Source organism: Amphiura filiformis, chromosome 14 (assembly GCF_039555335.1).
Source record: "Amphiura filiformis chromosome 14, Afil_fr2py, whole genome shotgun sequence".
In the NCBI taxonomy this organism is placed as follows: Eukaryota; Metazoa; Echinodermata; class Ophiuroidea; order Amphilepidida; family Amphiuridae; genus Amphiura; species Amphiura filiformis.
The window spans coordinates 7,048,469-7,120,557 of NC_092641.1; the positions used below are offsets into that span (position 1 = coordinate 7,048,469).

The 72,089-nt window shown below is 35.7% G+C and overlaps 4 protein-coding genes across 4 annotated transcripts; 2 read left to right on the forward strand and 2 right to left on the reverse strand.

The window, feature by feature from the left end:
- The first annotated feature begins 5,421 nt into the window (after positions 1–5,421).
- LOC140169151 (uncharacterized) lies at positions 5,422–6,987 on the forward strand. The gene has a single exon (XM_072192409.1). It carries the CDS (start codon positions 5,422–5,424, stop codon positions 6,985–6,987), a length of 1,566 nt encoding a protein of 521 aa, XP_072048510.1.
- A 5,280-nt stretch (positions 6,988–12,267) lies between these two features.
- On the reverse strand, positions 12,268–22,031 carry LOC140169638 (flavin reductase (NADPH)-like). The gene is made up of 5 exons (XM_072192917.1): positions 21,709–22,031; positions 18,734–18,887; positions 15,335–15,533; positions 14,459–14,617; positions 12,268–14,029 (listed from the first exon to the last, which is right to left on the reverse strand). Exons 2-5 carry the CDS (start codon positions 18,866–18,868, stop codon positions 13,881–13,883), a joined length of 642 nt encoding a protein of 213 aa, XP_072049018.1. The 5' UTR covers positions 18,869–18,887; positions 21,709–22,031; the 3' UTR covers positions 12,268–13,880.
- Positions 22,032–28,662: 6,631 nt separating this feature from the next.
- On the forward strand, positions 28,663–43,163 carry LOC140169639 (radial spoke head 1 homolog). The gene is made up of 7 exons (XM_072192918.1): positions 28,663–28,822; positions 30,658–30,771; positions 35,519–35,624; positions 37,492–37,718; positions 39,190–39,261; positions 40,195–40,423; positions 41,512–43,163. Exons 1-7 carry the CDS (start codon positions 28,769–28,771, stop codon positions 41,670–41,672), a joined length of 963 nt encoding a protein of 320 aa, XP_072049019.1. The 5' UTR covers positions 28,663–28,768; the 3' UTR covers positions 41,673–43,163.
- A 21,919-nt stretch (positions 43,164–65,082) lies between these two features.
- Positions 65,083–66,144, reverse strand: LOC140169153 (adenosine receptor A1-like). The gene has a single exon (XM_072192410.1). The coding sequence runs from the start codon at positions 66,142–66,144 to the stop codon at positions 65,083–65,085; it is 1,062 nt and encodes a 353-aa protein (XP_072048511.1).
- Between the last annotated feature and the right edge of the window lie 5,945 nt (positions 66,145–72,089).

Below are 72,089 nucleotides of genomic sequence, written 5' to 3' on the forward strand. Positions count from 1 at the left end.
ACCCCACCCGCTTCCCTACACACCCCACCCCACACACATCGTCACCTCAACACACATCGTCGTCATCATTCCGCAAATTTCAATGTGTATTATAAGCTTTTTATTCCTAATACCATGAATACTATATATTTAAACTAAAATCTGCAAAAAAAGATAGGTCTTGGGTTACATTACCTAAGCTGCATCTCGATATCGTCTACCAAACTAATGACTATACTTCAATAAAAAACGATTGAGTTTAAAAATTCAATGACCTTTATTTCTCAAAGTGATGTCCTCATTGTCAGAGCAAGCCGGGGCAAGACACCGTCTTGTCTTGCAGGCATATCATACATAAGACCCATCGCCTTGTGCGTTATTTACGGGTAAGAGGTACTTTTACTGTCTGGGAAGAAACCATTATAAAGTTAACCGACAAATCTGATCGAGTTCCATGCCAATTATCATGTCTCTTCGACAAAAGCTGAACGTTTTGTAACCTTTTGTACGCCGTTGTTAGTTGCACTAATGTCTGCTTCAAATGGTAATCTCAAAAATTTGCATTAAATGTAAAAAAGTCGGAACATATTGCAGTTTTGTATATAAAAAACGCATATTGACCTTTTGAAGACATTTTAAGGTAACAATGTGCGTATTTTATACACAAATGTATACCGATGAAGAAATGTTATTCAAATTAATACAGCTTATAAACATATCAATGTTCTACTTTTAGCGTGGTTACTTGGAGTCGCCAAGAAAAAATATCATTTTCAGAATGTCATCATTTCATGACTGTGCTAGGACCCACCCCACCAGCTTTCCTACATCTCCCACCCCACACACATAGACAAACCTTCACCTAAACACACATCGTCGTCATCATCCCGACATATTTTAATGTGTATAAACTTTTTATTCCTGCCATGAATACTATATAACATATAAACTAAAATCTGCAAAAAAAAGATAGGTCTTGGGTTACATTACCTAAGCTGCATCTCGATATCGTCTACCAAACTAATGATTACACTTCAATAAAAACGATCGAGTTTCAAAATGCAATGACCTCTATTTCTCAAAGTGATGTCCTCATTGTCAGAGCAAGCCGGGGCAAGACACCGTCTTGTCTTGCAGGCATATCATACATAAGACCCATCGCCTTGTGCGTTATTTACGGGTAAGAGGTACTTTTACTGTCTGGGAAGAAACCATTATAAAGTTAACCGACAAATCTGATCGAGTTCCATGCCAATTATCATGTCTCTTCGACAAAAGCTGAACGTTTTGTAACCTTTTGTACGCCGTTGTTAGTTGCAAATGTCAGCTTCAAATGGTAATGTAAAAAATGTGCATTAAATGTAAAACAGTCAGAACATATTGCAGTTTTGTATATAAAAAAAAAACCCGCATATTGACCTTGTGGAGACATTTTAAGGTAACAATATGCGTATTTTATACAAAAATGTATACCGATTTTATTCAAATTAGTACAGCTTATAAACATCTCAATGTTCTACTTTTATAGCGTGGTTACTTGGAGTCGCCAAGAAAAAATATCATTTTCAGAATGTCATCATTTCATGACTGTATATACAATTATACATGTACAATTAGTCAAGGGGGGGGGGGGCAAAAATGCAAAACGTAAATTACAACGTTTCAAGCATTTTATATTTTGAGTAAAAAAACGTTTTAATAACTTTAAATGTCGGGTTTTTGAAGCAAACATTTACAAGGTGTTATAAAATAATGTTGGGTACGTTGAGACATTATGCCCCTTTAACTTACATGAAATTGAATGCAAAGCCGACTTCTACGTTGCGACTCATCAATAGCATCATACGATATATTTTAATTTAATCACACAAAGCACAAGACATAAACAAAGGATGAATTTCACCTTGTTATTCTCTCTGTCTGTTCACCTTCATATTACCAGACAAGATGTTCACGAGGGTTGTGTTCATACGATAGAGAAAATCTTAAGGTAACGTGTTGATAAAGATACACTCGGAATTTTGAGACACTGACATGACAGCTCCTCACAAAGTTTCTTACAGGTTGTTGCTGGCGAACAGGGTGGCGTTACTAGAGGGCATAAAAAGTGAGAAAGTGGGAGAAAGGGAGAGAAGAGAGCAAGGGGAGGGAGAGAGATTCCTGCTTCACCCACACCCAAGCGCAACTTGGTTGGCGGTGAGCTTTCAACCTCATCCAATATTAACAAAAATACAATTGTATCGTCGTCTGCATCGAAACTCACCAGTCGTTGTGTCGACTGTAGGCAAAGGATATAATAAAAAAAAAAAGCTTGTTCAAATGGCCTAGAATAATTATAATGAGCGGCCGACTTTTGCCAGGTAGAGACAATTTCAGGGCTCAGAGAAATGAAAACATGCGCTGATGTCTGAGATGTTACTTAAACCGTGTCTGTCTCGTCAGAAGGTGCTCATGTTGAACGTAAATGGTCAGATCACCGTCTGAGAGGCACTAAAATGTTACTATTATCATGACTCTATATAGATTTAGCCACTTGAGGCTATAGCTTCCGAGTTTAAGGAGCATACGGAAAAACAAATTATATAAAATACGATATAGAGGTTCATTCTACGACCTCGCGCCACAAAATAGAAAATCTGGTCAGGCGCTGTCTGAGAGTTATGTTTCATTTGTAAGATAAAAATGCCAAGGCGTACACACTTAGAAGTGTCCGTTATCATGATAATATTATTCACTAAGGCTGCCTTTAAGTATCTTTCCAAGAACTTATTGACAATAGATGTATTTCACAATAATCACATAAAACAAACATCTAACTGAATTTCTCTTGACAATAAACTAAGTTTGCTTAATTTATGCTATCTTCAGTAGATAGCAGATATTTACACTATAGCCATTCTGATTCAGAGCATAGTTCAATAAGTTATTTGTTGTTCTCAGTGTGTGCTCAAAATTAAGTTATTTAGATATGCAAAGCATCTGAAATAACAGACTAGACAAGAAAGTTATCTTAAGACTAGGATTGGTAGGATACCAGCAAACACACAACGTTTTGCAGAAAAGAAGTAAATGTCAGGTTGTATAAAGGGTATAAAAACGTTGTAATAACATTCATAAAACATGTTTGAAAATGTGATGCCAAACATCACAATAACATAATATTATTTAACTGCTGACAAAATAATTTACAAAAAGTTTGCCAACAATATTTTACAAGCCCAAAATATATATTTTATAATAACGTTTTAATGATCTTTATACGACCCGACATTTAAGTATTACTACTTAAGGTACTTTTTGAAAGATGTAATAGAATTAAAATTTTGTTTCGCTGACCATTATAGCTTATTTGGGTCAAAACACTTCACTTGTCTCGTCTGATGAGCGAGCCAGACGGTAACGATATTTAAGATTCGCTTTTAATTTTGGATGATCCTGTCACACACCGTGCGTGAACATGGTGTTTAGTGATATCGCTTCCCTAGAGTATTGTGTCTTCAATCATGTCAATCCAGCATTGAAGTAGTCAGGTAGGATCCACCCCATATCAAAACCTTCACCAACTTTAACAAAAACAGCGGTGAGTGACCCTGGTCTCAGTCAGGGGTACACTCAGTTCATAAGGGAACTCTTTTACCAACCGAGGCGGAATTTGATAAGTACCCGCGGCTTTGAACGACTTCAGTTTGCAAAGCTCAGCAAAAAACTTCCACAGATTTAACTGAGGATGTTTTTCAGCAGGGAACAGGCAGATGACTAAAATTTAAAGGGTCAAGACACTCGACTCAGAGACCCGAGCAAACGTGGTATTGATGGCATTAGCTTTACCTTTTAAGTCAGAATCCTCAATACCCGGGATGTCCATGCTGAGCTTAGTTTTACTGGAGTTAGTAACAATATTAGTTTAGCATATTAAAATTTGACGGAAATCGTACCTTATGGCTTTAACAAATCGGATAGCAATGTTTGCACATTTTTTTTGCGGGACCTGAGAGCACATCAGACACACCAAATTGCAATCAGAATACAATACACACGTATACACGTCGGCATCAGCATCCCGCCAATTTTAATGTGTATTATAAGCTTTTTATTCCTAATACCATGAATACTATACATTTAAACTAAAATCTGCAAAACAGGATAGGTCTTTGGTTACATAAGCTGTATCTCGATATCGTCTAACAAACTAATGACTACACTTCAATAAAAACGATTGAGTTTCAAAATTCAATGACCTTTATTTCTCAAAGTGATGTCCTCGTTGTCAGTGCAAGCCGGGCAAGACACCGTCTTGTCTTGCAGGCATATCATACATAAGACCCATCGCCTTGTGCGTTATTTACGGGTAAGAGGTACTTTTACTGTCTGGGAAGAAACCATTATAAAGTTAACCGACAAATCTGATCGAGTTCCATGCCAATTATCATGTCTCTTCGACAAAAGCTGAACGTTTTGTAACCTTTTGTACGCCGTTGTCAGTCGCAAATGTCTGCTTCAAATGGTAATGTCAAAAATGTGCATTAAATGTAAAAAAGTCAGTGCATATTGCAGTTTTGTATATAAAAAAATACGCATATTGAGCATGTGGAGACATTTCAAGGTAACAATATGCGTATTTTATACAAAAATGTAATAACTATACCGATGACGAAATTTTATTCAATTAGTACAGCTTATAAACATCTCAATGTTCTACTTTTAGGGTGGTTACTTGGAGTTGCCAAGAAAAAAATATCATTTTCAGAATGTCATCATGTCATGACTGTATATATTATGTACAATTAGTCAAGTGGCGGGGCAAAAATGCAAAACGTTTTTATAACGTTTCAAGCATTTTATGTTTTGGTTTTGGTAAAAAACGAATAACTTTAAATGTCGGGTTTAAGGTCGTACATTGTAAAACGTTTTGTTTGAAAACACATTTTTAAAATTTTGTCAAAATGTTAGGTGGGCTAGTGGCTTGTGACCCCAATTGCATTTTATTATCATATTCATTCATTACCCAGCAAATACAAAACATTAAATAAATGAGTTCTGGTACAGATCCAATAAAAATGAAAGTACTCACTAGATATATTTCAGTTCCTATCAGGAACCTTGTTCACTCTGCAATGACTGTAGTGTTTCTAGATGTCGGCAGTACTTGGTGGCTGTGATGGTGTTGCCACACTTGTAGGTTGCCGTTTTGAGATGATCTGGTCATAGATTCTGTCCAATTTGTATGCCCCCTCGTCCTTGTTCATAGTGTTTTTGCCCCTGCTCCTGATCCATATGGCTTCGTTTAGCCAACGCGTGGTTTTGTCTGCCTCTTGATCTATGATTGCTGCCTCGTCCCAGTTGATAACATGGTTGCTGGCTGCGACGTGCACAGTTATTGCCGATTTATGAATTTGGGATGTGGATGACTTTCTTTGTGACCCAAATCTAATGTTGATAAGGATGAAAGTACGCCATAAAACAGCTCAAAAAGAAACGTCAATTAAAATATTGGGAGCTGACAAAGGTAGAGCAACAGTTCTCATGGACACCACAGAATACGAGGAGAAGTTGGCCAACATGTTAAACGACACCAACACGTACATGAAGTTGGACAAGGATCCTACGCCGCGGTACAAGAAACAACTTGTCGGAATCCTAAGCCGTTTGGAAAAAGAAGGAAAGATTAGACCAGAGGACAAGAAATTTTTGTACCCAACGGCAGAGATCATCCCCCGCATCTATGGCAGCCCAAAAATACACAAGAAGGAGAATCCGTTGCGCCCTATTATAGACTATACAGGCTCCATCGGCTATAATGTGTCCCGTTCTCTCGCTGACATTATCAGTCCATTAGTTGGAACCACAAGCCATCACGTGTTGAATTCCAAACAGTTAGCCGAGGATTTACAAGACATAACAATAGAGGATGACGAGTGCCTGATTTCTCACGATGTTGTCTCCCTTTTCACTAATACACCCATAGAGTTGACCCTGGACATAATCCGGAAGAAATTGGAACAAGATCGCAATCTTCATCAAAGAACAAAACTGACAGTTGACGACATCATGGAATTGGTAAAGTTCATCCTAACCACCACTTATTTCACTTCCAAAGGTATCATCTATCAACAAAAGAAAGGCGCAGCCATGGGCAGCCCCCTGAGTCCAATCGCTGTCGACTTGTTTATGGAATGGTTGGAAGTTCAAGCCATAGCCACTGCACCAGCTGGTTGTAAGCCAAAGCTTTGGAAGCGCTACGTGGATGATGTTCTTGAAATTATCAAACGGGGTGAAACAAAGAACTTGACAGATCACCTCAACCAAATAGACCCCACTGGCAGCATTAAGTTCACGTATGAAGAGGAGATTGATGGCAGCATCCCTTTCTTAGACACCCAAATCACCAGGAAACCAGACGGCACTACCAAATTATCTATCTACAGAAAACCCACTCACACCAATCAATATTTGCAATTCCAGTCCCACCACCCCTTATACCAGAAGTTGGGAGTTGTAAGAACCCTTTTAGACAGAAAAGATGCTATTGTCACTGAGGAGGCAGATAAAGAAGAGGAGGAAAAGAAGATCAACGAAGCGCTGACGCAATGTGGTTACCAGAGTTGGGCCATCGACAAGGTAAAGGAGCAAAAACAACAACCAAAAACCAGCAAAAATAGGGAGACAAAAGACACCAAAGACAAAACAAAGGGCTCTGTCGTCGTTCCCTATGTCGAGGGTCTCTCTGAGAGGATGTCGAGAGTCTTCAAAAAACATGGTTTCTCGACAGCCATGAAGCCCCACAGCACCCTGCGCAATATGCTCGTGCACCCCAAAGACAAACGGGACCCCCTCCAAACAGCTGAATCAATTTATGAAATTCCTTGCAAGAGCTGTCCTAAGACCTACATTGAGAGACAGGCCGTCTATTCAAAACTAGACTATCTGAACACAAAACTGAAGCCGAAAAATAAGTTCCAAAAATTTCACCAGGTCACAAAGAAAGTCATCCACATCCCAAATTCATAAATCGGCAATAACTGAGCACGTCGCAGCCAGCAACCATGTTATCAACTGGGACGAGGCAGCAATCATAGATCAAGAGGCAGACAAAACCACGCGTTGGCTAAAAGAAGCCATATGGATCAGGAGCAGGAGCAAAAACACTATGAACAAGGACGAGGGGGCATACAAATTGGACAGAATCTATGACCAGATCATCTCAAAACGGCAACCTACAAGTGTGGCAACACCATCACAGCCACCAAGTACTGCCGACATCTAGAAACACTACAGTCATTGCAGAGTGAACAAGGTTCCTGATAGGAACTGAAATATATCTAGTGAGTACTTTCATTTTTATTGGATCTGTACCAGAACTCATTTATTTAATTTGACTTTGAACGATCCTGATGAATCTCATCAATAAAATACAAAACATGTTTACAACGTTTCAAGCATTTCATATTTTTGGTTTTGGTTTTGGTACATGTTAATAACTTTAAATGTCGGGTTTTATAAAAGTCATAACAAGTTAAAAAAAGTTTTGTATGAAAACGCACTGCAACAACATTTTTAAAATGTTGTCACAATGTTATTGTAAAATAAATTTTGCAAACATTTTTTTCCAAATATTTTGTCAATACTAAAACCATGTAGGTATGTTAGAATAGTTTGTAGTAATATTTCAAAAAGTGTTTTTGAATGTTATGAAAAGTTCTATACCTTTATAATCCGAACTTTTTCGTTTTTAAACGTTTTCTGGCAACCTTTTCTAACCTTTTGCGAATAATGTCGAAAACGATTTGTGTTTTCTGGGTATGTTGTTATTTGGAACATTGTGAAAGGTGACATAAAAGTCTCATTTATATCTACTTCGTAGAACAAGTTTTAGTGTATTTTAAGCAAATTTTATAAGATGTTGTAAAAGTAGTGTTGGGTACGTTGAGACATTATGCCCCTTTAATTTAAATGAAATTGAATGCAAAGCCGACGTCTACGTTGCGACTCATCAATAGCATCACACGATATATTTTAATCGCACCTAATCACACAAAGCACAAGACATAAACAAGGATGAATTTCATCTTGTTATTCTCTCTGTCTGTTCACCTTCATATTACCAAACAAGATGTGCATGAGGGTTGTGTTCACACGATGGAGAAAATCTTAAGAGTAACTTGATGAAGATGCATTCAGAATTTTGAAGTCTCTCGAAATGATTTGCCCCAAAGTGTTTGCGGCAACACTGACGGATTTCCAAGGAAGGATCGCCATTGAAGATAATCACCAGAGGCCGATTTTCGAAAGATTACATATACGTTCACGATGGCGGTGACGGCATTTTTTAACTATAAAAGGTTTGACTTTGACAAAATGTTCCAGGCTCTGACAATTCAGCAAGATAGAGAAGCAAAACGAGGTGGTTCCGACTAGAGAAGATGAGAAGCCACTATAGGTTGGAGCAGAGAAGATCTGGTTGGATGGAGGTACGCTTTCAATATGTTCAACTGCATCCTATCATAACAAAAATCAAAACGAATCATCGTCCGAAAACTCCCCAGTCGTTGTGTTGACTGTTGATCTGGCTACGCTATAATAAACATGATAAAGAAAAGGTTGTCCAAATAGCCTAGAATATAATTGAGCGACCGACTTTTGCAAGATAGAGACAATTTAAGTGCTCAGAGAAATGAAAACATTCAATGTTTCGTTGATGTCTGAGAGGTTATTTGAACCCTGACTGTCTCGGCCAAAGGTGCTCATGTTGAACGTAAATGGTCAGATCACCGTCTGAGAGGCACTCCAATGTTATCAAGACTTTATAGATGTAGCCACTTATGGCTATCATTTCTGAGTTAAGGAAAAACAAATTATATATATAGAATACGATGTAGAGGTTAATTTTACGACCTCACATGCACCACGAAAATAGACAATCTTGTCAGGTAGGCCTATTGTCTTAGAGTTATGTTTCATTTGTAAGACAACACTGCTATAGGCGTACACACTTAGAAGTGACCATAATACGATTCACTAAACCTGCCTTAAAGTATATATCTTTCCAATAACTTATTGACAATTGAATTGTAGTTGACAGTAAAGTATTTTTGCTTAATTTATGCTATCTTCAGTAGATAGCAGATATTTCACTCTAGCAATTCTGATTCAGAGTATAGTTCAAGAAGTTATTTGCTGTTCCCAATTAAGTTATTTAGATACAAACCATCTTAAAAAATAGACTAGACAAGAAAGTTATTATTTTAAGACATGATTTAGGATGATAGGATAGGTCAGCATTACTGCTGTTCAAGTAGTTTTGTTTGAGTTTTTAACTTATATAAAAAGTTCTGGCCTGTATAGGGTATCGGGTAACACCGCAAATACCAATCAGAATCAAATACCAATCACCAATCAGAATGGAGCTTTAATTGCAAATAATTCACCCCAACATTTTGTGTGGTGAAATCATTCTTACAATGTTGCTGATTGGTCCAATTGATAATGAAAACTTCTTTTTGGCCAATCGGCAGGTAGTTCACAGTGTTTGAGAGACAGACACAAAATGTTTGAAAGACAAACCCTTTTTTTAGCCTAACCCCTCAAAATATACCCCAAAATTAGGTTAAGCAAATGAATGAATCATCACATTTGTCACTATCAGAAACCAATTTATATTTTGTTATAGAATAATAAACACGATTTGATGGGTATTGATGTTGTGCAAGTGGTCTGGGTTTTAAGCAGCATGAGCAAATTATGGGAAGCAAGACGGTAAACTGCGTGCGGTTTTGTCAGCCTGAAGGGATAGTCGAAAGAGCTGGAACTGAAAGAGAATTAAAGGTGGGTGTCCCGATTGACAGCCTCATCCCCCACTTTATCCCCATCAAAATGCAGATTTTGGTATCAGTTGAAAGCTCATATTTTTCTCAGTTTGCATATTGAAATTAGACGTTCCAAAATAGTATATTTCCGAAGAAATCATCAAAAAAAAAAACTGACAAGTTAGTCTTGAATCTATGTAGTATACACACTGGTGCATAATTGACAGTCGCTTGCAGGGTCAAAAATTACCCTTTGGGGTTCTTTTTGGGCCTGCAGGGGCAGTGGCGTACCCAAGAAGGGGGGGGCAAATGGCGCAGCTAGCTGCTTCCCTGTGAAAAGTCTTGCCCCCTCTCGCCCCCAGGATGGTGGCCGCTCCGATATTTAAGATTTTTAGGGCTTTTTTGTAATTTTTTTTGCCCATTTTTGACCATTTTCGTCAAAGTTTGCCAGACTTAAAATTTGTCTTTAACCCCTTTGCTCATCCTCTGAAAAAGTGCTGGCCATGCCACTGGTGTGGGGTCAAATTTGACAAACACAAAATGTCTGTGACACAAACCAAACTAATCAAATAAAACAAACAGCTGTTTAATTTCAGTTGTCAGTGAACTAAGTTTGCTTGCTATCTTCAGTAGATAGCATTTATTTCACTATTATAGCTATTCTACATTTTATGGGGGTGTGCACTTATCTGGAATAGCCATTCATTTGTCACGATTTAACGTGTTTTTCCGAGAGGGCAGTATACCATCTGGAGGCTTGGGTGTATTTTTCTCAATACTCTCTATAGGCCTAATAAGAGAACCCCTTGATGAGAATATAAAAGCCAATAACCTCAATTGGTCATCAGATGACGTCATTGTCTAGACAAGATGATCAATGATACTGGGCCATTCCATCTAAGATCCACACTCCCCCTGTGGAAGATTTAGCCAAAGTATTCCACAGAGGGAGTATAAGTTTCAAACAGAATAGACAATTGGGTAACTTCCATGAAATACTCCCCGGGAAATACTCCCTCCAGTTGTAGAAGATATAGCTAAAGCCATAATATAATATATAATAATGATTAACCCCAACCAATTACTTTTGAAAAACATACTCCCCCTGTGGAAGATATTTCCAAAATCTTCCACAGGGGTAGTGTGGATCTCAACTGGAATAGCCCATTATGACCAAACAAAATGAACTGACCGTTTACCATATTATTGTTCTTATTATATAGGGTGTAACAAAAGTAAGAAAGAGGGGAAATTAAATTATTAAAAGAACGAAACTACACGACTGTTACATCTTATTTAGCATTAAAATGACAGATTGATGGTCCCAATTCTGATATAAACTCCTCAACGAAAGTTTTGGATAGTTTTTCAATAATCACACCCATTTGAAACAACAACATTTTTCACGGCTGAGTACACGCCTTGTGAATGTAGTGGGGTCTCAAAATGAATTTGCCATATTGTTTCAAATGGGGTGTCATTGTAAAGGAGAGTATTGTAGCTATCCAGTGATATGCAACACGATATGAATATGTCTCAAATAATTGGAGATACAGATGCTTGAAAAAACTTTCCAAACTTTTGTTGAGGAGTTTATTATAGATGTAGGGCCTACTACAAAATGACTATACCGTGTAAGGTTAAGGCCCATTTTTGGTCATCCGGAAGATCGTAAAAATCATCAAAATTCAGATTTTAGCACTTTTTTGTTAGTGTCATAGATGTGCTAACAACACCTGGTGGTTAAGACATATTTTACATGAATCTGTAATTTCTATACTTAATTACTTATACTCGATTTCCATTATCCAAATCAATATATTATTGAAAAGTAAAAAAAGTTCATTCTATAAATCATATACCGGTACTTTGAAAAGTTGCTTGATTTATTGTTGTAAATGAATTATGTAGGCTATACGTTTTACAAAAGTGCTGTTGTTTCAGTCCTCTTTACAACATAAGAACCAGAGGACCTACAAAAAATGTATGTGATATTTAAATTCTTCTACATATTCGGTAAAAAATGATCAATGCAATTTTTGCCAAAGCTCACTACCATTCGCAAGATGACTACCAAATCGCAACAGTTTACTACATGTATTTGAATGGGGTTCAACTTTGTCAATACTGCTGTTTTCATCCTTTGTTTGTTTATTTGTTTGTTTTTTACCATATTTTTCATATCAAAAATACCCGACCATGAAAAAATGACAATTTTAATGACTTACGCTCTTAGGCAATTTCTAAACAATTATATCTTCACACCCTCGCTGGGATCACTGAATGGGCCTAGCACTTGTTCAGTGCATGATAGGCCCTCCAGTGACATTACAAAATCCACCAGTCCTCTCGGCGCGGCGCTGTAGCAGCCATGTGCGCTTCTCGCGCACCCCGGCCCCCTCCTCGTGGAACTAGAATTAGTTCTAAATGGGCCTTTAAAAGGAACTTCTTTTTTGTATAAAAATAGCTATAGTATAAGGACAACTTTTTAACAGTGTAGTATAACATCCCTTTATTTCACCATCAAACAACTTCTACATAATAAAATGCATAATGTAAAGCAAAATCATTTCGTGGAGGCCAAACAGAGCAGAGCTCTGACATTTTTGACCATGCCCTGTACAATTATAAGGCATGACGGATATTCAGTACTATAAAAATTGCAGCCTCCATTAGTAGCCTGGTTCCATGCCTATTAATAATTGGTACCTTATTAGACAATTAAGATAATCCTAGAATCGTGAGGTAAAAATTAATAGCGTTAAAATTCAAAATTACTACACCTATGGTAAAATCTGCTAAAATCTCATCATTCAAAACGTACGCTCGCTGTCCGGCTCGCTGTTGACGTTTCATCAACCATCGGTTGATTTCGTATAATCAGTGCTGCCGTTTTGAAGTGCTGTGTGATCTATCCGGCAACACTCAGATCACTTGAGCAGTATCATTCCTGGTGTTAAAGTTCTTGTGCAACACGTCCTTGTATAGAAGTGAAAGTTGGTAGGCCCATTCATCTCTGTTTAGGAGTCATAGTACGGAAACAAACTGTAAAACATGATAAATCAAAGAGGCAATCTGGATCTTGAGGAACAGCGACAATCTCCTATACAGAGATGAGGGGCATATCAACTTTCATACCTACTCCTACGACCCTGTGTTGCATACGAACTTTCTAACAGGGGATGCTGCGGCTGAAACTCAGAGTGTTGTCAAGATCACACAGTAATTCAAAACAGCAACAATGTTGATGAAATCAACCGATGGTTGATGAAACGTCCAGAAACGTTAAGTTTTGACTGGTATCGATTTGATTAAATTTCTTGATGTTATGGATAAACTACAGACCTGATGAATTAATTTAATGACTATGTTAAAATCTATACAAACATATTCCTCTTGTCACGACTGAGGATTCAATAAATACGGTATACAATTTAATAAACTATCTATAACATAATATATAGATTTACAACTATCTAAATGTCAACATTTGGGCTCCCACAACTGGTCAAAACAGACAATTTGGCTGATTTTGTTACAAGGTATCATTTTGTCTTGTAATAGGCCTACATTGTAACAAACATGATAAAACAGAAGACACTAGTGTTTATTTACTCTAAGAAAAAAAGCTCTAAGGTCCTATTTCTCGAAGCTTGGCTAGTGGTCAGGCTTCCTGAGAAAACAGCCTATATAGCCCTGCTAATGTGAATCCATTTCTTTGATTTATCTTTCTAAGTGATGTACAATGTGAAATTGTAAGCAATGGTATACAGGGCTACTTGGGCTTAAGCCTGATGGCTTATGAAGCCTGACCACTAGCCAAGCTTTAAGTAAACGGCCCGTAGTGTCTTCTAGGGAGAACCCACTTGAAACTTCAAAGAGCTGAACATTCAAGAACCATTTGAAGAACCATTATAGGAGCTTGGCGAGCCACAAAAGATTCCTCAGAGTGTCCATTAAGATCATATTTATGGTTCCGTTTAAGAACTATCGAGGGAATCGGCATAAAAAATGCACCAAAATGAATACAAACAAGCCTAGTATTGGTTCAGTGGTTCTTGAGGTAGCTCTTGATATTTTAAGACGAAGTCTATAGGACTATGCTATGGAGACTAGCTTTCGATTCCAGGTATCGTTATCAAGACATGACAGCATAAATCTGGCCACGTCTGCTCTGGGAATCTTACTGTAACCCATGAAATTCACACCTTTTATATACTGCCCCTCCACGGTTTTGATCTCCTTTGCTGTACGGAAAAACACAGAAATGAAATCATAATCAAGAAAGGTGATAGAATAAAGCTTGTTTATTGGAATTTTACCAACCTATTAATCAATCATATTTGCAATCAATCAGAAAATATGTCCCGCGATAAATCGATCAATCAATCATTCAACATGTCAATCAATTAATATATAATTCAATCAATCAGTCAAATAATTGACCGATTCATCAATCCATCTATCAACCATTCATAATCAATCAGGAAATCAATCAATCAATCTAATAAGCAATTGATCGATTAATCAACCAACCATTCAATCCATCAATCAGCCATTCATATTAATCAATAAATCAACCAATCAACCAACCAGCAAATCAATCAATCAATCAATCATTCATATCAATCAATCAATCAACCATTCATATCAATCAATCAATCAATCAATCTTACCTGTGATATTTCCATCTCCTAACATAGGTGGTTTAACGACAGTGTAGTTGATATCTTCACATTCGTTCAAGTAAGCCTCCATTACAGCCATATTCTCAATAACTTTCTTCAGGAACATAGGCTTCAATAGCCAGTCGACCACAAATGGCCCTTTTGCGTCTGTAACAGGTATATAGAAATAATTGTTTGAAAAACTCAAATTAAATTTATAAAGCAACTATAGATTTAAATTGAAAGGGGATGGGATAACTTCTAGGACCCATCTCTGGGTAAATAGGCTTACTCAGAGCCAAAACAAACTCCCTCTTCATCACTCCACAAATAATACCCACACACCACTGCATTGTACCAAGCAAAATTAAGCGTAACCCTAGACTGTCTTACAGACTGGGAAACTGATTACTACGCAAGCTACCACCATGTGTAGGACACTAGGAGTAGAGTCTACTTTTGGCTCTCTAACCTACCAGCAACAAAGTTATATATACTCCTGATAAAGCATTTGATAATTATTATGATGGCGCTTGTAACGCAAGCTCTAAGTCAGCTCTAAATCACGAAGTTAGGATCTTGAGATCACGAGTTCCCCCAAATCACGAGGTCACGAGTTCCTGACATAAAGTCAGGATCTCGTGATCACGAATTCACGATCCCGTCTTTTAAGATCATGATTTCCTGACTTCAAGTCAAGAAGTCAAGAACTCGCGCGCGAGATCCTGAGTTCTCGAGGTTCTGACTTAAAGTCACGAAAATAGGATCTCGAGATAGAAAAACGTGGATGGGTTCAAAATTAAAATACATCACTGTCTAAAAACTGGTTTCCCAGGATGTTTGGTAACCATGCCAGAAGGAAGATACCTTACCCCGGGACCTTACCTGTACAACACCACGTAGACATGCATATTACTCTTGTTACATTGGCTGCCCGCATACCGCCTACGATACACTTCATACTGTCAGAATAGAGACTCTTTGCCGCCTTCTTTGTAGTAGCTCCGAGACATGAAAGTACTGCATCATGTCCTGTGAAGTGTTCTTGTAATGAGCTCTCGGAGAAGATGTCACCTACCACTACCTTTAGAATTGGGGAACAATAAGAAATTGTGGTACACTGTTAAAATGGTGTCTTGGTAAGAGAAAGATTTGAGCCAGGTATACCAATTTGAATACCTGGGTTCAATAGGACAACAACTCAGAGTATGTCAAAGATCTGGAAGAGTCGTGGTTTATCAATCAACCTCAAGGTACGGTTACTCCGTGCAACAGTCTTCTCAATTGTTACATACGGGTGCGAATCCTGGGCAATGACAAAGAATGACAGGAAGAAGATAGATGCATTTGAGATGTGGTGCTATAGGAGGCTGTTGGGAGTATCTTGGAAAGACAAGAAGACAAATATCTGGGTCCTGAATAAGATTGGCACAGACTTAAACATCAGAAAGTCCATCATTGAGAGGAAATTGCGCTACTTTGGCCACATTGTAAGAAAGGATGGTGGAGTTGAGAAGCAGATTCTTCAGGGAGCTGTGGAAGGCCATCGTGGAAGGGGACGTCCATCAACATCTTGGACAAATGATGTGAAGAACGTTTCATCACACGGAATGTATGGTGCAACACGTTTAGCTTTTGATAGAAGTAGATGGCGTACTCTTGTGAAGACCACAGCAGCGCAATCCTGCGCCATCTGACCCAGAGAGAGAGAGAGATACCAGTGGCGTAACTAGGGGTTGTGGCGCCCAGTGCTAAGGATGCATAATGGCGCCCCTCCCCAATTCTTGAAACAAGTGCGTGCGGAGTGCGTAAAAATGTGCACAATTAGGGTCTATCACTCATTACTTTTGGTTATAATGAAGTTGTATCCGTCTTAAATTAATCTTTCAAATGATTTTGTGCTGAAATGCGCTAGGAGGAGGCACAGAATCGATGCTGAATTGGACAATTCGGTGGCACCAAGGGCACGTGCCCCCCTCTGCCCCCATCCCCCACCCCCGTCGCTACGCCACTTGTATACCACCTTGATGTGGGGAACAAATACATAGGCGTAGATCCCGGGGTGGGGAATTAATCCGCCCAATATTTTTTCAGGGGGATAGTCCATGGCAACCCATGTTGACGCCTGTACCAAATTAAAATGTACCATAAATCTGTCTGTTTTTATAGGTGTCATTTTGTATCATCTATGTCCGGAACAGAACTACTGAAGATGTCATGAAAACTACTGACTAATCAAATAGTTACCAAGTTTAACTTCCTTCAGTCACTACATCTTACCCTCATCCTCACGTGAATGAGTAGGAGGACTGAATCAGGAATCCATGTTTTACTTTTGTCTTCATTGATTTAGGACAATGATGTCTTTTGAATATAAAGTGCATCTGTAACAAAAATAACATGTATATCGTCCGGACTTTTTCAAAAATCGGTGAGGGAGGTCCTTATTATTTGTTATTGTGTTATTTTTTTGACCATTCATTTCTGTGTAAAATTGCAATTGCCAAAGTCAACTGTCAACACATCATAAAATCGGGGAGCCCCCCTGATATTTTTGTTATTTCCCCAAACCCCTACCCCTGGCTTGAAAAAAATGTGTTTATAAATGATAACCAAGAACTTCTAAACATGTCTTTTCATCAATACAATTTTAGAAATAAAGTAAGGAAACAAATAGGAAAAATAACAATTTTTTTTGAAAATCTCCAAAAATCGGTGAGGACATATTTTTTTATTTTACTTGGCCTAAATTGTATATTAATTTATATACACCGATCTAACCATAGTGGGACGTCTTGAATAATGAATTAATTCAAATGAAAATTATGATTATTGCTTCACTTGAGCCCAGGAATGTAGTATTACAATGGGAATCCTGCTTGGTATCATAATCTCTTTCCAAGGAGAAATTATACAAGAAACAATCATCACTAATATTTTGGCAGTTCACTATCCTAATTAAAACGTAGAGTAAGTTATGCTTAATTAGCTTAGTAATGATTAGGATCTAAAGTCATAAGTTTTCCGCGATGCCAAAAACGGACCAATTTTAACGGAAAACAGGATTTCATAAATAAAATTGAAATAATTGAAAAAAAGTGAATAAAATACAAAGAAATTTTTTTATAATATATCTTTTTCTATAAAAACGGACAGAACATGGTAAAAATGGACAAAACACGGAAAGCCACAAGAAAACGGACAAACACATTTAGGTCATTAAAGGAGTATTTCGTGATCCTAGCATCCTCTTTTTATGACATTTTTCAGTAGATATCCACGAAAAAAGCTTATTCCCAAAATTTCAGTTGTTTCCGATTTTGCGTTTGCGACTTATGAATGATTATGTGTATTACACTGCTCCATAGACAATGTGTTGTAATTTCGTTCTGGTGCACCAGAACGAAATTCAAATTTCACGATATCTTTGCTAAACGAAATAATCTGCAAGAAATTTTTTGTATATAAACATTATGTAGCCATAGGTTTCCAGTGATATAAAAATCTCAACTTTTTTTGAGAAAAGTGGGGGGATGAGGCTGTGGATCACGAAATGCCCCTTTAAATGAGAAAAAATAATTTTCACCTAATTTGCATATTTAATTGGCGGCCATCTTGGATTTGAAGGTGTCAAATTTCAAAATACTCTATGGACCCAGGGAAGGCTAGGAACTTGGTTTTTATTTTAAATGAAAGAGAAAAGACCTATTAAGAAAATGTTGGAGTCAGGTTGTTTTTAAAAACCTTTATTTTGGTCAAAAACAGCAAAAAGCCCCAAAACACAAAAAAAGCACTTTTTTGGACAAAAAAGGCCTACGAGAAAAAAATGGGGTCCACTATTGGTTAAAAATCATCATTTTTGAAAAAATGCGTTTATATCTAGAAACCCCTTTTTTTGAAAAAATTTTTATGCAAATTTAATGAAAAATGTATTACATGTAACATGTGAAAAAGCAGGCACATGATTTATTACAATTTGTTGTGAAAATAACATATGATAAAAACTTATTTGCTTTTTGAAATAGGCCTATAGATGTTTTACTGTAAAAATATTATTTATCGCCACTTGAAAAACAGTAAAATACATAATAAATATCACTGCTTAGAAAACAATAAAATACATAAATAACACATTTGATCGCTCAAGAAGTGTCACTTCAAGTTGCAATTTCTTGCGAACCGCTTGTGCGATTTTTGTGGAATAAAAAGTATGTGAAAGAAAAAAGAGTCTGCTTTTTTACATCAGAATGACAATGAAATATGACTATAAATGTGTTTTTTTACCTTCAACTTGTCATGAGTGATCGTCATCCTGTCGGGGTTCCTCACAACAGCAGTGACATCATGGCCAGCATCTAATGCCTGATTTACCACGCACTGTCCACTAGGTCCAGTGGCTCCCAAAACAACTAGCTTCATTTTATTCTTTTATGTAATGCTGAAATACGAAATCGGAAACCGGAAATTATTTCATTAAACATGGGTATTTACGGGTATTTACGCGTATTATTTAATTAAACATACGGGTATTTACGCGTATGTTTAATACATAAAAGTACTAGTATATTTATTTTGCGCCATTATTTTCAGTACAAAGATGGACAAACTAAAGAAGATGAACAAAACGACAACTGAAAAATAAAAGCAAACGAAAGATGGAAGGTTTTCTTGAAAATGGGAAGCAGAGCACCTGGGAACTGTTCTCTTATCGATGGATGATCTCTGTCTATTGGTGATAAATTTAGGTTCAAAATGTGTATAATACTAGTGTCCAAAAATGAGCGTAAGCTGGAGCGAATCAGATCATCATAGAAAAACTGACATGATATAAACATGATAAATATAATTATAGTTTTGGTCTGCGTAGTTTAGTACTTGAAAATGAAACTTAAGAATTAATTAATTAATATTGAATAATTAATATAATTGATCCCCTCCTACATATATCTGCTTAAATGTGGAGCAAGTCATTTGATAATTAAGTACAAAATGAAAGACAGTTGTGGAACGTATAAACACTACATTAAGTTTATAAAATGCAAATCTAGCTTTTCAAAACATAACAATGTAAAAAATTTCGACTATCCACTTTAGATATCCTCTTCAAACAAACTACGTCATGGCCACCTGGGCTACTGTATTTGCATTTAGTGCCTCACTAAGGCATCAATGGGGATTCAATAAAAAGTGACACTTTCATCAAATAGGCATTTATTGCTTCAATAGAGCACAAAGGGTGATTTTCCATAATCCATACATGTGTCATAAAATAATGTAACTTTTTCCTACAGGACTTTTTACAACAATGTAAACATGGTAAAGTAGGCGTGGTATAGGCCTACGTAAAATTCTTTAAATATTACTACTGGTATTCATCATGTAAAAATCAGGAAAAATCAGAATTTTCCTACATGTGGCAATGGTGTAGATTTCTTTTTTTTGGCGAGGGGGGGTGTAAAAATCTTGAAGTAATGTGAAGATGTGAAGGTTATGGTACCAAATTTGCCATATAAATGGCTAAAATGGTGAAATATGGTGCAAAAGTGGAATAAATGTTTTGGGGGCTAATCCCCCCTCACCGGAGTTTGTATACTGACTGAAAACTTACATTCATTTTCACATCCGTTCCTTAACTACTTGTAAATTGGTCAGTTTAAAATCTAATGCTCTCATCTGATTTTGCCTAGATATTTTGGTGCAAATGTTTGATTACAAGGCCTAAATGTTATTGAATTTTTTTTTCTCATACCTTGTTCCATGTAGTTTATATGTAAAAGGAACCTTACAGGAAAGCAGTGTCTTGCACTGATCATTGGTACTGATGGGGCTACCCTAAAAGGAAGCTCAGATAACTAACTAACTAACTAACTAACTAACTAACTAACTAACTAACTAACTAACTAACTAACTAACTAACTAACTAACTAACTAACTAACTAACTAACTAACTAAATAAATAAATAAATAAATAATCAACCAATAAATTAATCAATCAGTTAATAAATAAATAAATAAATAAATAAATAAATAAATAAATAAATAAATAAATGAGTAGAGATGTCTAATTACAACTCATAAGAGTTCCACAAGTTGTACTCGTAATCGTATTATTAGCTCTGATTTAATGCATCGTGCACTCTGCACGAAGATAGGCCTAGTCATCTTTGTCCAAGTAAATGAATAAATGAATAATTAAATTAATAATTGAAAATAAATAAATAAATAAATAAATAAATAAATAAATAAATAAATAAATAAATAAATAAATAAATAAATAAACAATGTGTTCTTCTTTGCTCGCTGTCTTAATTTTTCAGCATGTTTATTTGAAGCTTTAAGAAACGACTTGTGAATGTCAATCTAATAAAGATGGGAATTGCCCATTAATTTCGTTGCATAGATAATGTACAATATATTGAACCGGCATGCACACATCGATAAAGCAAAACATTGACATTTGCATATATAGCAATTAGTGTTGCCGTTAATTGCTATTCATACATAAGGGCTCACATATATAATGGCATGATTTATGTAAAAAAATCTTAAAATAATACTGTAGATGCATGTATCCATCATCATTATAAATAATATAATTCATTCATTCACATTTTATTTGTCAATTATCAATCTTCATACAGAATAGAATAGATGTAATACAATAATAATATTAATAATAATAGTAGTAGTATAATAGTGATGATAATAATAATAATAATAATAATAATAATAATAATAATAATAATAATAATAATAATAATAATAATAATAAAAAGAATTCATGCTAATAAATAACAAATGAAATAATAATTAATAGTAACAATCCTGACAACAGAAATAACATAGATGATAATAATAAATATGTACATAATATGGTGGGAGCTGCTCATTGATACAATGAGAACCAGGTTAAGAATATAATGAATGATTGCAGTATTAATGTAGAAAAAAGAAATGCAATAACAAAGATTTTGTACTACATCGCGCTAACCCAGATTGAATAGACTGGGAATGATGATAATCAATCAACAGACAAAACTGATTGATACTATAGGCCTATTATGATATCTTCTGCACAGTAATACCGTTTACATGCTTCTTATTTGAGTGCAATTATACGCCCTATAATTTTTTGTAAAGATATTAAAATTCCTTTAAATATACATGCAATTATACCAAAGAACAATTTTATAACAACATTGTAACAATGATAAACGTGATCTATGGGACAATTTACAAGTTAAAAAAAATAAACATACCTTTGATGTTGATCAAGGAGAAAGCGACAGGGAAAGCTCCCGTGAAAGCTATATAGTGAAGTGTGCTCTTTGGTTACAGTGAAACAAACGCAGGGTCAACATCTACACCAAGCGTTATGACTGCATGTAATGTATGTGCATTACGCATGCATGTAATGGCCTATATAAACCTGATAACAGGCTTCAGAAGCAGGCTAGTATTTAATCAATGGTGATTGTTTACCAAGTGACTGTGACTATTGAGGTAGAAAACAACAAATGAATGACAGATCGCTTGTGTAGTCGAGGTCAGTAGATGAATCAGTTGGTGAAGGTCATGAGTCCTTCCACCTATGACAACGGCTCAGTTGTTTGCTGTACATGTAGAACATTGTAATTGCTATCTACGGAAGATAGCTATTTGATTATCTGCTGAAGTTTTTATTTGGCAACTGGTATTTTTTTGCTATCTTATGAAGATAGCGTTGGTCATATTGAAAATAGATTTGGCTCATAGCTGTGAAAGCTTTAATCGATATCTCAAGACATTTTAGTATATATTTTTGCTTACCTTTGGCTAGCTGCAATAGGAGTTTTTACCATCTCATGAAGATAGATTTTGTTGGCTATACTAAACAGGGCAATCTGCTGACGATAATTTGTGCTATCTACTACATGTAAAATTATTATTTATATGTTATCTAGGCCTACAGTCATAATTTTAACTATCTTGCCTTTTTAAGTGAATTTTGTTTTGTTTTGGCTTTTGAAAATTGTCAGTATTTAAAAAAAACACACCATTATTTGCCTTTTATTACCTTTGTTTATTTAGCCCACACATCTTCAAACTTATTTTGTTATTTCATTTCGTTTCGTTCGGGTTTTTTTTCATTATGAATCATTTCATTTCATTTCATTTCATTTTATTTCATTTCATTTCATTTCATTTCATTTCATTTTCATTTCATTTCATTTCATTTCATTTCATTTCATTTCATTTCATTTCATTTCATTTCATTTCATTTCATTTCATTTCATTTCATTTCATTTCATTTCATTTCATTTCATTTCGGTTTTTGAAGTTTCATTTTATTCGCTTCTAAAACGTTGTCGCGGTATACGGCATCTTATAATAAATGTTGCAATTTCAACCCATTTCGCTATCCACAAAACACCGTTATTCATTATTCAGATATTACATAATCTGTGTTTGATAATCACTCAGCTAATCAATTACAAGGGTGTCTGCCGTCCCAAGTATAAACAGCAGTATAAGCAGTATCTTTAGATAAATAATAAATCGGATACTTCCTTTTTATCTAGGAAGCACAGATGTTCCAACATGGAGTATCTGCTAGAGGTAATTATCGTGTAGACCAAGCTGAATACAGCACTGATTCTCCCCCCCCCCCCCGGGAGGGGGGAGGGGGGTACTCAGTACAATTGACCATATTCGGACGGTGCCGCAAAAAAAATGGGCAGCATTTTCGGACTTTTGGTATATCAATGAAAGCTTTTCCTTATAGGCAAATTTTGATATGTTAATGGTCCTTTTTGCAAAAGTTTCTCATTTTTTCCGGAAAATATCCCAATTTTACCTCAATCTAGCCAAAAGTTTTGAAATTTCGCCAAAATTTTGGGGAAATTTTGTAAAAACTAACACAATTGGATAAAATTTGGCCGAAAATTTTGACTTATAGTTTATCGATGGGTCCAATTTTCTGGAAAAATTGGTAGGCCTATATTGATGGGTATATTGATGGGTCCACTTTCAAATTCTCTGCGGCACATCCCTACCAACCCCAAACTTGAGTACCCCAGGCCCCTGGTATTTTTTTGGGATGAAAAAAAAATATCCTTGTTAAAAAAAATCATAGCTAAATCCTAATCGTTTAGTTAGTTCTAACTGGCAATCAAGTCAGATTCTAATATTTGGCAAATGTTTTAAATAAGGGCCAAAACATGCGTTTTAGGGTATTTTTCGTATGCTGTGAAAATTAAGCCTGAAGAAATGTACCCAGCAAACGCAAAAATGTTATTAAAATGTTTATTCGAAACGTTTTACTAACATTTAAATATCGTTATATCGGGTTATATTAAGATAATGAATACGTTTTGAAAACGTTATTGTAAAATATCTTGGGCAAACATTTTTGCAAAATATTTTGCCAACAGTTAAATAACTGTTCTATAATTATGTTAGAACATGTAGAATGATTGGCATCACGTTTTCAAAAATGGATGATGAATGTTATAAAAAACCTTTGTATACCTGTACCTTTATAAAACCCGACATTTAAACCTTTTCTGTATAAAACGTGTGTTTGCTGGGTAGACTATAATTTCAGGTTATGCATTCTAATTTTGGGAAAAGTCATTTTCTAATATATTTTATAACCAATTATCGTAATTAACATAAAAATTATTAATAGGAACAAACTCATATATAGCCTATAATAATACTCTAAATTTTGAATGCTTAGATTTGTGCCAAGTCCTTGAAGTTGATGGTACTACAGATGGGGGGGGGGGGGCCCCCAGATATGGTGGTTTTTTTTTTTGGGGGGATTGTCTCCCCATGCATGCAAATTTGTAAAACGTTGTTTTCTTTCTAAAATCAAATTAAAATGGTAAAATATGATTCTTTTTTTCTGGAACGTTCTCCCTCTCGCCTCTCGACAGCCACATGCCTCGGCTCTCTACTAGCCCTCCGTCAGACATTTGTCAGACCTAAATAAAAATCAAGACATAAATTATTATTCAAGTAACAAAGTGCATTTTGACACCCTGTATATAGCATAGTTATTAGTTAAACATTTCAAGAAATTCGTTCTACATCTGGTTCTTCTTTCTCATACAAATTGCACTAACAAGTCTGGCAAGGCGCAATTGGTGTCCTAATAAAACACTGGCACGGAGCAAGCAAAGCAGATCTGACGGAACATAACGGGTAGATGTAGGGCGGGTTCAGCCGCCAGACAAGCTCAGACAGACAAACCCAGACGAACCCCTAGACGATTATTAATTGAAAGAATAGCGCGTAATTTACACCCATAAGGTATCCGCTTCATCATTCATGACAAAAGAGCGATTTTTTTCTTCAATTTTAGAAAAAAAGTGACGAAAATGATGATGGAAATCTTAGACCAACACGAATGAGTCACAGAATGTCCTCAACAAATATATTCTTGAAAATGAGCGCATGAATGTGAGTGACTATGTTGCATTATAGTCATTAAAGTAGAGGTTCATTTGGGATTTAAGCTACGGATCACAGTTAAACTGAAATTCTTGCCCAATATAGATTTTCTGCACTGTTTCCGTTGCCATGTTTTTGTAAACGTTCACCCTCCGGGCATTTCGTCTACTTTTTGAACTTTGTTAATGGTTTAAAGTCAGGCGAACATCTCAAGTCTGTGCCCAGAGTCCTACATACGGTAGCAGACCGCGAGCCAAAAATAACCAGGACAAATTATGAACTTTTTTTCTTACCTACCAACCGTTAACCGGATGAAGGAAAGAAGAGGAGTGTCTGATGTTCGTAACCCAAGCTTTAACATGTCTAAGGAGATGTCTTAGATTGTGTCTACCAATGAGTGATCGATATCATCTTTGTATAAATTATAATGGATTATGTGCTATTATCAATTCCTCCTCCTCCTCCTCCTATTCCTCATCCTCCCTCCTTCTCCTCCTCCTCTCCTCTTCTTCCTCCTCCTCCTCCTCCTCCTCCTCTTCCTCCTTCTCCTCCTCTTCTTCTTCCTCCTCCTCCTTCTCCTCTTCCTCCTCCTCCTCCATATCATCGTCAACATCATTATCATAATCATCATTATCACCATCACAATTAAAATGGTAGAAGCATGAGAACATTGTGAATAATACAAGTTATTTGTGTGAGGATATCCAGGGACAGGAAAATCTACCTTTAAAAAAAGTAGAATTTACCTTTTAAAGGGCTCGGATAGCAACGTTTGCACGGTGTTTTTTGTGGGACCTGAGAACACACCAGGCACACCAAATTACATTCTGAATACGAGGAATGTCCTTCTGATATCAAATAATTTTGATTTTTCGAAATTCGCGATATAATACAAATTTTATGGCAAATTAAAAATTGATATTTATGATATTTTAACGGTCCTCGAAGTAAAATTTATAAATCGTACTGATATGTAGGCCTACTTAAAGTGTATGTATCTGGGAGGAAAAGTGGTCCATCATTTGAAAATGTTGACCTTTCGTTTTGAAGATAATACCTTTCCCCAAAGAGACCTAAACTTTTTAGGTCGTTCCTTAAATAAGGAAGATCTTCCTGTCCCTGGATATCCTCACAAAAACAATTTGTCGAGGATGCCATAATGCATATCAATCAGAATTGTCATAATCATGATTGCAAGTATATATTATCGATATCCTGCTCTTCCTCTTACTTAAAATTATATCATTATCATCATCCTCGTCGTTTAATCATCGACATCGACATCATCATCATCATCATTGTGATGCACGAAATCTGGGTGTCATCTTTGACTCTGACATAAACTGCAAGTTGCGTCCACTCTCAAAGCCGCCTATCATCAAATTCGTAACATCGGCAAGATACGCAAATATCTCACAACAGAAGCAACTCACCTCATTGTTCATTCTCTTGTAATATCTCGCTTGGACACATGTAGGCCTAATTCTCTTTTGTACGGTCTTCCACAATCACAACTTCGTCGTCTGCAATTGGTTCAAAATACTGCCGCTCGCCTCATCACTCTCACAAAGAAACGTTCGCACATCACTCCAATTCTAATTGACTTGCACTGGCTGCCTGTTGAACAACGCATTGAATTTAAAATCCTCACTTTTGTTTTCAAATCACAAAACGGACTTGCACCGTCATATATCGCCGATCTTCTGCACATTTATATACCTGGGCGCACTGGACTTCGTTCAGCCAATCTTCATCTTCTTCAGGAACCACGATCTAGCAACTCTTTTGGCGACCGTTATTTTGTCATTTGTGCTCCTACACTTTGGAACAATCTACCAACTCACATTAAAAACTGTAATACTTTGGACTCTTTAAAATGTTTGTTAAAAACACATCTGTTTAATATCGCTTTTGCTTTTGCTTGTAGTTACTACAATGTAGTGTAGAATGTTTTTGTGGCGCCCTCTACTTGTGGCGCCCTCTACGGAGGCGCCACAATATAGGCATTACTTTGTGAAACGCTTCTAATTTCACTCTTGCTAGATTGACTTCGCAATTGTTTTGCTAAAATTATGCCCAGCAGCCAGCTCATAAATAAAACCACAATTTGCTTGGATTTTATTTTATTATTGTTTTCTGATATGCACGGGATAAAATGGTGAGCGTATATTCTTTGTTTAAAATACAAAATTAGGATTTATAAAAACACCTAATAAATCCTGACCTTTGTATGCGTTCAACCAGTTTACCGTGTGCCTTAGAACCCGATAGACGATGACATTTGACCATACACTAGGATCCACAACATGCTCATCTATCATGGGAACAGTCCTTGAAAATTTGGGTACACAAACTCATACTCTGCAACTTGAGGTCAAATTTTGCACTATAATTATGTAATTGAGGTTATTGGACTATGCCATTGGGATGAGACTCTTGTGGTCCATAGTGATAAGACCAATTAACGAGGCCTCAATAAACTGATGGCTTTTGTTTGCTAATTACCATAGAATCTATAGCGGTTATTGCCAAGGAGGTAGTACTAGCTACTACCTCCATGATTGGGTTAAGTAAATAACTAAATCCTGTTATCTACCCAGCAATGTTTGCGCATCTATTGTAACAAACTGTAGTGTACAGACAGAAATTTAGAGTTTTAAATTAGAGAGTTGACAGGAAGTTGTAAGAGTTAAATTGTTATGGATATGATTGGTGTAAGCGCGAAAATGTTGAATTTCAGATCAAAGTCATCCGAGGTGAATTAAGTAATGTCAATCACAAATTGTTACAGGTCATTTGAGGTGGACTAAGTTTATATTTGGATTGTCAGAACACCTTCCCCAATCAAACACATTTCTCTTGCATTTGATCATCTTCTACTCTTCCCTAGAAAAATCATTATAATACCAAATCTACACACCATGGAATTCACCATATCACGTCCAAGTTCACATTGGGCGCCACATTCCTTTTTAAAGGAATTTTTATTCTTATTATGGTATGTTGTATATTATCTGTATTTGCTCTGTTCATCATGTTCCCTTTGTGGTCATATTCCAGTTGCGCAGTGAGCGGCTCTGACGGATACTTGCGCATTATAAATTTCCATATTATTATTATTATCATCATCATCATCATATCATCATCATCATCATCATCATCATCATTCATCATCATCATCATCATCATCATCAAAAATCATCATCATCATCATCATCATCATCATCTTTCATCATCATCATCATCATCATCATCATCATCATCATCATCGTCATCATTATCATCACCATCATCGTTTCGTCATCATCATCACCATCATCATCACTTTTAGCATCATCATCATCCGTTACTCCTCCTTTACAACACCAATAGCAGAGAATCATTCATTCATTCATTCATTCATTCATTCATTCATTCATTCATTCATTCTTTCAAGATAATAAAATAATGTGAATCATGTCAGCTACCAGTTGATTAAAAAATCCAATCAATTTGCTGCCCTCATGATGAATATTGGATTATTCCAAAATATTGTACAATAGGGGTGCTTTTGCAATACCAACAACAACAACATGTTTTATTGTTAACAAGAAAGAGTTGCACCATTGACTTGCATCCTCGTAAATGGCTATTTTAAAATTCTAAGCCTCAATAAGTATTTGAAAAATATCTTACGGATACACTGTCATACAAAACAAATTGAATATTGCCATATCAGACTTGGTCAACGAGCTTTCTCCCTATTTATCAACATAAATTCGCCCTAGTAACAGTTACTACCCAGCCGCACTGTTTTCATCGTGTTGTCGTTGTTGTTTACGTGAAGATTTTTTCACGAATTTCTGTGTTTTTATACCAATTCTTAAGTAAAACAAAGGCGAAATGTCAGATCTAGGATCAGATTACGATGAAGAAGAGCAAGGACCTTACTTAGGGGTACGTATACGGTCTGAAATCAATATATCACAACCTTCTCAACTCTGTGCAACAAGATAATGTATGCCAGTGCGCGTGGTTGCAGAATTTTGCACCATTACTAATGATTAGTAAGCTTATATCTACATCTACGCCAGACAGGGTCTAATTCTGCATAAAACCGGGCAACGTTATTTCTATAGATCTGCTGCGCATTCAAATTGCATTGTATTGCATCGTAATTTCATTTGTGTCTATGCTAATTATGTTTACACAACATGAACTCGCGTGTTTTCAAGCAAATTCGCAGATAATAGGTGACATGGTGATCAAAAGCGATCGGAATGTTACAAAAGTACAGATCGCATTCAGCTTACTTCGTATGAGATGATCTTTGGGAAAATACGGCATAATTTGTCTTGGTGTTTGCGAAATGCCATGCAGTAAAATATTAATACGTTTCGGCAATTCATGATTGACAACTAACAATCGGCGTGTCCTTCGTATCCTCCACTGTCAATTTCTTATCCACTCACTAATCCTCACAAAAGCTTTGTGTTGATTACGTAATGTGTGGAGGCAAATTGCAATAAGTACAATGAAATAATGAGTATCGCGGGCTCCGGGCGGGTTTCTTCTTCATCTTATGTAACAGTATTGTTCTCCAAAAAACCCGGAAGCTTGTCGTTTGGAGCTCTAGCTGAAATACAGCAAGATAATGTAAGATAGTAAATGTAAACCTGTATTTTAGCTAGAGTATGTCGAGCTAATCTACGCTAATACTCAGCAAAGTCCACTTCTGGATGTGAAGTTTAGGTGAACACTTAGGACATGCATGTGAATCTGGTGTATGGTTGTGCGCTATTTTATATATTAATTATGATATTGATAATAATAATACAGATGAGAATGTGAGATGGCACCTTGTGGCTTGTACGGACCGTCCATGCGAGTAAGGTCTAGGGCTAGGCAAAATATCTCATTTTCGCTCATGACATGAGAGTCAACTTCAAACTTGGATACACACAGATAATGATATTTGCATTGAGCGTACTCTACGCAAACATGCAAAGATACACGCTTACCTTAGCATGTTAGGGAACAAACCAGAAGATCGATGACGTCCTTTAAACATAATTTTGTTTCTCAGCCGACCCCCTCCCTCCCTGCCAGAAACGTAATAATAAAATGTTGAAAATTTTGACATAATAATAAAAAAATAATGACACATTTTTTCAGACCGATGTTGTTGTACAAACGTAATCAAGTATTTTTACCCCCTCCCCCCTAAACGAAACCAGTTACGCTTATAGGACGTCGTCGATCTTTTGGTTTGTTCCCTTACGGCGCAAGCACATATTTTTAGAATTGACCAATCACAGTCTTTTGGTGTTGGTAGGCATGTCCACATTTCGATAAATTAATATAAAGGGGCTGTTCCTCTATTTTCCCTATAGATATTTTGAAAAGGCTAATATTGATCATTTTATGGTAAAAAATTGTGCATTTTGGACTGAATACATTTAATAAATAAAATAGGTGACTGAAAAATATATAAAATGTCCTTGATACTGTCCAAATTTATGGTTTCAAAAAAAAAAACGACTCAATTTTTCCAATTTTTTGGGTCGGTCTCTGAGGGCAACCAAACATCTTTTTTTGGCCTTAGGGAGTCAATGGAATGGATAGAGATAAAGTACAATGTACCTTTTTTTTTTTTTTTTCTGTATTGTACTCATCTGTGATTCATAAAATTCATTTTATTTAATTGAATAAAATCAATCAATCAATCATTCATCTCAGTCAAAATCATTAATTACCATAGTCTTATTTTGTTTTGGTTCTTTACTTTATAGGAATATGAAGGAGAGAGGAATGAGAAGGAGGAGAGACATGGCAAAGGCAAAGCTACTTTACCCAATGGTGACATGTATGATGGCATCTATGAACATGGCAAAAGACATGGACAGGTAAGACTAACATCCAGGGTCGGGTGGGGGAGGGGACTGGGGGAATTTGTATCAAAATGACATAACATTAAAAGCAGAAATCCCGGACAGAAATGCCTCAAGCAATTTTGAACTGTACGTAGGTTTGCTTTCTGTGCTTACCGTACATAAAAGCAATTTGGTCTTTCAGAGACAGACTCTTGAAAAGTAGGATCTTTCAGTGACAGATGCTAAAAAATGGTATCACATCTTAAAATGGAGCCATTTTCAGTGATATTCTTACAAAAGTAATATACCGTACCTGCCTTATTTGGAGCACATGAGAACCAAAACCCTGGGACCAAAAGTTTTTGGTCCAAAACATTCAAAAAGCAACTTAAATTTGAGAATGAAAGTCATACTCACTGATCATACCTTTTATTTTCATGCCTAAATAAGTAAAAACCATCAGATCTGCGCCAGGGTTCACAGTTTATCGCGTTTTCGCGTCCAGGACGCTTTTTGAACTCACTGGACCCGGAAAAAGTAAGATTATGTAACCTGAATGGGTCCAGCAGGCTGTGCTTGGACCCGGAAAAAATCCCATCCAAGAAATAGAAAATGTCATCATAGATCGTCATTGTGCGATAACTCTGCTCTCAATCGGCTCACAGCACATTTTTAAACAACTTTTCATTCATAAATTACATACATGTACAATTACAAATATCGCTGCAACATGATACACACCTCATCGCTATTTCATGCACAGATATTTGATCAGTGATACGAGGGGAACTGTGGAAGAGGTTGACTTGCGATATTTTTTTCGGATCGTGCAAATATTATGTTACAATAATACTGTCAAGGGTGCATGCCACTAAATCCGCGTGTGAAGCGGTTTCCGGTAAAAGTTTATCACGACTATAGTCCCAACTTTGCATAAAAAATGTGCAAAATCGGTACAATATTAACAATTTTAGTGTTGCAAATCGTGTTTTGCTAGAACTTGTGAATGTGATCTCTACTAATTTGAACAGAAAACGCGAAAATTTGAGTGATGTTTACGATGATGAGCGCATGAACACACAAGGTCAAAACGCGGTTAGCAGTCGGACGTAAACACGGGAAAATCGGGTCTTTTTATATAGCGCTATTTTTCTCAAAAAGTAGACCTAAAATATGGTGTCATTTTCAGATATGTTATGCAGAATTTTGTTCTGATTAAGATGATATCATATGTATATTTCAAAGTAAGACGTAACTCTACTTATAGCCTAAAACGTGACCCCTATTTTGCACTTAAAGTCTATGGAAAGCTATTTTGTGGCATGTACCCTTTAAGGAGCAATTCCATGCGCTTTTCCGCGTCTTTATCTATTTAAAATGCACGCGAAGAAAAGAGGAGGGACATCAACAAGCGCGCTCATGGACGCCGCCAGGTTTTTCGCTGTATGTGCGTTTGCCGGGAATAGGCCTGCTTTTATTTCCAATTTAATAAAAGTTCCGATTTTGGTAGAAGTTTGAAACCTTTTGATATGAATAAAGAAGAGTTTCAAAATATTGAAAACATTTTTTATTGGTGTTTAAATTACAAAGAAGTTTTTCAATTTCATTTTTATTTTAACCAATTTTTTTGTCATTTAAACTCAAGTTTTGGCCTTCAATTTTAATAAAATTACATAAAATATTAGATTTAAGATATTTAAGTTTCTAGTTTGCTTTATTTATACCACTGTCCAGTATTTTAAATTGTTATAACATTCAAAGTTTAATTTATATTAATATTTAATTTCAAATAGCCATTCATTACATTTGCTTTTTGCACAAACCGGGTTAAAAGTGACGCTGAAGGGGGGGGGGGGTAGGCCTACTTGATTGACATTTCTTGTCTTTTTAAATATTCTGCAGGTACTGAGAATGTTTTAATGTTGAAGTTATGCACTTGTAAAAGATGTTCAAAGAACGTTTACTCTTAACATCAATTAATATCTTCATGAAAATAGCAAATCAGCAACCATTGTGCATTCATGTGCATCAAAATGCCGAAAATTGGCAATTGTCGGCTATCATGCTTGTGCTTGAAATCGACATCCTGTCTAAAGTATGAAAGAAAATAACCCAAAATTTCTTACAATTAATTCAAAATGTAGTGAAAAGATAACAAAATCATTTTCAAGGCCTAAAAACGATGTTTTAGCCTCTTCAAGGGTGCATGCCACTAAATCCGCGTGTGAAGCGGTTTCCGGTAAAAGTTTATCACGACTATAGTCCCAACTTTGCATAAAAAATGTGCAAAATCGGTACAATATTAACAATTTTAGTGTTGCAAATCGTGTTTTGCTAGAACTTGTGAATGTGATCTCTACTAATTTGAACAGAAAACGCGAAAATTTGAGTGATGTTTACGATGATGAGCGCATGAACACACAAGGTCAAAACGCGGTTAGCAGTCGGACGTAAACACGGGAAAATCGGGTCTTTTTATATAGCGCTATTTTTCTCAAAAAGTAGACCTAAAATATGGTGTCATTTTCAGATATGTTATGCAGAATTTTGTTCTGATTAAGATGATATCATATGTATATTTCAAAGTAAGACGTAACTCGACTTATAGCCTAAAACGTGACCCCTATTTTGCACGTAAAGTCTATGGAAAGCTATTTTGTGGCATGTACCCTCAACAAAACAGGGTCAATTCCTGGTGACATCGCGAAAACACGTTTTTGCGGTAGTTGTATATTTCAACCGAGCAAATATAACAAAATAACCAAATAATTAGATGATTAAAGTAGTGCATGTTATTAGGTAGTAATTGTAGTTCTTTATGAGAAAGTCGGCCGATCGCGGAAAGTCTCTTTTTACCCAGTAGTTTGACTCGACTTTGGTAAGTTTTGGGTGCCGAATTCTGCATACTTTCATATTTATCGTTTGCGCCAGTACTGAAAATACATTTCCGGGTGTTTATGAAGTTTCGTACATAAGTACAATTTGGACCCACAAAAATCAATTTGGGACCCGCAAATTTCAACTAAATGGGAACTGAATGGGTCCAGCATAAAAAAGTGGACCCGCTAATTTGAGAGCAAACTGTGAACCCTGATCTGCGCACACGATTCCCCTTTTCCTTTCCTCGCAGTACAAGCTTTCACGGATGTGTTTCGAACATCCTTTTAGCATATGTTTACTGAATTAATTCGGTAATTATATCTGCTTCAACAGCAAAGCACTTTCCCCCGGTGTTGTCACTTCCAATTAACTGGGCCATATGGAAGAACAGGGGAATACTTAAATTTCCCCCTGAATATGGACCCAGTATAAAGAAGAAATAAACAAACAAATAAACCAATTCAAAGGCTAACGCACACGATCGTTCCCATAGTCAAAAATACCGCCCTATTTTGCACGGTTTCAAGAACATTTTCAGCATTTGTTACCCCTATTTTTGGCATTTCAAGTACAATCCGGCTACGGAGTTTACACCTATCCCAACGGCGACACATATGAAGGAGAATGGCAGAGTCACTTAGGCATGGCCAAGGTGTCTACACATACAAATTAAGGCTGGCGTTTTCGGGCGGGTAAACGGGTACCCGCCCGAGATTACATTACCCGGGCAGGAAATACCCTGCCCAGGTACCCGAAAAAAAAAAAATTGAATTTGAATGCATTTTGAAATCATTAATACACTATGACATGAATACAAATTATCAATTTTCATAAAATAACAAAACATCTTGAAATTTATTTTTTAATTTTATTTTTTAGGTCAACCATGAATGATCCTAGCATTTAGGTCTAGGTTTTTAGGTCCAGGAACACTAAAAAACCGAAAAAATAAAAAACTTTTTTATTTTTTTTTTTTTTATTTTTTTTAGGTCAACCATGAATGATCCTAGCATTTAGGTCTAGGTCCAGGGACACTACAAAACCGAAAAAATAAAAACTTTTTTTTTTTTTTTTTTTGCAATTTCGGTACCCGTTACCCGCCCAAAAATGCGCCGGTACCTGGGTACGAAATTACCCGAAAATGCCAGGCCTAGTACAAAGACACGGCCACTAAGTATGTAGTAAGAAAACCCCTTCCGATTAATTTTCGTTCTCAAGGCGACCTCTTTTGTCCTTTAAAAGTTTAAGGAAAACAAATAGTAGAAAGGTAGATACAAATACACCCAATTGGATGCATCATGTGGTTGATATGATACAGTTAAATCTACAATGTATACTACAAGCAACAAGCCATGCATCATTCATGAGTATGCCCTATGCATGGTGAGTATTTTAACATACCCTATTTTTAATTTCGAGTACATCGTCATTAAAAACAACCCTATTTTTTAAACATCGCGAACAAACGTATTTAAAAATAACCCTTTTTTTCCCCCGAAGTTGGGAACGATCATGTGTACACATAGTCAATGTTAAGTGACAACACCGGGCACTTTCCGTTTCGTGGATGCTGCCATTTTAGCTGTTGCTATAAACAAATTTTTAATTCCTGTTTTATCGTACGGAGGACGACAATACAATATAAAATGCTAAGTCCCACCTTCGCGGATTGAAAAACACAATTGCGAAAGGGAGTACGAACTTTTGTCTCTGAGGATGATGATATCGTGAATAGGGGAAAAACTATCGTTCAGTAAGATAGATCATACTGGGGATAGGTCAATCTACTTGGGTTGTGTCAAGTTGCGATTGACCAATGAATTGGTGTCATTCTCTCATGAATATGTATGAGGTGTAATAATATCACATATGAACACAGTATACTTGTTCTCATTCACAGGGTCTATACAAATTCAAGAATGGTGCTAGATATATAGGGGAATACAAGTACAACAAGAAGCATGGTCAAGGCACATTCATTTATCCAGATGGTTCTAAATATGAAGGTGAGTGTATGGCATTGACATCAAATCCTCATTTTTTTAAACTCCCTAATTGCGAAGCAAGTGGTCAAATTCTCATAACAATCGGGATAACAATATATCCTAAGTGTATCAACCTCCCTTGTACTGTGTGGCTGCTTTTCCATCATGCGAGGCTTATGATGACCACGACCACATACAAACAATCATGCATGATGCTCTTTTAAATCCATGTAAATCTATGACAATTTGGGAGCAGTTTTAAATTTTTCTAGGTATTTATATCTGTTGACTGGCCCTTGGTCAGGGATATACAGTATGATTCCACTCAGCCACACAGTACATAGAGGGTGATACCGCCGCTATACACATCTATATAACTTTATAGCCCTAATTCAATGATTTGAGAAGCTGTTGGAAAACTCATGTGTCGTTACGGAGATACTTGGTTTTGCCACTTCAAAAAACAACATTCCTCGCATTGAATCTTCATTGAATCAAAAAACCTGATTTTTCAATCAAGAAAGCAGGTTTCTCTGTGAAAACTAGGGAACCAGGCTAGGGAACAAGGCTTTATCATTGTTTGCATGAATGTTCCCTCATGGCTAATAGTATAGCCAACAGCATTGCTCTGCCATTGAGGGGGCTGTTTAAAGCAGAATAGTTGAGTCCATGGGTGGGTGGGTGTGATTTTATGCATTGGAATGAAATTGATTGTGTATTTCCATCAAGGCTTATATTATTAATGTGAAGAAAAACAAAAGTTTTACCAAATAAAAAATTCAGAAGGTTGATCTTGACTCCCTGTATTTAGGTTTATATCTTTAGCAGTCAAGTTAGCTCACATGGAAAATTGAGGAACTTACTGCTAATTGTCTTGTTGTAACCCGTACGAAACTCAGGGAGCTGATCCTGGTTGCAAAGGTCATTTGTGGAAAGTCTAGGGTGTGCACTTTTGAAGCTACAAAGTCCCTGTGGTTTAGTGGTCAGCGACAACCTGTAAAGTATGCTGAGGCTTGTGGGTCAACGTCTAGGTGTTGTGCCTGTGCGTAGTGCACTATGAATCACTGCCCTTTTTTATGCCTCCACCGGAGGTATTATGTTTCCTGGTTGTCCGTCCGTCCATCTGTCCGTCCGTCCGTCCGTCCGAGCTTGCGAGTGCAATTTCTCGGAACTGGTAATGCGTATTGTGATGCAATTTGGTGGAGGGGTGGCAATTGGTGGTCTCCAAATCTTAGCAGGTTTTTGTCGCAAAATATGGTAATTAAGTACCTAATTTGCATAATTTATGCATATCAAGCAATATAACCTTGTGCATAGATTATCTGGAGATCTGTACGAGTTACAGTGATGAAACTTGGCGGACAGTAGCACAGCCAGAGGTTCTTGACCTGATTTGCTTTTCAGCGAAAAATTTATTAATCGCAAAGGTCATTGTGAGGTCATTTGAGGTCATCCGGGGTCAAATCGCCATATATTGTTGCACATTCATGAAATTTGGTGGGAACGACTACTGTAAGAAGGAAAAAAATGTCAAGGTCATTTTGGGGTCATCCAAGGTCATACGAGGTCAAATCGCCATAGATTGTCGCAGGTTCATGAAATTCTGTGGGGACGACCACTGAAACAAGGCAAAAATGTCAGGGTCATTCGAGGTCATCTGGGGTCAAATCGCCATAGACTGCTGTAGGTTCATGAAATTAGGTGGTAACGGCCACCTTAGTGAGGCAAATAATGTTAAGGTCATTGCACTGGTTAAAATGAAGGGGCGTCAAGGTGGAGGCATTGCGGCCGACGCTTTGCGTCGAGAACCGCGCAGGTCGAGAACCGCGAAATTCTAGTTTTCATCTAAATCCCTTTGAATCAAATTTCATTCTAATATTCAATACAGGTAACTGGGTTGATGATCAGAGACATGGCTACGGAGTTTACACCTATCCCAACAGCGACACATATGAAGGCGAATGGCAGAGTCACTTAAGGCATGGCCAAGGTGTCTACACGTACAAAGACACAGGCACTAAGTATGTAGGTACGTGGGTGAGCGGTAAACGTGATGGTGCTGGAGAGCTGATTCATGCCAACCATAGGTATCAAGGCGGATGGATTGCAGACCAAGTGAGTGTAGTACTCTTTATTTTTTCTAGTGCAGTCAAAGATATGTCACTACAGATTCCATTGGGCACAGCTTCAAATTGTGAGCATTCATTCAACGTGCTAATAATTATATACTTGCACACATTTAAAGACCACACAAAGATGTGTGCGAGAAACAGTTGCCTTAACTCGTTGAAATCACCGATTTGTATAGTATTCTTCATCGATGTCAGGTTTCCGGCGGTCTCATCATTGATACTATTTATTTATATTGCCTTAAAAGCCCAGGAATGCCACATCATTCTAAATACAAATGCCATGCATTATTTTGTGTTGCTTACCAGTAGGTTTGTTCATATACTAAAACCCATTTATAATAAACCTGGTGCTTCACCATGTGATCTCAATCAAGGAGGCTGTGTGACCTGGATCCCACTCCTAACAATAGATATTAATAACATCCTTTGGCAGGAAAAACCTCCTTTGTACTTGTGGTCCTTGAACATGTTTAAAACAAAACTGCCAAGAGGTTTTGCTTGAAACATGTTCAGGGGCCATTGACACATAGGAGGTTTTCCTGCCCAACAAGGTTATGGCTTGTTCCTTAGGCCCTATTCTCTAACTAAAAAGAAGAACCTTTCGTGATTTTGCACAGTTTCATGAATTTTACATTTGTGACACGATCTGGTCCAAGGGGGCCAAAGGCGGCAAATTTGAAACTGAGATAAAGGTAAAAATATGCAGTAAAAAAAACACTAATATACATAAGAAAATAGACACCAAAAAACATCATAACTTTAGAATCAAGTATGCTAGACCTTTGGTGTTTTCAATAAATGATAGCCTATTGTATGTATATATCATAATACTAATCATGGCGTGTCCGTCTGTCCCTCTGTCCGGCTGCTTATCAAGGCGCGTGGCTCACTAACGCGTGCTTCATGGTGCGTGTCAGCGTCGCTGGCGTGGCTCACTAACGCGTGCTTTCAAAGTGCGTATCGCGTGTGCGCTTATCGTGTAAAGTCGCGGAGTATACCGACGGGCGAAAAGTAGCAACGGAAAGCATTACAGTGTGGTTAATCGTGCAGGTGCATCTCATCGGATTCCAAAACTTGCAGAGGCCTATTAGTAGTTTAAAAGGGCAGGGCAAGTAGGCCTATATGGGTAACGGGTGTTGGGTAATTAGAGATAGTCACAAGAACCACCCAACCCGAAAACCGCGAAATCTAGTAATGTAATAATTACAGTAACTCAAACTGCCTCCTTTGGCCCCCATGGACCAGATCGTGTCACATTTGTGAAAAAATGGGTTTTTTTGGTAAGGATGCCACATTTCTTGGAAGATGCAGGTTTGTATTTGGAATTTGCACTTCTACAAGTGATAAAGTTAATCTGACATAAAACATTTATGACTACAGTCTACATTTGGTAAAGACATTTTGTGTGGTTATATTTTGTTTGTAATCTAATTTTGATTTGCTTATTTTTGCAGCCACAAGGGAAGGGTAAATATGTATTTGATATTGGCTGTGAGCAGCATGGGCAATACATTCCAGTAGAAATGGTAAGAATATTTTTCTTGTTTTTCCAAGGAAATTATTTAATTTGTTTTCAACCAAGAATATTCACCTATGCTTGTTACTCCGCGACTATTCACAAGTGTGCAATGCTACGCTATGCGCCCATCTTGGTTTTCTATTTATAAATAGTTGGTATACATGACCTGATGTCGTTTTAGCCTATCACATTGTGACATGGTGATTTGTCAACTGATGATGTTGATATGGAGATCTCTATGCTCAGTCATGCAAAGTGTGCATTCTTGGTTGGAGACAAATTAAATAATTTTCCTATAGTAAATAATTTTTGCTTGACATTCAAGGGTATAGGATGATAAACATTCAACACATGCATACTGTCCCAAAAAATTCAGAAACATTTTGTGTCATTCATTGCCTGGGCTCATTCAAATTGATTAAGAATCCTAGTTTAGAAAAGGCTAAGAATACGAAAGCCAGGTTGCCAAACCCGCAATTTGGTAGCCCAGTTGGGCAAATTTTGAAGATTTCCCCCACAACTTTTGACAATTTCCTATCCTGTAGAAAAAAAATTGGGTGACTTTTCAAGAATGACTCCTGCGAATTCTGGTTGCTTCCTGCTCATACATGTAGAAACCAGTGGTTAAGAGAAACATTGGGTAACTTTTCAATTATTTGACCCGTGATTCAGGCTGAAATCCCTGGATAAAGCTTCTAATTTTAATTATTTGTCAATTATGTAATTCTGCGAAGAAATGTATATTTTGAATTTATTTTCCCACAATCAAAATCAACAAGCCAAGGCAATACCTTGGTATGTCGTTTCACACGTCTTCATATTGATAGCAATACCCATGGTCTGTGATTACCTGCGCAGATGAGTAGGGGTTGTGTGTGTGAGTTTGGACAATCATATCATTGTATTAAATTTGTTTGTACCATGTTTTAATTTGCACCAGCCACAAGGTGGTGAAGATGATGCAGAAGAAGCCCAGACCATCGTAGTACCAAAATGGCGCGCAGGAGAGATCAGCGCCATCAGTCAGTACAACCCAGCAGAAGATGGTAATGTGGGACAAGATGTGGACATAGAACTGGAGTCTGGGGATACCGCTGAGGGTTTGGGGGAAGATGAGGAGATGCAACAAGAAGGATCAGGAGATGCGGCCCCTGGTGAAGGTGGCGCAGGTGAGTGGGGGAAACTTGGGAATAACGCTCTGCGGGGTAACCAGAAAATTCAAAATAACCCGGACCGACACAGTCTAAAAGCAGATCGGATTAAAAACTTTTTAAAATTTACGGATCAGGGATATATTGGGTTCATTCTTTCGGCTGAGTCCGGATATATCAATCAAATCATCAAAAAATAAACAGCTTTAGATTTATGATGGGTTGCATAAGTGAGGGCTTTCTTTTTGTGTTGTGTTTATACGCCAACATGGAGGACTAACTCACATATTTTCTTCAGTTGACAAAGCCAGTTCTGGCTCAGAGCCCTTCCTTTTGATTTCAAAAACTAGGGGTGTGATTCTTCAGGATTTCAGTCCGTTTGAGGGTATTCTAGCCCAATTTCATGCTGCTTTTCTGGATTTTTTACTACTTCCTGGATATTTCACAAGCTTTGAATCACATCCCTGAAAAACATCTGACCATGTTGTCCAATATAAGTAGTAAGAGTAGTGGGGCAGCGTCTTTGCCTTTGGTGTGAAAGGTCCCGGGTTCAAATCTCCGCAGGTTCAAAAAAATCTGCTCTCCCCGTAGGTCATCTGGAAAAGGCAGAGCAGTTGACCCATGATAAAAGGTATTGTTACAGTCAGGTCTGATCAGATTAATAAGCCCAATTGTTGGCTACACTTGCCTGTCCTGTAAAAATGCCAGCGTTATCTCCTAGATTTCAGTTGTTAATGCTTAGATATGCTTGACATAAATTTAAAGGAAAAAAAGAGGCTCCATCTGTGCCCACACACCCCCAAATAAGTTCAAATCAATGTGCCCTAATCAAGTCTAGCTAGATGTAGTCATCCATGATTGTTTTGCTATTGATGTTCATGCAAATGGTAGACAAAGTCTTATTCAGATTTCATTTGACAGCTCAACCATCGCGTATACGCGCGCGACGTCAAGCATGTGCATTGGACCAAATAATACGCGCTGTACGGCTAGCAGTACGCTTAATTTGTAAAAGGGAATCTGAATAAGACTTTATCAGACATTATTTTATTCAGTTATTATTCTGTTACCAACCATTCCTGTTTCCATTTTTCATTCCATCACAGAGGGTCAAGATGGTGAAGCAGTCCCAGCAGCAGAAGGGGAGACAGAAGCAACAGCAGGGGAAGGGGAGGAGAACCAGGAAGGGGGTGAGGATGGAGGTGATGGGGGCGAGGAACAAACCGCAGCTTCACCGACAGCAGAAGATGCGGAGGAGGCTGACTAAATAACTCGCTATCATTTTAGGGAGGGGTAACAGGAATGGGGGTGCCACTCAAGTAATACACTTGCGTGACCAAAAAGCGAGTGAGAAGTGAGTTTTTTTTTGCGACTTAGCAAAAAAAAAAACTTTTTAACTACCCAAAAATAAGTTAATCAATCTCGCATAAAAACTCAGAAAACTAGCCTTTATCTTGAAAATTGGTGTCCAAAAATGAGTTCCATTTTTGACCAAAATGTGTAAGAGAGATAATTCTGTTTATAATCTTCTTGTTTAGAGGGTATTTGTCTTAGAAATTTACAGGGTGTTTTAGAAAATAAATTGGTCATACACATGCATGACCAATTATACTTGAGTGGCCCCCCTGGGAACACAAGGGAGATATGTACTAAGCTGGCTTGGTTCATGTTGTATACACTATAAGCCTTATTTTGTTTCACAAAGTGCTACACATTGTTTTTATGGAGGAGTTTATTATTTCATATTTTTCTTCAGTGTTAAGCAAGACAATGTCTATGATGTGATATTGAATTTGTTTCAAACAGGCTAAAGGTTGCATTTGTGAAATTTGAATACAGGCAAAAATAGAGACCAAAAAACAATAAAATCAACATTATTATAGAAGCTCACAAGTTCTATAATTCTGTCTCATCTGAAGTTGGAATTAATGCTCCAAGTAATTGTATTTAAAGCCTCAAATAACGATCCTGGTTTGGAGATTTTAATGAATAACTATATGCCAATTGAATAAATGGAGAACAATCCATCACCTGACGAATGTTTTCGATGGGATAATCTTACCCCTCCTGCTTACCCATCCGCACATGTAGTGTACAAGTACACGTGCCCAAAAGGAAGTATTATTACGAAGCAATTTTCAGAAATCAGTCGGCAGAATGTACTTGGTGCAAGTCTGAGGCAAGCACAGATTGTATGGTTTTTGTAATTGATTGGCACTAAAGAATGGTAATTTCTTCACAGCAGTCCACAATAATACACAATTAAGCCATTCTTTAGCATATTATATTGTCTAAAATAGTACTCAAAGACGTTTAATATGGGATGTGTAGGTGGTCCTTGGGTTGGTCATACGGTAATTACTATACATGTGTAATTACCTTTATTGTGATGTTGGTATAAGAAATCTCAGGAAGAATAATATGTTACGTCAAACAATCAAAAAAGAACATTTAGATTTATCTGATGAACAGATGGGCCTGAGGGCCTAATGAAATGTATCCAACAGTCCAATTAAGCAGTATTCAAATGAAGGCAATTGTAATTGGGGAAGAAAAGAAGTTACAAAATTCTTACAAAATTCTTTACTAGAAACATTAGCCGACAGATGGAGATCTGTCCAGTTTTATAATCGACTTCACTGTCACATTGAGTCTCACGTGTGGTGGAAAATTAATCAGCTGAGTCTGGCATGTCAACATATCATTGTTAGCTAAAAATTTTGCAAGGTGGGGGGGGGGGGAGAGATCCCCCTAAAAATCATAATAGAAGAGAGAATAAAGTAATAATTGTCATGTGCATCGTCCTTTTTAGCATGTTTTTTAGCGCACACACAGTACATTGGCCCATTAAAAACATACCTTCGTTATATTTGGGTTTGTAATGGTCTGAAATTTACTTGTTTCGACACACAAAAAAGTCACTACCCACTAGAGGGCAGTACTCACCTAGGTTTCATTATCATTGAGGTATAGGACTTTTTATTTTTTCGGAGAAGAGCAGGTAGGGCAACTTCTTTATTTTTTTTCTACATGTTCATACTATATATTCTGAAAATTTTAGAAAATTCGCACACGAGGCCGTTTTTTTTAAAATTACATTTTTGTTCCTAAAATGGGGGGTTATAGCGCCCTCAACGGGCACTCTCTCCATAGGGCTACATGTAAAGACCAGTTATAGACAAATGGCCCTGAAATAAAACGGACTCGTGCGAATTCCCTCAAATTTTGCATATGATGTAGATTTAACATCTGGAATGTAATACAAGTGATGTCGTTGCTGCTCTTCTAAATTCATTTTTAAAATGTCCGCCCCAGACCAAGGTGATATATACTTCTAAAATATACCTATGATTATATAGAATTTATGTTACGTAAAGGTGGATAGTTCTAAACTACAGCTAAAAGCCTATTTACTAGTTGATACTATTTGAAAGCACATTGTCTTGTTAGCCCAAGTTTAAGCTGTTCTTCCTGCCTTAAACCTGGGCCTTAAACAACTAAAAATGGAAAATATGAACCATATGAACAGCTTCCAAATTATTTTCCGTCCATGATATTTTGTACCTTGAAAACAAAGGTATATAAATACAATTTGTGTTGAATTTTTGGCATATTGTATTGTTTTATATAGTTTTCAAAAACTCGTCATAGTTTTTTCATCAATATATTAGGTTGTTATAGTGTATCATAAAAAGTGTGTAAATATGTATTTATAAATATGTTTAAGCGTTTTTTCAGCAGATTAAATCTCTTAACAGTGACCGAGGAAACGGTTGTTTTAATTCTTTCATTTTTGTCTCGAAAATGGGAAACAAAATAGTAGAATATTTTAGTCTTGAAATTGGTCAACTCATACAAGGTAAGAAAAAATAAGGCGCACTACTCTTGCTTGATTCCATAAACACAGGATTGCATTTTTGGAATAAAAAACATTTTGTTTTGCCAAATGAAACAGCTAATCCCAATTCTTTAGTTATTTGGGAATGAAGCAGGGATGCAAATTGTGATTTCTTCCTCAGGAGCAAAGTTTTAGGCTCAAGATTTCCTCAATCATACTATTACTAGACATACAATAGCTTTAATAGCTCCATGTGTAAAGTCTTTGAACTTTAAAAAAAATCTATTCGGATAAATGTGCGCGCGTAGCGCGCAAAATTTGGTATTTTTCACTAGTTTGGTCCCATGATTGGGGTGAATTTTGGTGGGACATGGGCTCCTTTCCCCCTCTTTCCTTTGCCTCTCAATTTTCTCTTTAATTTTTAATCAGGGGCCTGCATGGCATTGCTTCATTGCATAAAGCACCCTTTCAAAGACTTGTTGACAAAGTACATGGTACTGATTTCTTAGTATTGATACACTGAATTTCCTTATATGACTTTTTCCATAACATCCTCATCGCCCCCTCTGTATAAATTTCCTCAGAATAATCGAATAAAATCAATCAATCAATATGGGCCCTATTTCCACCTACCTTCACCCAACTTCTTTATATACATTGAATACCTCCTCTGGTGATGAATGGTAAATTTCCTCAAATACGCATTGCTACCCATTTCCGTAATCTAACACCAACACCTTCCTCTTATTTCTTGAACAATCATGTGAATTCCTCAAAATTTTGCACACAACCAGTGTCTTGAGAATTCCTCTCTTCCATTCCGTAGCTTCACTACCTCACAGCCCTCACCTATTAACTTGTTATCTTTTGCTGAGACATGTTTCCCTCTTCGTCATCTTCTAGCTCACTCCGCTGCCTCCTCGGCTCCTCCTCTTCTTTCCTTTTTGTCTTCTTCCTCTCTTCTTTTCTTCTTCTTCTCCCTTCCTCTTTTTCGGCTCTTTCTTTTTTCTTCTCAAGGCATCATTTCCTCAATTTTGACTGTCATTTCCTAGGAGCGGTGCTCCCCGCTCCCGCACAATTTGCATCCCTGGTCAATGAAGTATAATTTGTGGAAATACGGGCCAAAACCCCGGGCACCTTTGTTTCCAATGGATATTTTATTGTAAAATTTCATTGTACAAGGAATACATGGGCCGTTTTGGACACTAAAATGCCCATAAAAAAGAATAGCACTTAGTTCGGATGTAAAATTCACACACAATGCTACCTGAGTGAGTACAGACATAATTAAATATATTTCATCCGGGGGCTATAGCAAAAACAAAAAATGTCCTATACCTTAATGGTTATGGAACAAATGTGCGGGGGGGCATAAACAAATTGGTGGGCATTTTCCCCTGGAATTTTCAGGTGGTGGGTCATTGGGAGCTGACGGCGCACTCGTAAAAGGGGGTCTTTTGGAGCTGCGAGCAAGTAAAATGCGGACTTTTGGAGCTGCGAACAGTCCAAATCAAGGGCCTTACTTGGCTTTCTGGTTGAAAATCCCCTGAAAAAAACACCAGAAATATGAGGAATGAGCAATTTTGGGGTCTTTTAAAGCTGAAATGATCAAAATCGACGGTCTTTCAGAGCTCTATTTGGGTCAAATATAGGAGGTCTTTCGGATCTGCGAAATCCAAAAAAAAAAAAAAAAAAAGGGAGGAGGTCTTTCCGGGGAACATACCCGCATGGCCATTTGTGTTAAAGTGTCCCCGGGCGAAAAACACGCGTTTTTATAATGTTTTTGTATGCTTTAACAATCAAGCCCAAAGACTTGTACAAAGACTAATTTCATGTTATGTTTTCTTATTTTTTGAAAACATATTTTTGAATCTCTTTATATCAATTATTAAAATTAACACAGGATATTAAAATTATGAGCAAACTGGCTTAAAGGAGTATTTTGTGGGCCTAGCGTATTCTTTTTATGACATTTTTCAGTATCCACAAAAAGCACCTATCCCCAAAATTTCAGGTGATTCCGATTTTGCGTTTGCGAGTTATGCATGATTATGTGTATTACACTGCTCCATAGACAATATGTTGTAATTTCGTTCTGGTGCACCAGAACGAAATTCAAATTTCGGATATCTTTGCGAAACGAATTAATGTGCAAGAAATATTTTGTACATAAACATCATGTAGCCAGAGGTTTCCAATGATAGAAAAATTTCAATAGTTTTTTGAGAAAAGTGGGGGGATGAGGCTGTGGATCACGAAATTCAAATTTCACGATATCTTTGCCCCGGGGGGGGGGGGCACTCCCACTTTGGAGGTGACGCGTATGTAGGGCTGTTAAGACCCCTTTTTCAGCGTCGCTCTCACCCAAAGACCCCATATTTTTTTACGAACACATGTTCTGTCACCCAAAGACCCCTTATTTTTCCATTTGATCTGTCACCCAAGGACCTTTACTTTTCAATTTGAACAGCAACTTTCATTTATCACTGATTTTGTTACCTATTTTTGAAAAAACTAAGAAATTTGAAGCCTTTTTGAACTAAAAATTTGATTTTCGAGGATTTTTGACGCTGTTTTTTGTCATGTTCTCACCCAATGACCCCATATTTTTTACATTTTGCTCTCACCGAATGCCCAAAATCATGCTCTCACCCAATGACCCCATATTTTTACATTTTGCTCTCACCGAATGCCCCTTAGTGCGAAAGTGCCAGCCCTACACCTATATCCATTTCATATTGAAGTGCCCCTAAACGAATTAATCGGCAAGAATTTTTTTGTACATAAACGTCATGTAGCCAGAGGTTTCCAGTGATATAAAAATTTCAACTTTTTTTGAGAAAAGTTGGGGTGATGCTGTGGATCACGCCGGGGAATCGCGAAAATGCCCTTTTAAGATTGTGAGTGCTTAGGCTTGTTCCTAGACTATGCCATAGTCGAATTTTGATTTTAAAAAAATGTTATTATTAATCATGATGAACGCATTCCGTTGAACTCAAAATTATACTGATGTTTATTAGAATTAAAGTGTTCAATATAGTAAAATGGTCATAAAGAGTTTATATAATTAGATGATTAGTGACAATAAAAGTTATATTGAATGCAACATATCTTGCATATTGCTCACTTCAATATTGAATAATTCTGATTTTGGAATATACCAGTTAATTGATCGCGAAAGCCCAAGTAAAAATCTACTTGGGAAGCTAACAAACAGAGGGAGTACGGTGACTGAAAATATTAGATGTGAAAATCTATCAATTGCACACAATTAATACAAATCAACGTTTTATGCTTAAATGTAATAGCCAGAGTATGCAAAATGGGCAAGTGGACTACGGAGAAGTCTAACTTATTCCAAGTCTCTGAATTTTAGGGTTGCAATTATAAGAAACATGCAGGCCTGAAAACATGCACAATTGCATGTTCATGGCCCAGTTAGTACTAACTAAATGATTAGGATGCTTCATACAGGATAATATTCCCCTTTGGCTCTTGACGTTACAACATTGAATGATGTTGATATAACTACGTAAAAGCGCGTTTAAAATATTTGGGGAAAATTTTGCTCTGCACGTAACCCCTAGACTACTTTGTAGTCCACTTGCCCATTGTGCATACTCTGGATATTGTATTTAAGCTTAAAACTCTGATTTAATTAATGTGTGCACAATTGATAGATTTTCACAACTGATCTTTTCAGTCACCGTACTCCCTCTGTGTGTTAGCTTCCCAAGTGATTTTTAACTCGGGACTTTCGCGATTAATACTGGTAGATTCTAAAATCAGAATTGTTCAGTATTGAAGTGCCAATATAATTATGACATTATGATATGTTGCATTCAATAATATAAGCCAACGTACACTTTACTTTTACTGTCACTTATATAATTATATAAACTTTTTCATAACAATTTATACTAGTATTTTGATGTAATAAATATCAGTTTTATTTCGAGTTCAACTGAATGCTTTCATCATGATTAATAAAAGGGTTTTATTTATCAAAAATCGACAATGGCATAGTCTACGTAACGCCCGGCCGCGAACTATTTTACCGTAGTTAACATTTGAATAGGGAGCCCGTTTAAGCAACTGTATACGTGGTGTCTCGCCTATTAGGGTTAGGGTTAGGGTTAGGGTTAGGTTTAGGGTTAGGGTTAGGGTTAGGTTTAGGGTTAGGTTTAGGGTTAGGGTCTTAGGGTTAGGGTTAGGGTTCAATATTGATCGGAGATAGGGCCTATATACGTATTAACTAGTAATACGTATATTGTTTGCTTTTTAAATCACGTTTTATCGTATGGTCATGTTTATGAGTGCTGCTTTCACTCTCTGAAATTTGTATTTAATGCGGTTTTATCATTGTTTTTTTATAACTTTTAATTTTGTGTATTGGTTGTATATTTATGTAAAGCGCTTAGAGGCCTTTTTAAGGTATTTCTGCGCTATACAAGCGCCTCATTATTATTATTATTATTATAATATAGTGTATCGTGTATATACGCTTTATTCCGTAATCAACAAGTATGATAGAAAGACGGCTTTCTGGCAGAACTACTCGTAGCATAGTGGTATAGCGTCTGACTATGGATCGATAGGTTGTTGGTTCGAACCCCGGTCAATCCTTGGTAGAATTTTAAATATAATATAGTTCGTTTCTTTTTGTTAAGTAAGAAGAAATACTTAGTAATAATGGCATGTGGAATCTAGCCTCATAATACATGTAATACTATACATTATGTATTATAAGTTTCTCCTATTCAAATGTTAACTACGGAAAAAAAATCGTTTTTTGGCGTAAAACAACTCGGCTTTGCCTCAATCGTTTAAATATAAATGATGCCACCCGTGTTATAAGAGACGATAGATGCACGACAGCGGCTTAAAGCAATACCCTATCTATTTTAATAATAATCATGTAACGCCGCGTGAGGTAAAACGAAGCAGATTGTCAAGATTATTATTAGTCCTAAGAGTGTTGCAAAGCTGTTACTTCCTAAAAAATAATGATGGTCCCATTGTATTTATCTTTAATGATTGCCCTATTGAAAATTAATTGTCGCAGACCCATGTAGAGTATAAATGGAGACATTGAGGTGTATTACCAAGGTGTGGGAACCAAGGGAGAACAGTTCCAGTGCATTGATTGGTCACCCCAGGTTAAATAAATAAATAAATAAATAAATAAATAAATAAATAAATAAATGAATGAATGAATGAATGAATGAATGAATGAATGAATGAATGAATAAATAAATAAATAAATAAATAAATAAATAAATAAATAAATAAATAAATACATAAATAAAAAAATAAAAAATTACGCTCGTATTTAAAATATAAAAATAGTCATTAAAACCGCTATAATGCAATTCAATTTCTTACAGACATTGCACAGGTTAATGCTCTGCGTTCATAAAAGGTCCAAGTTTTGAGATATTTTTTTCAAAATATCAAGAGCTATCTTAAGATCCACTGAACCAATACTAGGCTTGTTTGTACTCATTTTAATGCATTTTTCATGCTGATCCCAATTATGGTCATAACTATTTACAATTCTGAAATTTTTTTAATTAAAAAAAAATTGAAATTTGGTCGTATCAAGATGTGATTTTGACTGAAAATAGTGTTATACACCACATTTAATTGTGCTATCTACTGAAGACAGCATCATGCGCCATATTTCTAGTGTGCTATCTATCTACTGGAAAGTGTTGGCTGTGTGGTGTTGGATAACTCTAGTAAGATATGTGATCTTGAAATCGGTGCAGAATGATATACCTTCAATAGATACCACAATTTGAATATCCCAGCAAACACAAAACGTTTTCGACATCATTCGCAAAAGGTTATAAAAGGTTGTCAGAAAACGTTTAAATGTCGGGTTATATAAAGGGTATATATTAAGAGTATAAAACGTTTTCATAACCTTAAAAAACATTTTTTTATAATCTACTGCTCAGCAAACAAAAATGTTTTACAGAAAACGTTTAAATGTCGGGTTATATAAAGGGTATAAAAACGTTTTAATAACATTCCAAAAACATTCTTGAAAACTTGATACAAAACATTCTAAACAAAATGTTATTTTGGGGTTGAAAAAACATTTTGTGAAAAATGTTTGCCCAAAACATTTTCAATAACGTTTTAAAAACGTTTTCATGACCTTTGTATAACCCGACATTTAAATGTTATTAAAAGGTTTTGAAAAAACATTTTAAGAACATTTCTGTGTTTGCTGGGTTCAAATATTTTAACATAATGTTATTTAAGTATTGACACAATATTTGGCAAAACATGTTTGCAAAAATAGTGTACAATAACATTTTTTGAAAACATTGTAAAATATAGTTGTAGTGTGTTTTTTAATACAAAACGTTTTAAAACGTTATCATGACCTTTTTACCTAAACCAAAAGCCAAAATATAACTTATCTAAAACGTTTTTAAAACGTTTTTGTGTTTGCTGGGATCTTCTTTAGTATATTATATAGATATCAGAATTTTAATATGGTTCTATCTTCAGAAGATACGACAATTAAAATATGGTGCTATCTTCAGTACCCCCGGTATATAGCACATTTAAATATGGTGCTATCTTCAGCAGATAGTACAATTTTATATGGTGTTATCTTCAGTAGATAACACAATTTAAATATGGTAAATGATGCTGTCTTCAGTAGATAACACAATTATTTATTTTATATTGCTATCTTCAGTACACAACACAATTTAAATGTGGTGCATTTGCTGTCTTGTGATATCTTCAGTAGATAACACAATTTAGATATGGGACATGATGCTATCTTCAGTAGATAGCACACTAAATGCGGTGCATATGCTGTCTTCAGTATATAGCATAATTTAGATATGGTGCATGATGCTATCTTCAATAGACAACACAATTCAAATATGGTTTATATGCCTATCTTCAGTAGATGGCACAATTTAAATAATGGTGCATGATGCTATCTTCAGAAGATAACACAATTTAAATATGGTTTATATTGTTATCATCAGCAGATAGCACAATTTAAATATGGTACATGATGCTATCTTCATTAGATAACACAATTTAAATATGGTTTATATTCCTCCTATCTTCAGTAGAAAGCACAATGTAAACGTAGTGCATAGTAATGGTCTTCAGTCCAAATCATGAATCATGAAATCTTGAAAACGGTGCAGAATGCTATCTTCAGTAGATATCAAATTTTTAATATGGTGCTATCTTCAGTAGATAATACAATTTATATATTGTGCTATCCTTTAGTAGATATCACAATTTTAATATGGTGCTATATTCAGTAGATATGACAAAATGAGAGGGCCATGATGCAGTCATGTCTATAGTAGAATTCACCACGACCTTTGCAGGACTTAAACCCCATTAAAAGCTATTAAACCAAGATAACACTCATTGAAAACAGCTCAACTATGTTAAATCAGATCTTCTCTGGTTAAATCCACACTACATATGTTTCTGCTTTACCTGTGCAATGAACTGGTTTTATAGTTTCAGTTGGGTGAACGATTATAAAGCAAACGCAAGATAACAGGCCCCCGTATGTGACAGTTAAGCCGAGAATAGAGGTTGGAAACGTAACTTGAAACGTTTTCGGGAAGCTGGCAACGTTCCATAGAATGGGATATAAGATCATGGTTGACACTCCCAAAAGCGTCGCACAGTGTCATCGCCCTGATATCTTCATGGCAGAAATCGCCATGGTAGATTGAATCCACAGCCACGCATGGCCATTTTGTTCCGACCTGTTTAATAGTTTTGAGACGCATAATGAGCCGAGGGACATCCGACTAAGGCTATTGACAATAGCCTGGTAATTGACCTCTCTGTGTGTGAGTGAGCATGTATAGGCCTACGCATGAGGTCAGGCTGCTTTAGACTGCCTCCACGAGTGAGTGCAGCTAGCCTACGCTGCGCCATAGTTCGGCACATATAAAATCAGAATTTTTGTCAGTTTTTGAGTTCAAGACGCAAGCTAACGACTATCATATCCGTTCAACACATATATTCAAGTGCAAGGATCTAAATATGGCTTCTTTAGAATAAATAAATTACGGGAGATATTCATCATTTCTACCCCGGTATCCAAAGATTTATCGTCTGAATATCAAATCGTGCATAGCACATTCACGTGTATCGATCCCGGGTATTCATTTTAGTAACTCTGCTGGTACCAAGTAATTATTAGCCAGGCGATGTCGGTGTGCGTCGGCCAAATCAAAGAAGGTATAATGAATAGTTTTCTTGCGATCTTTGACATACGATATAGCTTCCTGCAACACTTGACTATGTTCAACGCATCCATTAACTCCCATCAGGAAAGCTTTTTGGATTGCAGGATCAATAAACTATTTATTTTGTAGTCTTTCAGCATGTTACTTGATGATATAGGCTACTTTTGATATACAGGATATCATCCGAAAATTTGCAGGTTTTCCAGTGTCGCCGGATGTGTGAATAATTAATACGACCTGGGACTGCGACCATGACTTCGGAGGAAGAGGGTCCACCAGAAGAATCTTGGTGACTATGGTGGCCATTAAGTGATGGGTTGATGGAAGGTGCTTAAGCATATCATAAGGCCGTCTTCACCTAGAGCAGAGGTTGCTTTCTTCGTTTCGTTCGGAGAATGTCTCTTATATCAATAATATAATAATGGTCTACAATAGTTACTCAAAGACATTAAGGTGGATGTGTATGTGTCATGTACTAGTAATTACTATAGCCTACGTCGTGCAATGTACTGCAATTACTTTTATTGTGATATTAGCATTAGAGATATGAAAAATCTCGGGATTATTAATAAATTATGTTTACGTGTTTTGAATAAAAAATAGGGCAATTTAGATTTATTTCAGACATAATATTTGTCTAAAACAGTATTTTAAGACATTAAGGTGGATGTGTTTGTGGTCATAATAGTAATTAGGCCTACTGTAATTTTATTGTGCGTGTGAAAAATCTCAGGATTATTAATATGTTTACGTGTTTTAAATGAAAAATGACGTTATTTAGATGTATTTCGGACATAGTTAGTATAAAAGATGTGAAAAATCTCAGGAATATTAATATTTTCCTTGAATATGCTGTGTCACAAAATCAAAAAATATCATCATTAAGATTTATCTGATAAACAGATGGGCGTGGGACACTGGTAAGAAATTAGCCCAATTAAGCCGTAAACAAATGAGGGCAATTATTACAATCATTGAAGAAAAGCAATTGCAAAATTATTGGACAATCCAATAATTATGCACTGGAAGCATTGACCGATAACCGACACATGTCGGTCTGCTCAGTTTTATTGGCGTCATCCGTCACATTCAGTCTCACGTGCGGTGGAAACTTTATCAGCCGAGGCCTACCCAGCAAACACAAAACGTTTTCGACATCATTCGCAAAAGGTTATAAAAGGTTGTCAGAAAACGTTTAAATGTCGGGTTATATAAAGGGTAGGCCTATATTAAAGGGCACTTCGTGATCCACAGCCTCATCCCCACTTTTCTCAAAAAAGTTGAAATTTTTCTATCATTGGAAACCTCTGGCTACATGATGTTTATGTACAAAATATTTCTTGCACATTAATTCGTTTCGCAAAGATATCGTGAAATTTGAATTTCGTTCTGGTGCACCAGAACGAAATTACAACGCATTGTCTATGGAACAGTGTAATACACATAATCATGCATAACTCGCAAACGCAAAATCGGAATCAACTGAAATTTTGGGAATAGGCTTTTTTAGTGAATATGTACTGAAAAATGTCATAAAAAGATGATGCTAGGATCACGAAACACACCTTTAAGAGTATAAAACGTTTTCATAACCTTAAAAAACATTTTTTGATAATCTACTGCTCAGCAAACAAAAATGTTTTACAGAAAACGTTTAAATGTCGGATTATATAAAGGGTATAAAAACGTTTTAATAACATTCCAAAAACATTCTTGAAAACTTGATACAAAACATTCTAAACAGAATGTTATTTTGGGGTTGAAAAAATATTTTGCGAAAAATGTTTGCCCAAAATATTTTCAATAACGTTTTAAAAACGTTTCCATGACCTTTATATAACCCGACATTTAAATGTTATTAAAAGGTTTTGAATAAAACATTTTAAGAACATTTCTGTGTTTGCTGGCTTCAAATATTTTGACATAATGTTATTTAAGTATTGACACAATATTTGGCAAAAATGTTTGCAAAAATAGTTTACAATAACATTTTATGAAAACATTTAAAAATATTGTTGTAGTGTGTTTTCATACAAAACGTTTTAAAACGTTATCATGACCTTTATATAACCCGACATTTTAATGTTATTAAAACGTTTTTGCCTAAACCAAAAGCCAAAATATAACTTATTTAAAACGTTTTTAAAACGTTTTTGTGTTTACTGGGTACGTATCAAGATGTCATTGTTTAGCTAAATGACTGACTACAGTTTTCAAAAATGGAGAGAGATAGGGTAGCATAGGCGGTGTATCCAAGGGGACACACACCCCTGAAAATTTTGCAAGGGGGATGTCCCCCTAAAAATCATAATAGAAGCGACAATAAAGCAATAATCGACCTGTGCATCTTCCTTTTAGTCCCAAATAGGGTAATATTGCAAATGTTTGAGTGATTTGCGCGCATTGACCCATCAAATAGCAAAGTAATGTTTCTCGCTCTCTCTCTCTGGGTCAGATGGCGCAGGATTGCGCTGCTGTGGTCTTCACAAGAGTACGCCATCTACTTCTATCAAAAGCCAAACGTGTTGCACCGTACATTCCGTGTGATGAAACGTTCTTCACATCATTTGTCCAAGATGTTGATGGACGTCCCCTTCTACGATGGCCTTCCACAGCTCCCTGAAGAATCTGCTTCTCAACCCCACCACCCTTTCTTACAATGTGGCCAAAGTAGCGCAATTTCCTCTCAATGATGGACTTTCTGATGTTTAAGTCTGTGCCAATCTTATTTAGGACCCAGATATTTGTCTTCTTGTCCCAACAGCCTCCTATAGCACCACATCTCAAATGCATCTAGCTTCTTCCTGTCATTCTTTGTCATTGCCAAGGATTCGCACCCGTATGTAGCAATTGAGAAGACTGTTGCACGGAGTAACCGTACCTTGAGTTTGATTGATAGACCACGACTCTTCCAGATCTTTGACATACTCTGAGTTGTTGTCCTTGCCATATAGCTAATCTTCTTTTGATCTCAGATGTGCTATCACCTTTGTTGTCTATCATTGAACCCAGGTATTCAAATTGTTTATCCTTCTCGATCTTTTGACCATCTATCTATCACAAAGTCCTCTCCAGTTCCATTTCTATCAATAACCATTACTTTAGTCTTCTTGGCATTTAGCAGAAGGCCTTTCTCCTCACTTCATTTGGGTCTAAAATTGTCTGAAATTGAAATTGTTTAGCACGCTAAAAAGTCTTAGTAAAACCTGAACAAAATATACCCATCCCCCGACCGACCCCCTTTCAATATTAATACTTCTGCCGCCACTGCTGTGTAAAACTTACCGAAAAATTAATTACGTTAAAGCCATATTATAACATTTCTGTAAAAATAGAATCAAGTATACCTCGATGGACCAGACTGTGTCACATACTATATAGATTGTTATAGCTATTAATAGTGTATCATAAAAAGTGTGTAAATATGTAGGCCTATTTATAAATTTGTTTAGCATTTTTTTAAAAAAACTAAATCTCTCAACGGTGACTGAGAAAAAGATTTTTTTAGTGCTTTTATTTTTGTCTCGAAAATGAAAACAAAAGAGGACCAATAGTCTAAATATCAAGTCTAGAAACTGGTCAACCCATACAGGCAAGAAAAATAGAAATGCTCTAGGCCTACTCTTGATTCCATAAATTTTAGGAATAAAAAAAACATATTATTTTGTTTTGCCAAATGAAACATAGCTAAATCCTAATCATTTAATTAGTTCTAACTGGCAATGAAGTCTTATTTTAATTTTTGGAAATAAGGGCCAAAAACATGTTTTGGTGCTTTTCGTATGCTTTATCACTCAAGCTCAAATTTTTATGGAGTCAGGAGCAGGGGTGTAGTAAGTATGTGGACAGGGTGGACGAATTCCAGGGGCTCCGACGTGGGTTAGGGATAGGGCTATTAAAGGAGATGTTAAAAGGACGCTGCTCCTTGTCCATGGCCCCTGAGGCTCTTGCTATATGGTGCTATCTGCGGTGCATATTGCTATCTTTAATAGATAGCATAATTTAAATATGGTGCATATTGCTATCTTCAGTATAGCATAATTTAAATATGGTGCATAAGATAGCATAAGTATTATGGTACATCTTGCTATCTTCAGTGGATATCACAATTGAAATATGGTGCATATTGCTATCAGTAGATATAAGTTAAAATGGAGCATATTGCATGCTTCGGTAGATAGCATAATTTAAATGTGGTGCATATTGATATCTTCAGTAGATAGCACTATTTAAATATGGTGCAGGATGCTATCTACAGTAAAGAGCACACATTGAAAACGGTACAGAATGCTATCTTCAGTAGATAACACAAATTAAATATGATAGTACTATCTTCAGTAGATGTCACAATTTAAATGCGCTATCATCAGTTAGTATTATAATATTTAAATATGGTGCTATATTCAATAGATAGTACATTTAAATACAGTGCTACCGTCAGTAGATATCACAATTTAAATTTGGTGCTCTCTTCAGTAGATATCACAATTTAAATATAGTGCTATCTTCATTAGATAGCACAATTTAAATATGGTGCATATTGCTATCTTCAGTAGATAGCACAATTTAAATATGGTGCATGATGCTTTCTTCAGTAGAAAGCACAAATTAAATATGGTGCATGATGCTATCTTGAGTAGATAGCACAAATTAAATATGGTGCATGATGCTATCTTCAGTAGATAGCACAAATTAAATATGGTGCATATTGCTATCTTCATTAGATAGCACAATTTAAATATGGTGCATATTGCTATCTTCAGTAGATAACACAATTTAAATATGGTGCATGATGCTATCTTCAGTAGATAGCACAATTTAAACATGGTGCATAATACCAGCTTCAGTAAAAAACACATATTGAAAACGGTTCAGAATGCTATCTTCAGTAGATATCACAATTTAAATATGGTGCTCTCTTCAGTAGATATCACATATAAGTATCAGTGTTGTAGTCAAGACCTCTATGTCCGAGACCGAGACCGAGACCTGCCCATCCGAGACCGAGACCGAGACCGAGACCAAACCTTCCGAGACCAAGACCATCCCTTCCGAGACCGAGACCTCTAAGTTCCGAGACCGAGACCGAGACCTTTGTTTAATCATGAACTGATATCGGAAACTCGCATCTGATCCTGAACATTGGTCCATTTATTGTTAACTCATCATACATGTTATTATCATATGATTTCTGTATCTTTATTCTTAACAATTATGTTTACTCTTTATGAAACTCAACTTCCACGTAAGAATTCCGCTGTTGCATCAGCCCCAGACATTCTCTGATTCAATCTGAAGTTGAACCTATAGTAGATTTTATTTTAAATCACAAAAAGCAACAACGAAAGTGACAAACTGTTTTGTATTCAAGGCATTAGCCAGAGGGGTGTCCACTGTCAGTGTCCAGGTGTCATTTGGACGCGCTGTTTTCAATTTGGACACCCTAAAATTTTGATTTTCATAATGGAGTGAATAGGAAGTGGCCACCCTGATTTTGTAAACATGTTTTTGCCAATTTTACGCATGAAACTCTCTCATAATTTAAACTATTTGTATTTAATATGGAGTCAAAAATTAAAAAAAATTGGCAGTAGGCCTATGAACATGAACAGTAGGGCCTACATATTCAAGTTAAGTGTATTTCAATACAATGATTATTTTCAACATTCAATGAAATTTTGGAACAAAATAAGTTATAAAGAACAACAGAAAATTATATTTTTTTCTTCAGGTCTCGACAGGTCTCGAACTTAAAATCATCCGAGACCGAGACTTGTGATGTCCGAGACCGAGACCGAGACCTTGACATCCGAGACCTGCAAAATCAGGTCTCGAGACCGAGACCTGGTCTCGAGACCTACAACACTGATAAGTATGGTGCTATCTTCAGTAGATAGCACAATTTAAATATAGTGCTATCTTCAGTAGATAGCACAATTTAAATATAGTGCTATCTTCAGTAGATAGCACGTCTAAACATAGTGCAATCTTCAGTAGATATCACAATTTAAATATGGTGCTATCGAATATAGTGCTATCTTTAGTAGATAGCACAATTTAAATATTGGTGATATCTTCAGTAGATAACACAATGCCAACGAGGGTACGGTGGCTCAGTGGTTACGGCCTTGGACTCATAATCTGAGAGCTTACTTGATGTGCATGGGTTCGAGTCCCCGTCCCACCACCGTGTTGTGCCTTTAGGCAAGGCGCTTTGCCTCGCTTGCCTCACCCCACCCAGGTGCAATGGGAAGCTGTTAGGGGTTGTCACAGTCGTTGTACTGATGAACCCTGCGCCAATTGTAGGCTGGAAACGTGGTTCCAACATATTCTAATGACGGCGGAATAAATGTAAAGCGCTTTGAGGCTGTTTACGGCATAAAAGCGCTATATAAATATCTACGTTTTTTATTTTTTTATTTTAATTATGGTGCTATCTTCAGGTGATAACACAATTTGAATATAGTGCTATCTTCAGTAAATAGCACATTTAAATATGGTCACAGTGTTATCTTCAGTAGATATCACAATTTAAATAAGGTGCTATCTTCAGTAGATAACACAATGTGGTGCTATCTCCAGTAGATAGCACAAATACAGGGTGATATAAAATGAATTGTACCCACCTTCACCCAATTTGCGGAAATTGTACATATCAATTAACTATAATAGAAAGCAGTGATAAGTGTTCTGTAGTAGAAATTGCAGCTTTTCCTCCCAGCTACATACACTTTAAGAATATGTCATTAGATTTATAAAATTTACTTCGAGGACTGTTATATATGAGCTCCGAACTCAAAGAAATAAGGTGCGGTGTTCCTCAAGGGTCAATATTGGGGCCATTGTTATTTATCTTGTACATCAATGATATTATTTATACTTCATCAATTTTGGATTTCGTACTTTTTGCGGACGACACTACTATCCTTTTTTCACATAAAAACATTAACTCCAAAGTAAATCTGATCAATTCCGAATTAAGGGAAGTTACAAATTGGTTTCGAGCCAATAAGCTCTCGCTGAATGCGAGCAAAACAAACTATATGGTACTTGGAACTCAACACCAAACAAATAGACCATTTGAAGCACTAAATATTGAACTGGATGGAACAAGCTTAACAAGAGTAAATAAAACCAAATTTCTTGGAGTTCAAATTGATGAAAACTTAACATGGAAGGACCAAATAGGGGGAGTTTCAATGACAATATCCAGAAATATTGGAATTATTAATAAACTGAAACATTTTGTACCAAGACATGTATTGTATACCCTTTATTGTACACTTGTTCTACCATATGTAAACTATGGCGTTATAGCGTGGGGAAACGCATGTAAAACACATTTGGATCGAATTTTTAAACTTCAAAAACGTGCTGTTAGGAATATATGTAAAACTAGTTTTAGGCACCATAGCAGACCATTATTCATTGATCTAAATATATTGAATGTATATGAATGTTATAAATTGGAACTTGGTGTACTTATGTACAAACATATTAATGATGACTTGCCAAACATATTTAAGGAATACTTTTGTAAAAGACATGAAATTCATAGCCACAAAACTAGGAAAAACGATGATTATGATATTCAGAAAAGAAAAACAAACTTTGCGAGCAAAGGTGTCAGGACATCAGGGCCTTCCCTTTGGAATGACCTTCCTCTCAAATTAAAAAATGCTATGAATGTTAAAATTTTCAGAAATCAATTTAAAAAATATTTATTAAATCAAACTTGGTTGTAATTTCATGTACATGCTTCTTTAGAGCGATTAATGTCTTAATTTATCTACAAATTGTGTATGCTAATTCTATATTATACATTAATCATGCTGATGCTTATGTCATTTCAATGATGTTATATTCACTGTGGTGACATAAACATTATTTAAATCATGTTTGTTTATATTATGTCTTAGGGGATGATCACTTCTGGCCTTCATGGCCTTTTGATCATCTCCTCCATGTCATTTTACTCGTCTTTTTTTTGTCTTTTCGTGTTTTATATATTCTTGCTTGTTGTTTAACGTTGTTGTCAATGTAGATGATGTGGAAAAATAAATAAATAAATAAATAAATAAATATCAAAACTGTGAAAAATATCAAATTTTAAAAATTTGTCATAAAATTTGTATTATATCGTAAATTTCAACAAATGAAAATTATTTGATATCAGAAAGACATTCTTCGTATTCAGAATGCAATTCGATATGACTGATGTGCTCTCATGTCCCACAAAATATACTGTCGAAACGCTCAAAACGCTCATTCCAAATCCCTTGACATTACGTATTGAAAAACAACATACTTACAGCGGAGTTCGTTGTTGAACTCCAACGGTTTTAGAATACAATTTAATTTTGATTTGACAACACCTGACGTAATTCAATTAGAATTATTTGCGAAGATTTCATGATTATGTGTTAATCCACTGGACGATGTAAAAATGGCAATATCGAATCCGACTCCCAGTAAATTCTAATATGGTACACAATGCTGTCTTCCATGGCGCATGGTGCTATCTTCGGTAGATACGATGCATATAATGGAGCTATCTTCATAGGGCACTATGATTAAAAATAGTATATCATCGCACAAATCGTGCCCCACAGGCCAAATTACAAGGTACAATATTTAAATGCGATGGTAATTTTAATTATTGAATTTATTCATGTTTTATCACATACAAGTCATAAAAATCAAATCAATAGCATACAATAATTAACTTCAAGCATTAAAGTAATCAATATTAAGCAAGAAAAACAAGCAATATTTGTGATCAATACATTGTACAATAATGACGAAATTTAAACAAGAATATACATTTTTTTATAAACTTTAAAGATGTTCCATAGTGATCAATATGAGCAATAAGACTTGAAGTTGAGACATTTAAATAAATGTTCAGAAAAAAAAGCAAAAACTAGATACATTTAAGAAAAAATTATAATACAGAATCAATGGAAAACACAGCAAATGATAGAAAATGATATACCGTAAAACCTCGTCTACAAGCATATAGAGTGCTTCGGATGAAAGCTAAATTAATCCCAGTGCCATTATTGAGTTTGAGCAAATAAATGGCAGATCCAAGCATATACAAACAAGTATTATTGTAAGACCAATATTTTGTATTGGCATATTTACGCTAGTTTCGTATGAACTTACCTTTCATCAAAAACACTAAATATGCTTGTAGACGAGGTTTTACGGTATTTCACTTATTCAAGACAATATTTAAAAACATTAAAAATATACACTATTAAAAAATGATGATAGGCCTAACAGATTTTGTCTTCAAAGTAAAAAGATTTTTCTTCAAAATGAATCGAATGCTCTCATCAAAATGACAAGAAACTCATTAAATTTGATAACATTGCTTTGTCATTGAAAAGAGAAATATGCTCTTGTCAAAAATAACTTAACCTATCAAATTTGAGTAGTTTGTCTTGTAAAAAAAATGACCAAAAAAGGTCAAATTTGAATAGTTTGTCTTGTCTGAGGGGACTTAACAGAATCTTGTCAAAATGAAATGGGTAATCTTGTCAAATAATGAGTTGCACATCTTGTCAATTTGAATAGTTAATTGTTGAAATAAAACGGAAGCTATTCATTTTGATAAGATTGTTGGTTCAAACAGATAATAATACCTAATCAAAATGAACGGCATATCACATCAAAACGAAAAAATTGAATAGTACGAAATTAAACTATTTAGTCGAGCGGACAATTCGATCTCTCATTGGATTAATATTATCACGTGGTAATAAATTTGCATTGAACAATAGATTACTATAATGGTTTAGTACTGCATATATCGGTTTAATCTTCACTAATCGGGTTTATGGCTGGAAAGATCACGGTGAATTTGCCATGGACATAACTGCACTATGGTCCGGACGTGCTTTCTTTGATATGACATTGCAGCAAGTAATGATGTGAATTATGTATGATCAATCAGTTTAAAATCGGATAATTATCTGACCGATTATAATGCGTGGGTCTAGAAAATTATTGTCTTTAATTGAAATTGCCGGGGTCACCCTTTAATGATAAACATGTGACGCCGCATGAGACAAAAAGAAACAGATTGTCAAGATTATTATCTGACAGACCACTGCAAAGCTTCACTTTCAGAAAAAGTAATGACGATTGTATTAATTTATTACTATTATTAATTAATGAATATTGTATTCATCTTAATTTGTGATAGCGTAATTAATTGTCGCAGACCCATGTAGAGAATAAATAGGTTAAGGCCAGCATATTGGCTCAAATTTACGAGTCGTCAAACCGCAGGTCACACAAAAGTATTTTCCAACTTTTGCAGCTGAGCTTGTGTGATAACATACATCAAAATTACATAATAATCTCACAGGAGTTGTCAAACCACAGACCACTAAAAACTATTTTCTAACTTTCCAGCTTGTGTGACAACATACATTTTGTCAAAAGCATGCCTAATGTTGCCCTAAAAGTACGATGCATAGTGATGCATTCAGCAGATGGACAGCACAGTGTAAATATAATGCATGATGCTATCTTCAGTAGATAGCACAATTTAAATATGGTGCATATTGCTATCTTTAGTAAATAGCACAATTTAAATATGGTGCATGATGCTATCTTCAGTAAATAGCACAATTTAAATGTGGTGCATCTGCAGTAGATATCACAATTTGAATAGAGTGCTATCTTCAGTAGATAACACAATTTAAATATTGTGCTATCTTCAGTAGATATCACAATTTAATTATGGTGCTATCTTCAGTAGATAACATATTTTAAATATAGTGCTATCTTCAGTAGATAGCACATTTGATTATGGTGTTACGGTATCTTTAGAAGATATCACATCTAAATATGGTGCTATTTACAGTGGATATCACATTTAAATGTGGTGCTATCTTCAGTATTTATCACAATTTAAATATCGTGCTATCTTCAGTAGATAGCACATTCAAATATGATGCTATCTTCAGTAGATAAAACAATTTAAATATAGTGCTATCTTCAGTAGATAGCACATTTGATTATAGTGCTATCTTTAGAAGATATCACATCTAAATATGGTGCTATTTTCAGTGGATATCACATCTAAATATTGTGCTATCTTCAGTAGATAGTACAATTTAAATGACAGAAAAAGAAATATTTCACTTTTTCAAGACAATATTCAAAAACATTAAATATACACACGATTTAAAAATGAATTATAGGCCTAGCAGATTTCTCTTCAAAATAAAAAGATTTCTGTTCAAAAGGAATCAAATGCTCTATATCAAAATGACAAGAAACTCATTAAATTTGATAACATTTGTCATTGAAAAAAAGAAATATGTTTTAGTCAAAAATAAACTCAACTTATCAAATTTCAGTAGTCTTGTCAAAAATGGCCATAAAAATCAAATTTGAATAGTTTGTCTTGTCTGAGCGGGGACTAAACAGAATCCTGTCAAAATTAAATGGGTAATCTTATCAATTTGAATATTCATTTTGATAAGATTGTAGGTTCAAACAGATAATATACCTAATCAAAATGAACAGTATATCTCACGATAACGAATAGGGATTCTATAGTACGTAATTAGACTGTACCGTTGCACTTTTCCACTGGATCTGAAAAATACGCTTTTTGCACATAAACAAAAATAACCAATAATTATAATACAAACGAGTAGTTATACAATTTCTTCAACCAACACATTTGCTAATAAGCTAATACTGGTTTAATCACGGATGTGATTAAAGTAGATTACCACGATATGGATTATGTCTTTCTAAATATTTTTCCCTCCTAAATAATTATTATATATGACCGCCATTATACTCTGAAGTGAGTAGCTCGTTCTATTTCTGCATGTTTTATGAAACCAGCTTGCTTGTCATTTGTTTTTACTTCAAAAGAAGTAGTTCAAGTTCAAGTTCATTTGTTTTCATCTTTCAAATATGGAAGCTTGCATTATTGTAGTGTTTTTTCTCAGATTAAAAAGATAAAAATTGTGACCAAGTCAAACTTGACGTGGTACACTCATTATAAATAACAACAATGTTAATTGGAATAGCTGACGATTACCTTGGTCAGTATGATAAATTATTTAAGTCTGTAAGACCACTTAAATGATGAAATACGTAATTATGCCATAAAGCAATAGCATTGATAATCATGCACGAAGTATGTCTACAGTTCGTACAAAAATATCCGTTAACGTTAAGTAGAATAATATTATCGTCATGAAAATCATATAATATTCATTGTTGTGATCAATTTTTGTTTTAGACATACATCATCATGTACATGTACTTGTTGATGAAGTTACTGATGAAAATTACGTCTCGCAATGTCCTTCTAATGTTTCTATATTTCGTATTTCTTAACAAAAGTTCTCCGTTTTTCGGAACGGCGTTCCCCAAGGGTCGTTATTTGGACCATTCAGTGTATGACACGTGATCAAGTATAATCTAAGCATGTGACGAACACCAGTTCACTCGTGATCATGATGACTATGGTGAACCTAAAGTTCCTTCGTGATTATGTATAGTCTATCTCTCTTTGGACTTGATGAACCGAAATTTATCATTTAAGAGTTTTGTGTTTTCATGGTTTTCGGTCCACTCTTGCCTTGCTTGCAATTTACTATCTGAATAGCTGCTTTGCGGAAATACTTATTTGTAGCGATGTATAGCAAGCCATTGATGCTACAATGGGTATGTGCAATAGTCATAGCAACAATCTTCTGGTTCGGTGAGAAATCCAACGTACTCAACCAGATGACCAGCAGAAACAACCACGAGGTGATCATATAGAGTGCAATGAATAGGAATGAGCGAAGCAGACGTAGATCTGCGCTATTAATGCGAGCTGGTTGTTGACGCGGCGAAGACGCGGCGTATCTTTCTCCCCAACACATCGCAGGTACTTCTGTTGGTTGAACCTCGATCTTCTTGTGACGGCTACCATTAAGGCTTTGACGCACTGTAATCCGACTTGACACCACGTTGAAGATGATCATAATGAAGGAACAAGCTGTGATCAAGAAAGGCACAATGACGCCAAATGCTACTAAGAATACGGTGTAACTCTTCGAGGCTTTGTAGTTGAAGACGCAGTAATAATACAGCGGGTCATAGACGTGATTACCCCAACCAAATAGAGTAGGCGAGAGAACAATAAAGGCAAAAAGCCAAGTCGATATCAAGAAAAGACCCACCGTGTTCTTCGTGAAGATCTTGTGATATTGTAGCCGAAAACAGATTCTGATACACGAATGTAGACTTCCCATGGCGATGTTCCATATGGAGCAAGAGCATATCGCGAGGCAGAGATAGGAGGACATTTTACACAGAGTAGGGTGATTAAGGAGTACTTCTCCATCGCTGCCTATACCTACGATGATAAAGATATCTGAGAGCACAAGAACGCAGATATCAGATATAGCCAGGTTGCATGAGAAAGCATAGCCGATTTCTCGAAGTTTCTTTTGGAGGTACACCGCTGACAAAATCAGAACGTTTCCAATGAAACCAACACTAAAAAGCAAGATAATCACGCTGAGATAAAGAGCAGTGGATTTTTCTCCTGTAGCTTTTTCGATGGAATCAGTTGAGTTTATTTGATGCAGAGTACTATTTTGAAGCCACATGTTTACTCCGATATTTGATGCGATGTCCGGACGTGCTTTCATTGATATGACATTGCAGGCTCAAAGTAATGATGTGAAATATGTATGAACAATCAATCAGTTTGAAATCTGTACTAACTGACCGTTTGTTGCGATGCCCGAAGGTGCTTTCATTGATATGACATGTTACAGCAGTAATGATGCGAATTATATATGATCAGTCAGTTTGAAATCGGCACTAATTATCTGATTACGCTGATTACGAATCACGACTTTTAAAAATGAGAAACCACATGGAGAAGAAAACACGTGGTGTAGTATGTCTGTGTCCAAGATTGAAATCATGAGTTTCGTAGTGGTGGTGACTTCCACACGTTTTTGGACACGTGAGGAGTGATTTTGTTCCCGGGGATTTTTTTTGGGCAAAATTGACATTGATATAATTATACAGTAGGCCTATGTTGTACGTAAAATTGACATTGTTATGCTAGCGTTTTTCAGCATCTTCGAGGAAAACGATGAGGCCTCGAAAGTGATTCATGCTGACCAATAAACTTGTTTATCAGCATTAACATTAAAAAAATAATATGAAAATTGAAAAAAAAATGTAATTTTTCATGTGGCATTATATTCCAAATTAATTAACAAAACTGAACTTTTAGTGTCTAAATTGATCAACAAACATTATGTTTTCACCAAAGCCAAATCAAGCTGTTACATTGACCTAAAGTATACTCAACAGCTATATGTTTGACTTCTATATGAATTTGTCTGTTTTGTTACTATCAAACAATACAATATAATGTCTATATAATTTGAATAAAAAATTATTACATTTTTCTTAAGGGCTCTGTTATGAGCGTTTGGACAGTATTTTTTGTGGGACATGAGAGTACATTAAACATATCGAATTGTATTCTGAATACAAAGAATGTCCTTCTGATATCAAATAATTTTGATTTGTTTGAAATTCGTGATATAATACAAATTTTATGACAAATTACTAACATTTGATAGTTTTCAAATTTTTGATATATTATACATAACAGTCCTCGGAGTAAACTTTATAACTCTAATGATATGTAGGCCTATATCGCTCATTCTACAAAATCCGGTGCCAATCCACTAAAAAAATTGAAAAAATTAAAGTTGTTCAAAAAGACTTGCTTTTTGTGTTTTTTAAAAGTAAATGTACCACTACTTTCAGATGTAAAAAATTGCCAACACCACTTGCATATTTTTCTTTCAGGAAGTCATGATGTTTTTTAACACTAAAACTCAATGTAAAGTGAGCTACGTTACCGACTATAAAATGGGCTGGTTTTACTCAATCCAAGGTCATAAAAAGCAAATTAAAGATCACTTGAGTGAAATGTAAAACAGATTTCACCATTTCATAGAAGTTTTGAAGATGCGTAAATGAGTGTGTAACGTAGCTCACAGTAACGTAGTTCACTGGTTTTTAATGTTTTTAATGTGATTTGCGAACGTTAGAACGTTATGTCGGTTAATTCTAATATAAATGGGGTTCGACCACTGGTAGCTTTCACATATTATTAGGAAGTACATGTAATACAAGTGCATACTATAGAATTCTGGTAACGTAGCTCACCAATCTTAACATTTATTTATTTATTTATTTATTTATTTATTTATTTATTTATTTATTTATTTATTTATTTATTTATTATTTATTTAACCTGGGGTGACCAATCAATGCACTGGCAATGTTCTCCCTTGGTTCCCAGGTGAAAAGACCTAATTTTTTTGGGTGTTTGGGGAAAAATCATATTTCTTCAATACGAAAGGTCGAAATTGATCGTCGGCTGGTATTCAATGAGCGTTTGGACAGTGTTTTTATGGGACATGAGAGCACATCAAACATATCGAATTGCATTATGAATACAAAGAATGTCCTTCTGATATCAAATAATTTTGATTTGTTTGAAATTCGCGATATTATACAAATTTTATGACAAATTACTAAATTTGATATTTTTCAAATTTTTGATATATTAGGTCGAAATTTTCAATTGATCGTCGGCTTTTCATCCCAGATTTATAAAGTTTACTTCAAGGACTGTTAAATATAAAATAATCAATTTTTAATCATTTGCCATAAAATGAATATTAGGCCTATATCGCGAATTTAAAAAAAAATCAAAATAATTTGATTTCAGCAGGACATTCCTCGTATTCAGATTTCAGAATCCAATTCGATATGTCTGGTGTGCTCTTATCACACAAAAAATACTGTCCAAACGTTCATACCAGAGCCCTTAACTCGAAAAACATAAATGCCTATATAAAGTAGTACAAAAGCATTAATCAAAGGACAATATTTACAATAAAAGATAAAGGTTTACAAAATACATTTTAGAATTCGAGAGTTCATTTCGTGCAGGAAATTTTTCTTATTCAGAATGCAATTCGATATGTCTGATGCGCTCTCATGTCCCACATAAAATATTGTCCAAAACCCTCATACCCCAGCCCTTAAAGAGGTTCATTATGTTTGTAAAAAAAGATATACTAGTAATATTTTCGTCATGTCAAAACCAATTATGTTTTGACATGACTTGTTTTTAACAAGGTGAAATGTATATTATATGAATAATAATAAAAATTAATTATGTTTTTATAACAGACTAGTTTGCCTCCTTGAGATGCTTATCACACGAAATGAATTCCGTGTTAAGTGCTTTATATAACCAGGGACCTGATATAACGAATTCTAAAATGTATTTTGTAAACCTTTATCTTTGTATTTTATTGTAAATGTTGTCCTTCATTTTTTGTACTACTTTATATAGGCATTATGTTTGGCAATTAGAAAATACTGTTGTGACATGATGCTTACATCAACATCACGGGAGCAGTCCTAGCTTTCAAATACCGTTTGTTTCATCCATTTTGGTTTTGGCAATCCAGAGATCTGCTAAACACACACAAAAAGAAAGGAACTGAATAAAAAAGGAAGCCTATATAGGGACGGGGAAGGAAAAGGGCACATCGACATCGCCTGGCTAATAATTACTTGGTACTGCAGAGATACTAAAATCAATACCCGGGATCGATATACGTGAATGTGCTATGCACGATTTGATATTTAGACGAAATCTTTGGATACCGAAGTAGAAAATGATGAATATCTCCCGTAAATGATTTCGTCTAAAGAAACCAGATGTGGTTCCTTGCACTTGAATATATATATTGAACGGATATGACGGTCGTTAGCTTGAGAAAGAAGCTTGCGTCTTGAACTCAAAAACTTAACAAAAATTCTGATTTTATATGTGCCGAACTATATAGTGCAGTGTAGGCCAATCGTGGAGGTAGTCTAAAAGCAGATGAACTATGGCGTATACCATGCTCACTAACACACAGCGACAGTCACCGGGCTATTGTCAGTAGCCTTAGTCAGATGTCCTTCGGCCCATTATGCGACTCAAAACTATTAAACAGGTCGGAACAAAATGGCCATGCGTACGTGGCGGTGGATTCATTCTACCATGGCGATTTCTGCCATGCAGATATCGGGGAGATGACACTGTGTGGGGAACGAAAGAGGAAGAAGAGAACTTGAGTAAAAACTTAGGGGAAGTAAATATGGAAGGATATTTCAGATATAAAGCTATTAGAGCTTTAAAATGACAACAGATGTGTTTTTATGATGAATGGGAAGAATGTGTTTTTTTAGACCAGGCAAGTTACGCTGATTTTCAAGAATAAGGGTAGTTTTCTGAAACTGAACAACTTGTTTGGGGTACGTTTTCAAATTTTTGGTAAATTACGAGTCCAAAAAGGGTAGGCCTATATTGTTTCCTTTTACTAGCCAAAAAACTCATTATAGGGTAAATTTTATATTAAATTACCTTATTAAAGCCATAATGTACGATCTTATAATATGAAATTGGTTAATTTTTTTCAAACCTGATTTTTTTTGCATATTTGTAATGTTTTTCATTATCGAGGTGTTACAGCGTGGAATGAGATGCCACAACATATAAGGTTAATAAATTACAACTCAAACTTGTTCAAACGGGCACTTCACAATAATTTCTGAATTTTTAATATTTTGTAAAATGTATATATGAAAAATGTAAATAATGCGCCAAAGTTTTACTTCATGACTTTTAAAGATTGATGTATTTTGATGTATGCTTCTATATATATTTTGAATGTTGAGTGTTATTAATTATTTTACATATATTATGTTTTATGACCCAGTGAATATGTAAATAACTATAGCCAAGGTCCTTACTATAATTTTAATGACTTAAGGGGGTACTACACCCATTGATTTTTTTTTGAATTTTGTTGCATTGTGTGAAGAAATTACAAAAAAAAAATTTGGACAAAATGGTATGCAAAATGAAGGGCAAATCTTCTCGTTTGGTGGCATCGGTATCAACGTAGCTTACATGCTTTTAAAAGTAGAAGCCAAAAGGTGGTACATCACTGATGATTTAAATTCACTTCATTTTGGAAAGCTTACTATCAACGGATTTCGTTAAAATTTTGGATATGTGTTGCTAACACGTTAGGGAAATAAAGTTGATATGTAAAATGGGAATAAGTGGTTCCTGATTTCTTTTATGACTTCATGAACTTGGTGCTCCACAACTATCAAAAAGGAACTGGTTAAAATGCTTCTATTTTCAATGTTGAGCTATATTTTGTATTTTTAACTTGCGACATTATTTCACTGAAACATAATTAAGCCCCAGGTAACAGGTTACCACAACCATACTGCAGCAATGTTGAAAAAAATTGTATTTCTTGTCACCTATACCACCATATTGGGTAGTTTTCCGTAAGCTTAACTTTTGTGATTTTGGTAACTATTTTATATTTATTTGTGAAATCCATGTCAACTAGGCATTCTAAATTGTACTCACCATTTACATCCCAAGGTATATTAGTATATCCACCTTGCACTTCTCGATATATATCCAGTTAAAGACAGAATATCAAAATTATTCCTCATTATGATATCACAGACTCTTACATGTGTATTCAAAATTGATGCTTAAATTTGACCTGAAGTCCTGAACCAATTGACCTATAACCTGACATACGGTGACCTAATAGCCTTTTCTTCTCCTAACAACACATTATATAATTAAATTGACTAATGACTATTCATCCATTGTGTAAGTGTTTATTTAATTTATTCAGTGTTATATATTTTGCATGCACCACTATAGATTTTCTATAGAGAGTATAACAAAGGATTTAATGTATTCTATAATCATGTACCCTACTTGAACATGTTGAAAAGAATAAATTATAGTTTGTTATGAAACACAGATCTGAGTTACTAGGATACACAGTAAACAAAAATATATAGGGCTAAAATGACTTACTACAATGTGTAAAAGCATTTTGTTTTCTTTTTTTTTTTTTTTTTTTATTTCACATGATCCGTGCATATATCGCCTAGCTATAAATGAAAAAATATTTTTTAGACTAATCAAACCAATATATGGGTGTAGTATGCCCTTAAGATATTATTTGATGTATTTTGATATATGTTTGGATGTTTTGAGTTATTAATTATTTTATGTATACATGTATATATTTTATGACGCAGAGAAGTGTAAATAACTTCTATAAGTTTTTTACTTTATGACTTTAATGACTTTTGATATTTGATGTATTTTGATATATGGTTCTATTTGGATGTTTGTATTTTTAATCATTCTAATATGTATAATTCTACCAATTACTATGTACTTTATATTTTATGACATGACACAGGGCCCCAGTAATAGCAGATTTTTCTGAAGGGTAACCCTGTATAAATATGGTTTTAATAAATAAATAAATAAATTACACATGTCCCAACTTGCACCTAAATGGAATCGACCAAATTTGTTGTCTTTGTAGGTCAATAGAGCAAAGTTCGACATATTATCATAATTTAAAAATTATGATAATTATGTCGTCCCATCCCATAAGTG

Excerpts from the sequence above, each read along its gene's own strand:
- LOC140169153 (XM_072192410.1), bottom strand. The coding sequence starts at position 66,144 with ATGTGGCTTCAAAATAGTACTCTGCATCAAATAAACTCAACTGATTCC.
- LOC140169638 (XM_072192917.1), bottom strand. The coding sequence starts at position 18,868 with ATGAAGCTAGTTGTTTTGGGAGCCACTGGACCTAGTGGACAGTGCGTG. Across the intron at positions 14,618-15,334 it reads GTCTACGTGGTGTTGTACAG|ACGCAAAAGGGCCATTTGTG; the intron begins GTAAGGTCCCGG and ends TACCTGTTACAG. Across the intron at positions 14,030-14,458 it reads AGGAGATGGAAATATCACAG|CAAAGGAGATCAAAACCGTG; the intron begins GTAAGATTGATT and ends TTTTCCGTACAG.
- LOC140169639 (XM_072192918.1), top strand. The coding sequence starts at position 28,769 with ATGTCAGATCTAGGATCAGATTACGATGAAGAAGAGCAAGGACCTTAC. Across the intron at positions 35,625-37,491 it reads AGATGGTTCTAAATATGAAG|GTAACTGGGTTGATGATCAG; the intron begins GTGAGTGTATGG and ends TATTCAATACAG. Across the intron at positions 39,262-40,194 it reads AATACATTCCAGTAGAAATG|CCACAAGGTGGTGAAGATGA; the intron begins GTAAGAATATTT and ends AATTTGCACCAG.
- LOC140169151 (XM_072192409.1), top strand. The coding sequence starts at position 5,422 with ATGAAAGTACGCCATAAAACAGCTCAAAAAGAAACGTCAATTAAAATA.